Source organism: Gossypium hirsutum, chromosome D13 (genome assembly GCF_007990345.1).
Source record: "Gossypium hirsutum isolate 1008001.06 chromosome D13, Gossypium_hirsutum_v2.1, whole genome shotgun sequence".
NCBI classification, from domain to species: domain Eukaryota; kingdom Viridiplantae; phylum Streptophyta; class Magnoliopsida; order Malvales; family Malvaceae; genus Gossypium; species Gossypium hirsutum.
Genome location: NC_053449.1, coordinates 54,695,496 through 54,760,799, shown reverse-complemented (window position 1 = coordinate 54,760,799; position 65,304 = coordinate 54,695,496). Strand labels below are relative to the sequence as shown.

Sequence of the window (65,304 nt, the reverse complement as noted above, 5' to 3'; positions counted from 1 at the left end):
TTTCGTCCTGACTCATCATGTTGGCCGAGCACGCACCCCATGGAATTCCAATACTGCCAAGTATAGTATCAGTGGTTTGTCAAGGCAAGGGTGGCATCAGTACTGGGGCGTTGGACAAGTAATGTTTAACTCTTTCGAAAGTTTTCCTGGCACTTCTCATCCATACACCTGGATGTGTTCCTAAGAGACGAATATGGGTCACATTTCTCAGTTAATTGTGAAATGAATCGAGCGATGTAATTTAGTCTTCCTAGGAACCCCGAACTTCTTTTGATACTTGCGGAGTAATTCTTGTATGCCTTAACTTTGTCTGGTCAATTTCAATTCCTTTTCCTGACTAAGAATCTAGCAGTTTTCCTGATCTAGCCCCGAAAGTACACTTGGCTGGGTTAAGTTTTAGCTGGAACTTCCTTAACCTCAGAAACAGTTTTCTCAGAACTGCACGTGTTCCCTTTCTGTTCTGGATTTTGCGATCATGTCATCAACATAAACTTCTATCTCTTTATGCATCATATCATGGAATAATGCTACCATGGCTCCTGATACGTTGCTCCCGCATTTTTCAATCCAAAAGGCATCACTTTATAACAAAACGTCCCCCACATCGTTATGAATGTGGTCTTCTCCCTGTCTTCAGAAAGCATCTTAATTTGGTTGTACCCGGAGAAACCATCCATGAAAGAGAACAGTGAGTATCCGGCCGTGTTGTCTACCAAGGTATCGATATGAGGCAGTGGGAAATTATCTTTTGGGCTGGCTTTGTTCAAGTCTCTGTAGTCCACACACATTCGCTCCTTCCCATCTTTCTTAGGAACAGGGACTATATTGGCTACCCATTCTGAGTACTTGACCACCTGTAAGAAACCAGCATCAAATTGCTTCCTAACTTCTTCCTTTATTTTTAGCAAGACATCAGGCCTCATCCTTCGGAGCTTTTGTTGGACTGGTTTGCATTCTTCCTTTATAGGCAATCGGTGCACCACGATATCAGTACTTAAACCTGGCATATCTTGGTAGGACCATGCGAAGACATCTTTAAACTCTTGAAGCAACTCAACAAGGTCTCGCCTTGTTTCCTTGGCAATGCAAGCGCCAACTTTTACCTCTCTGCCCTCTTCTAAGATCACAACTTCTACTGATTCCTTATAGGGTAGAATTTGTTTTTCTTCTTCTTCCATCATTCTTAACAAATCCGGAGATAAAACGCTGTCTTGGTCACCTTCAAAATCTTGAGGATCATCTATACTCATGTCTTGCTCAAATAGAGACTCTGAATTAGTAACAGAGTCGCTCATCTCGTTGATATCTGAAGACCTGTTATTGGAACAAATGGAGGCCCAAATAAAAGGATCTAAGAATACTTGTATGCATAGTATGATTATAAAGGGGATGAAAAGAATGAAAGAATATTTGCTCAAGATGAAACTGAATGATAAGTTTTCACTGAAATTAGATTTTGGACATGTGGCTTTTACAAAAGATTCTTATCACCCCCAGGCTTAGGGCAACAAGTGTTCTGAATATTACTCTGAATTAGTTCTAAATGTTACAGGGATCTCTTCTGCAGTCTAGTTATTCAAAACACTTCTAGGTTCGTAGGGACGAATGCCCGATAAATTCCTTTCCACCCTTTCTTCCGCGGATATGGCATTGATGTCCAACCTCTCAATCCTTCCTTCTGTAACCTCATCCTTCTCTTTAGGGTGGACAATTCCCCCTGAAACAAAAGTCTTAGATATATGAGGAAAGGTTATCGGTCCCCACTTGGCTTCTATCCCGCCCAAATGTGCTCTTCTCCTTTCTTGCTTTTTCTCCATCTCCTTCCTCCTTTCCCTCGTATTAGGCTTATATCCCAAACCATAACGATCCTGTTTGTTAACTAGGATCGGTACTCCGACCCTTCCCTGGAGGTATTTTCCCAATCCTCTTCCAGGCAATGCTCCCTTCCCCATCGTTAGTTGTAAGCTCATTGACGTAGCTTTGGATATCTTAGGCTTTGAGATTTTGCTCATCTCGATGACAAATGTGGCATTTACGAATTCCAAAGATCGAAATGAACATTCTATCGCTTCACTATCAGCCTCTATGTATGGCATATCATCGGTGACTGACGCAATGATGTCTTCTTCTGCACCTATAGTCACCAATCGGCCCTCTATCACCAATTTTAAATTTTGGTGAAGTGACGATGGTACAGCTCCTGCAGAATGGATCCAAGGCCTCCCCAATAGGCAATTGTAAGATGGTTTAATATCCATTACCAAAAAGTCCACCTCGTATGTATTTGGACCAATCAATAGAGGTATCTCGATTCTCCCCATCACTTTTCTTTCAGTGCCATCAAATGCTCTCACTATATTTTGGCATGATTTCATGTGAGAACTATCCACAGGTAACCTGTTTAATGTGGACAGGGGTAAAACATTCAGGGCCGATCCATTGTCCACGAGTACCGCCGGTAGTATACACCCCTTGCAACGGGCAGTGATGTGCAAGGCCTTGGTAGATCCCATACCACCTGGCGGGATCTCATCATCGTTGAAGAAGATGAAGTTATCGGTATTTATATTGTTAACCAGGCGATCCAATTTGTTCACTGAGATATCTTTAGCGACATAAGTCTCATTTAGCACTTTTACCAACGCATTACGATGCATCTCTGAACTTAGAAGTAACTCGAGCACTGAGAAGCGAGCGGGTTGCTTATGCAATTGTTCCACCACGCTATACTCGCTATGCTTCAAGAATTTTAAGAATTCTCTAGCCTCATTTTCAGTCACCGGTGTGTTAATTTGCGGTTCAATTCCGGTCGTCTTCGTTTTATCTTGTTCAATCGCCAAGGCTTTTCCTTTTATAGGTTCCCTTTTTGTATTTTCCAGGTCGTAACGTTTTCCACTACGCGTATAGAAACCTGCGTCATTACCCTCTTCTGCAGCATTTATCGGGTTCTCCTCTCCCGTGATCATCACATTGCAGTCGTAATTCCAAGGAACCTTTTTGCTATCCTTGTAAGGAAAGGCTACAGGTTTTTGGATTATGACCCTTGGCGCCAGTTGTATTCCAGATCCTGTACTCGTTGGCCTTGAAATAATCACCACTGGGTGATTTGGGGCCTTTCCCGTAGGCCCCTCCTCCGAGGCATAAACTTCTCCATTTTCAAGTCCTTTGATCTCTTCATAAAATTCTAGCTCTTTTTGTTCATCAGATTTGCACCATGGCCTTGAATTCAGTGCAGTTTTGAATGTCATGGTCTTCTTCAGCATGAAACTCGCAGTACGTCTTCGTTCCTTCGGGCCTTTCTTTCGAATCTTGTTTGATGAGACCTCCTTCTATCATTTGTCTCCAGACCCAACTCAATGGGGTTTTTATCTCTGCAATGTCGGTTTTGATTCTCTTTTTCTCACCTTCGATTATTGCGTTTACCCCTTTATCAGCATGGTTGGGTAACGGATTCGCTGCTACGTTGGGTCCTAATGGGTTGTCAAACTTCACAATCCCCATCTTAATGAACCTTTCCACCGCCTTTTTAAACCCAGTGCAGTTCTCGATTGAGTGTCCTGGTATCCCTGCATGGTATTCACATTGGGCATTCGTGTCATACCATTTGGGATATGGAGGTTGCATGGGCTCGAGATAAAATGGAGATACTATGTGTGCATCAAATAACTTCTGATACAGTTCCCCGTATGTTATTGGAATGGGCGTGAATTGAAGTCTCTCTGCGTCAGTCCTTGTGTTGGGTTCCTGCCTTGAAGGGGCTTGGTGACTAGTGGTTATCATTTTTGGAGGGCCAACAGTAATCGGTTTTGAATGGCTCTTGCTATATGTGCTTACGTTGTTTACTTCGCCCTCTTTTTTCCTTGGGGCTGGTCTTTTGAAGTTTTCCCCCGTGTCAATCTTACCGCTCCTTACCGCGTTCTCAATCATTTCACCGGACATTACCATATCCGAGAAGCTCTTGGTAGCACTCCCCAACATGTGGTTGATGAACGGGGCTTTCAAAGTGTTGATAAACAACATGGTGACCTCTTTTTCCAAAAGGGGTGGCTGGACTTGTGTTGCCACTTCTCTCCATCGTTGGGCGTACTGCCTGAAATTCTCGCTAGGCTTTTTCTCCATGTTTTGTAACGTAATTCGATCGGGTGTTATATCCGTTACATGACTGTATTGCTTCATAAAAGCTTGCGCCAAGTCTCTCCATGAACTAACTTTAGCACGACTCAGTTGGTTGTACCATTTGGCTGCAGATCCGATCAAACTGTCCTGGAAGCAGTGGATTAACAGCTGATCGTTGTTGACGTATCCTGTCATTCTTCGACAGAACATAGTTATATGAGCTTCAGGACAACTAGTCCCATTATATTTTTCGAATTCCGGCATTTTGAACTTAGGTGGGAGTACTAAATCAGGGACCAAACTCAGATCCTTGGCGTCAACCCCGCGATGATAGTCGATGTTCCCCATGACTCTAAATTTTTCCTCTAACCATCTACATCGGTCCTCTAGTTGTTTTGGCAGGTTCATTCTTGTTTTTTCTGTTTCTGCCACATCATCGAGGTCCGGGACCACAGGATTAGTGGGATTATCCCCGGGATTAGAACCTGAGCCCATTTGAAAATGCAATGGTACCGAGGCACCAGGCAGATATTGAGGTCTAATGGTAACCGGTACCCTCTGTGGGCACACCACTGGTTGTGCTTGGACGTTAGTTGGGGTGAAACCTGGAGGATAAACAGGGTCATCGTGATCTTCCCCAGCATCGACTACGGGGTCTTTTCCTTTGTTATTTCCTCCAGCCAATAACTGCTTTAATTGGTTCATCACAGTGTTCTGGGATTCTAACATGTCCTGCTGGATTTTTTCCAGTCGTTCATGCATCTGATCTTGCATCTCTCGTTGCAACTGTTCCAATCTTTCCAACCTTTGATCCATTACTTTTGTTTGGCGACGAGTACCGTAGTGATATTTGATTAGATTTTTGTTGGTTTTTAGGGTAACTGTCATAATTTAATTTTATTAGGGTCATTTTATGAGATGTAATGCAAATGTATGAGATGAATGCAAAAAAAAAGAGGCATTGATTCGAATTCAATTTCATTAGAAAACTCAACTAGAAAGCAAATTTCTTTACATAAAATAAATTACATATACGGCTTCGCCTTTATACCCAAAGCCTTAACCTTCCTAAGAAGCCAAGCTAAATCTCGACCTCGGCTTGATTCTGACTCATATTTTAAACTCAATACATCGGCCTGAACTGCTAATGTTTGCAGATGATCAGCCACTTCCCGCACTTGAGTCACAGCTTCGCCCATAACGTAATCTCTATCTCTAATCTGCCTTTGAGAATGATGGAATTGCTCTTGCCATTGATCATTACTCCTCTCAAGAAGCTCCATTCGTAGCTCAGAATTGTGTAATGCGTCCTCAAGCTCCTCTACCTTTCCTTTCAGTTCTTCGATCTTATTTAAGCTTGCTCTTAATTCGATCATGGAGTTGCGACTACGGTACGAGTGAAGTGACTTTTCTAGCTCTGCCACCTTGGCCTTTAATCCTGCCTTCTCATTTCGGCACTCTAACAAACTCCTTTCCAAAGCGTTTTCTCGAGCTCGAGCATCTTGAAATTTCTTTTCCCACTGATCGGCCCTATTCTTTTCCTCATTGATCTCTTGTCGCCACTGCTCTGACGTTTTACCCAGACCGACAGTTCTCATCGACAATCGCAGCTTCTTGTAATCTGTTTTTAGACTATCCAAATCCTCTTCAGCTTTGTTCTTTCCCTTCCTTAATTTCTCGGCTTCTAGCTTGTGGATATCGATGTCTAATCCCAAATGCACTCTTTCTTCTTCTAACTGTTCTATCCTCTTTCCCAACTCAGAATTTCTTTTCTCAAAGTCTCGTTTGATGATCTCTAATTCTGACGGAACTACTTGTAGATGCTCCTCTATAGACTGAACGCAATCTTCCCTCGGCTTAGGGATGTTGTCATTGACTCTTTTACTCCACCACCCATAATATTCTGAAGTTGCCATCGCTCCTACGGTAAATCTTTTCATTTGGTGAACCTGTTTCCAAGCGTTAGATATTTCTCGAGTTTTTCTCTTGTAGTTTTCATCCTTATAAGAAAACTCACATTGAGCCAGCCCTTGTGTTGCTGGTATGAACTGTCTCGATCTATATTGTCTTAATACGAGTAAAGGGGCATAACCGACAGCTCCCCAAATTCCGAGTAAAGGGACCCAGTCGAAATCCCCACATCGATACAGGATCTCGTCGGGTACCATCCAAGGAGCTTTCCATTCAACGTCATCCTCCTGAAGATTTTGGAGAATCGTCATCCACTTCTCTTCCGTGATGTCGTCTCGTCATGGTGTAGCAACTTGTTCCTTCAATGGGGAATAGTCTTCTGAGAAGACTCGATAGGAGACATTTTCCACCTTCCAAAAGTGACTATGGAATCACACCAATAGTAGCTGTGCGCATCCGATGAACCTTCCCTCCCCTGCTCTTCGACATGCGCTTAGAGATCTGAAGGTTTCTGCTAAGATTGCCGGGATGGGCGTGACTCCTTTACTAAGCCGATCGAACAAATCAGAGACGGCCTCATCTACGTGCCCTAAAGCTCTAGGGAAAATTACCAATCCATAGATACCTAGAGCGAAGACATCCACTCTTTTCTTCACATCAGGGTGTGCTAATACTAAATCTCGCAAGCTTTTCCAAGGAACGCATTTACTGTCTCCTTTCTGTTGGATTCGGGCAGCGACCCACTGTTCGCTCATCCCTGTAATGCTCATCAATTTTTTAATAATGTCGGGACACTAGCAGCTCTAGAATAGGCCTTGTCAATTTGAATCTTTGGACACCGAAGCAAGGTCGTATATTCTTCCACGGTGGGCACCAAGTCCACTTTTCCAAAAGTGAAACAACTGTAAGCAGGATTCCAAAACTGGGCTAGGGCTCGGAATAAATGCTTGTCCACTTTGACACCAAGTAAGTAAAGCAAGTCCCCGTAGTCACAGTAAAACATCTGCTTGGTCCCGTCGTCCCATTGATCCCATATTTCCTTCATTTCTCGAAGATCATTTTGGATTACGCTGATACGGGTGAAGTCCCATAACTCTGATACGTACCCTTCTGCAAGACTATCGCCTTTCTCTCTCCACATCGTCTCAGCCCATAATCGTACAGCTGCATTGTCTTCTACTTTATCAAGAAACCTCTTTTCCATGATAAGCTTTCTATCTATACTGAACGTGAATCGACACCTCTTTTGAAATGAAAATGCCATGCAATCACAAACAAAGCAAATTAGAGCTAGGATTTAAAGTAAACAGTAATAAATAAAGCATCTATTCGGTAAGCACTAGGGTCTGGAATAGCTCTATCTCGGTGGGTTCTTATGGCTCGCTATGTGTGGTTTGGTTCTAAAGTAAGGGTACCTGAACCAGCAGATTCCTCGATCCTCACCTATTATAGGCTCATATGGACCGAGTTCAGTTCAGGGGAATACATTTCCCTATGGCCATGCGGAGATGAAAATCTCACGAAGACATAGGTACAGATGTATCCCGGAAGCGATTCACTATCCCATGCGGAGGTGAAAACCTCACGAAGGCGTAGTTTCTCACTCCCACTTAAAAGGTGTGACCAACGGTCATGCAATGGAATGTGCAGAGGTATAAAATAAAATACAGAACACGATAAAAATGTAACTCAAAACAAAAGAGATGCAATGGAAGGATCGTAAATTTAAATCGAATTTTCCACTTTCAACAAAAAGACAAGAAATAATCAACACGTGGCTTGACTCTCTTATTGTCCCCAGTGGAGTCGCCAAGCTGTTGACACCATTTTTTGATGAAAACGGGGTCGACTTGGATTTAAAAAAGAATGAAAACGGGAGTCGCCACCAATCCTTTTTTGACGAGGTGTGATCGGGTCACCTCAAAAAGTGGTTGTTTTTAATAAATGATTTAATTTTATTAAAACAACGATTTTGGTCTACGAAATTCAGAAAAATGAGTTCGGGAGCCGGTTACGCACGAGGAAGGATTAGCACCCTCGATACGCCCAAAATTGGTACCTAGTTGATTAATTAGTGTCTTAGTGTCGAAAATTGAAAATTTGAAGAGTTTTAAAAAGTGCGATCCTTAAAAGAAAATCTGATATCGTGAATTGAAACAGAAGATTCTCTTGTTCCGAAGGAATATCACATCCAGCACGTTAGGACACGATACTCTAAACCATCGAAACCAAGATCACCTTATAGTTTAATGAAACCATACTTTGAAGCTTTAAGAGGATATTTTGCTATTTAGTCAAACGAGAAATCGAAACCCAGCACGTTAGGGCACGTTTTCTCGAGTTTCCAAACGCGAAATATTGCCTTATTTAGAAAAATTTTCCTTTTGGTGTTTAGTGTCAATGCTTGACAAAACAATAACGAATACGACAAGGTGAGCAAAGTAAAATGAGTAACAACAATGCAATAGGCAAAAAGAAATGACGAGGCGATTACATAAACAAAGCATACAAATAAATAAATAGAACTAACATTTTAGAAAAAACACAAGTGTACATGGATAAATAAACAAACACCAAATAACAATGATGACAATAAATACAATTATGTAAAATATATATATATATATATGCATGTATAATTTAAAGCCATAAAATAAGAAATATATATATATTACAGAATATGAAAACATAGATAAGTATGTACATATATATAAAATCGGTAAATATTATAAAAAATGTAAATGTGTATTTATATATTTACAAATCGTGATAATATAAAATATATGTATGTGAATTATAAATATGTGAAATATACAAAAAGCATTTTTAAGAGTATAAAATATATAAGTATGTATATGATGTAAAATATGCATAAATATATGTAAGTATATAAGAATTATGAAATGTGAAAAAATATATTTAAGTAGGTATAAGTACGTATATCTACATATATATGTAAAAATATAATATTAAAAAAGGGGTATATATATATGCGTAATATATATAAATACATATATAATATAATGTTAAAGTATTCACATAATATACATAATAATAATGTTGAAAACATCTATTAATAATAAATATATACTTATATGTATTAAAGATATATTCATAAATACAAAAACATATACTAATAATCACAATAGTAAAGATAAAAAATGTATACGTAACATAATGCGAAAATATATAAATGTTGTGATATCTAAAAACATATACATAAAAATGAAAGAAATATATGACGAATAATGCAAAGATATTTGTATGAGATAATGGGAAATAGCACGATATTTACAAGTGTATACTTAATATAATTATTTAAAAAATGATATAAATAAATGAATACATGAAAATAATACCATATACACAAAAATACCTATATATATACGTGAACAAATATTAATATTAAAGAATATATAATATATGTATATAATAGTAGAAACGAAACAAAATATATATATAGTTAAATATAATACAATAATAATAAAACAACAATGATAATAATATTATATATATAACAATTAATATTTAAAATTGAATTAAACAGCAAAAATATTATGAAATTTAAGGAAAAAAAATAGATGAAAAAGGGATGAGATTGGATTAAAACCAAATCTTTGGGGCGAATTTTGAAAGAAATTAAAGGAGAATGGACTTATCAGAACGCGCGTTAAACTATGGGGGATCAAATAAGTAATTTATCCAAACACTTGAAACGACACCGTTGGAAGGGGGACTAAATCGCAAAGTGTAATAGATTTCAGGGTCAATTTATAAACAACGAATAACTTGATTGCGAAATATAAAAAATGCGGAAGGGCCAATTGCGCAAATAGCCCTTCCGCTCAAAAACACGCGGATCCTGCCCTGGTGCTGGTCGGGTCGACCCGCCCCACGTCCGAAACGACGTCGTTTTATCATTAAACAGGGGGGACCAAAACGGTGCGTTTTGGTCCCCTATAAAAGCTAAGTTTTTTTGAAAAATTCATTTGAGACCAGGTGAGGGAAAAAAAAGAAAGAAAGAGGGAGAGGGAGGGCACGGAGCGATTTCCGGCCAAGGGGGGGTCACCGGACGGCCACCGGAGGCTCGCCGGCGCCGGCGCCGGCCACCGCGTGCGGTGGCCGGAAAGGTAAAAATTTTTTATTTTTTTTGTTGACTCCTTTTTTATAAACTTATGCTATGTAAAGATATATGATAGATGAGTTTTTGAATAATAAAAAATAAAAGAAACCTTAGATCTGACTGCCTTTTCTGTTTTCGGGTGTTTTTTCTTGCTTGAATCTGCTTTTACTCTCGTATTTTTAAGTAATGTTACAATCGAAAATGAAAGGAAAAAATCCCCAAAAAATCAAAAATCCCCCCCCATTTGATACAATTTTGATTCGGGTTTTTATAACCCCTTTTCATCCTATTTCCTATTGTTTCTGTTCTGTCCCTTTGCATGGGATGGGCACAATGGAGGTGACAGAGGCATGGTGGTACAGAGGAGCAGGTGGCCGACATGGTGGCATGGAGAGCTGGGCGTGGCAGACGAGGAGGCCACGCGAGGCATGCGGCGCTAGGGTTTGGGGCATCTTTCTGCCGAAAATGTTAATGTTGTATGGGCTGGGTTTTTAATTTTTGTTTCAGGCCATGGGCTACATTGGGCTTGTTATTTTCCTTTGTAATTGGACTGTTGTTTATCTTGTTTTAATATTCGGGCCTGGGCATAAAATTGGGCCTTACAGAGTCCACTTTTATGTTTCATGTTTCCAAGTTGCCAAATTATCATTAATTGATTAATACATGGAAATGTTGTGCGTAAATGCAAGTGAATATATATAAGCTAATCTAGTTTGTTATTAAAGCATGAACACGTTGTTTTGTCTTGATGAATTATTGTTAAATGTGATTTTATAAAAAGTGATATTACGATATGTGATGTATGCATGAACATGTGAATAAATAAGCTAAATGAGTTGATTAATATTGTATGAATATGTTAGCATGTCATCATAGTAATGTGTAATTACGTGTGAGAGTATATACTAGTTTTATGATTTAATGAAGAGTGAATATGTTATTTTGACTTGGTTAGAAAATGGTTGTAAAGGTGTTTTAGTATGCTCTTATTTAACCTTTGATGTTATGTATACTTTGTGGTTATTCTGACATTCACTGAGCTTGTTTAAGCTCACCCACTCTTTTCAAACATTGCAGACAGTTAGCGGTGCGGTGTGAGGCGGTGCAAAAATTCCAAAGGAGTGATCCAAGTTAGATTTAGCATTTCAATAGGTGATTTATAGCTATTATTTTGAATTGTAGGAATAAGGCAATGTGGTTGATTTGTTGGTTGAATACTGCTATGATGTTTTGGATGATTACTTAATTTTTTTACTCAAAGAATTTATAGATGTTTGACATTAGTTTATTGGTATTGGTTAGCTTAAACTATAAATGATGCTTTGAGTTGTAATTTCATTTATTTTTTTATGCCAAACTTTGAAGCTAATATGCATGTTGAATTGGTATAGGTATAGTTGTGTTAATGTGTTGTTTTGGTGTTATTTTTGTTGTTTTGTGCAAATGTATCGATAATTGGGTATTTAGTATCGATGCCTCCATTATATTTCGAATGTGTAGGAAGTCAATAACTCATTTTAGTATCGATACCATTTCTCGAGTATCGATACTCGAGGCAAAAATACCGATACTTTTTTATTTGTATCGAAAATTTGTTGGGTTTTAATTCTTTTGCAGAGAAACAAAATGCTAAAATGGTGTCGATTTTCTAAATGGTATCAATACCCCTTATTAAAAATATCGATACCATTGAATGAGTATCGATACCTATGTGACCTTTTAGAAATTTATGTTAAATGGTTTTTAAGCATACTTTTAACTTGTTACAAGGTTGATTATTGTATGTTTAGAAAATTTTAACTTTGTCTAGGGGAGATTAGACGTAAACCTCATTTAGTTATTTGATTATGATGTTAATCCTATGTCAATGAGATATTTTATGCTTTGTTGATGAAGAGACATTGGTGTAGCGTCCTATTACTCGAGCTCAGCAATCAGGTCAGGTATAGGGTGTTACAATCCTACATTTAAAAAATAAAAAAGTTGTGGAGATTTTGTACTATTATAAATAGAGGTTGTTTTTCCATCTTTAAATTATCCCCAAATTTGCCATATTCTTCTTAAGGCAACTTTTTCCCTCTCATTTTTTGTAATATTGCACTTGTATCTTTTGTACTGAAATATATTTGGTAGTGTCCGAGGACGTAGGTGTACTTTGCCAAAAATCTTTAAATTTTTAGTGTTCTTTATTGCTTTTTATTTATCTTTCAATATTTTGTAAGGTATAATTTTAATGATATATTGTACTATTAAATTAAATTGTAGGGTATAACTGCAGTGATATATTGTACTATCAAATTAAAGTGTAGTGTATAATTGTAGTGATATATTGTATTCTCTTTTACTTTATTAGCACACCAATAAAGATATGAAGTAGCTAATCACACCATGCAAAGACAATCACCACAAAAGCAGCTCGAAAAAGTTAATTTAATAGAGAGAGTAAATTATTGTACTAGAAAAACTGACTAGGTTTGATTATCAAGAAAGATTGGAGAGGTCAATCCAAAAATAACAAAGAATCAATTTGTTCTCAATGGTTCAACATAACGAGGCTCAGGTGCCACTTGTAAGAACCGTAAAAAAAAGATCTGATATAAAACTTTATTAACCATGATTTATCATGTCAAATCATCAAAAACAAAACTAAATGCGGAAGCGCACCTGAATCCATTGATTTCTTAGAATCTTTGATCTTTTGGTTTTGATCTTCCAAATTAACAGACAAGTAATTCAGATAACGTAACTCTCTCTTTTCTAAAGATGAGATACTAGAAAAGTTAAAGTATATATAATTTGGGGACTATAACCCTAATATATAACTTTTGCATATTAACATATTTTCTAATCATTCCATCATTAATCAAAAATTAGTTAATAGAGTATTTACAGATATTTGACACATACTTTATTTAATAACTAAAACCCAATAAACCTTAACCAAATTAGACCATTTTTAATAGCAAATAATAACATGTAATACTCTTATTATATATGTGATGTCTATATTTTCTAACGTCTTAGGAAACACCCACAAAATAATAAATTATTTACTTTTATGGTAATAATTGCATACACAAGATTTCTTGCCAATTAAAGCAAATTTAAAAAGGAAAAAAATTGAAGAAAATTGCCAACTAGGTCCTCTATAAATTTAGGAGAATTGCATCTTCCCTTCCATTAAACAAAAAAGAAAGAGAAGAAGAAAAAGAAAAAGTCATGAAAAATTCCCAAGTTTCTGCTCTACTTTTCCTGTTGGTTCTTCTTTTCTCTACTGGTAAAATCCCCTACTCACTATATTTTCTCATTCATTTCAGTTGTATTTTATTTAGCTCTCTTTAATATTGTAACTATTATTAAAATTTTAAACTTATTTAAACCCCAAAAATATTAGTAATCTTTGGTAAGGTAGCATCTTAAATAAAGTTATCAAAACACAATTATTAAAGCATTGATTAGATAATGATTGGTTTTGATTTTAAATCAGTTTATTCAATTGTTGGGTAATATATAACAAGTGTTGGGTGCAATGATAAAGCACACTGTATTCTCAAAAAGAGATACATGTTCAAACCCTAAACATGGACCATAAAAGGATATGAAGAAATCAAAATAATATTTAAAGTGTCATAAGTTAAATTATAAATTATTTTTATTTACGTATAGTGTAGAAAACTAAAAACCAGGTTATAAAAAATAAAGAAAACATTATAATCATTTAAGAAAAAGCTCTAACATTTGTTTTATTAATTAAAGGTGTTTATCGTATCTTCAAAATTGTTGAATCAATCGTGTGTAGGGGGTGTGAGTTCAAGATTCTAGTAATTTTTTATGTTTTATAATGTATCCTCAATTTTTATTTAGATATAATTTTATAATCATTTTGAAATTCTTTTCTAGTGAATATAATTTGATAAATGAAACAGCCTAAATTAAGAATATGTAGTGTTTTTAAATTAGATATTGAATCAAATTATTAACGGTGGAAATAATGGGAAGCAGGGAAAGAGGTGGTAGCGACGGAAAATGGACGCAGCTGCAGTGAAGGAATAAAAATGGCAGGACCTTGCAAAAACCCAGAATGCTCGAATTTATGTAAGGAACGCCATGGAGATGAAGCCATCGGAGTTTGTCTTGGTGGTTGCTTTTGTCGATACCCTTGTCTTTCTTCTTAAATCCAATTAATGTTTGATGTGCTACATCATAGCTTTAATAATGCCAAAACCCCTCTAATTAAATTCAATAAAACTCACATCTATTCATCTTTTCATTGCTCTTATACCACTAATTTATCAATTCAAACACTAACAACTTCATGTTATATTCACAAGCAAAATAACAAATGATATATATATATATATATATATATATTATAAAAGTCTTGAGTAAGATTGTATTTTGTCTCTTCTATTCAGAAAATGAGGAAATTATTCTTTATAAGTTGGATTAAAGAGCATATTTATCATTTTTATTGAAAATTTCATCTATTTTTGCTGTTAAAAACGGGTGTAGCCGGTGAAATAACCAAATAGTTATCACATGTACCTCATACTGATGTATAGGAACTAATTTTTAACAGTAAAAATGGATGAAATTTTTAACAAAATGACAAGTTTGCTCTTTGATTTAACGTATATAAACTAATTTGCCCAATTTTTTAATAGAGAGGACAAAATGCAATCCAACTTTTAATATAAAATCCTCCTTTTTTTAGTACTATTATTTTATTTATGAGTTAATTATGCCATACATCCTTAAATTATAGTCGTCATTCTAAATTGGTCCCTAAACTATAAAACATTCTATTTATATCCTTCAACTATTGAAGTTAAATTAATAAAGTCCTTCCATTACTAAGATAATTAATTTTTAACCGTTAAATAAAATGTTAAATCTTATGTAGCATAGTTTAGAATGAAAAGTTTTAAAAGTGATAAAAAACTATTTGCGATTACGAACACACTATCTGTTTCAAATATTTCCAAGATTTTGTTTCATTATAAAACACCATTGCAACACCACACATGAATACGATCCAATTCACGGATAGATTTTTTGTAGAAATCTTTTCGAGAAAAAGTCACGGGATGAGAAATTCACTAATGTTGAAAACTAAATGATACAAAAAGAGTTTTGACTACATCTATTTAAATGTTGAAAAACCCTATTCTAATCAATATCAAATAGAAGAAGTGCAGTTATATATGGATTCTACTTGTGCGGCTTGGCCTTTCGCCCCTACAAAACCCCTTATTTTGCCATTGTATTTTATTTCTTTAACAAGTGATGAGATTCAAGTCACACAACTCTAACATCTCTCAACAATCTTGATCATATTATATATCATAAAGTAATGTACACAAGTAAATAAAAAAACAATTAAGAGACATCATAAAACTTTACATTTCATCAATCATAATAATTATAATTATCCCACCTCATATCTTATTAACATATAATACTTATAAATTCTTTATATTTAGAAAACAATTTCTATATGAAATTCATTTTAAGTTTATAAACTATAAAAAATTAATCAATAAAAATTTATTATATTTTTAATTCTTCGATTTTTTTTAACAATCTCATTATAGGTTCTAATCATATATATATGCTCTTTTTGATACAAAGTCTAGAATTACCCATAGTTCTTCCCCAACCCATAAATAGGAGTATAATGTGCTTCAACGCACTTAAACCCACATCCTTTTGCATTGGTAACAATGTCTATGCCAATCAAACTAAGACTCAATCGGTAAATCCTCAATATTTTTTAAAAAGTTCTCATCGTATTGAATATTGAATTTTTAATAAAATTCATATCACATGTTTTCTTACACATTCCTAAAATATAGAAAAATGTGTATAAAAATTTTACATAAATCTATTAATTTTCTAACAACTATGATAACCAAAATTCAGTGTCCTCCAAAATCTAGACAGCCAAATTCCACGCTATCAAACTCCGAAGCAAATAAGATTATTGAAATAAAATTAAGATATACATAACAAATAAAACATAAAAAGTTAAATTATAGAATATTAATAATAAAAGAAAATGAAAAGCAAACATCTTTAAACTACCCTCGTTCTAACCCAAATTATGGGTGTTATCTCTCTTAAAAACAACAATTTCCAAGTGATCTGATCAGTGGTTGGAGTTGGTTCCAAACAGTGGACTTCACCACGACATGCCTCCTTCACTAACCATTCATCTATACAAAGTTGATGGTATAGATGTCTGCAGTTATGTAGAACCCTGCAGCAATCCCCATCTTGGAACTCTTCCAAACAGATTACACACTGGGTACAATATGATTCAATTTCTTCATTCATGTACTGAACAATAGTCCCAACCATGCTTGGTCTTGGGAGTCTTTCCAATGGATGTATTTGCATGGTCCGATTAGCTACTCGATGGTTAAGAAAACAAAGCAGTAAAATAAGCATCATAAATAGAAAGATACTGGTAAAATAATTGGTAATCCAATACTAACTAGGAAGTTAAATTTAATTGGGAATTTAACCACTACTTTTACTAGGAAATCAATATAAGGAATACTCAATAATTATCTCTATTATTTATAAAGAATATATTCATCGATAAACCGTTCATTATATTTTAAAATCAACTTTTTTATTATTTTTATTTTATTAAATTTATTCAATATTTTAGAAAATAATTTAACTTCATTAAAATGCTTTGATTTATTTGATAATTAATATAAATATTTTATTTTTTTAGAGTTTTAGATTTTGATTTTTTGAAAATATTTTTATTTTTATTTAAAAAGATAGAAAAGAGAATACAAACTAAGTAAATAGAGTTTGTTGTCTATAAATAAATAACATTTCTACCTTTATTTTTAAAATATATTTTTAAAATTAGTATTATATTATATTCACCTCTCTGAATCCAAATCAATCTAATTTAATTTCATTAAAAAATATTTTTATTAAATTAAAATTTTATGGTCACAGTTAAATCGAGTAACTCTCACAAAATCCATCTAAATTTGGAACAAGAACAAGTTTCATGATATTTAGGATTAAGAAATTTAAAAAAAAACCAAAAATTAATTCAAATGCTGATATATAGGGTGGGTTTTGGAAGGACGGTACAGTGCATTTAGCTTACTTTACTTTTTATCTTATGCTACAATATCGCTACAATATTTAATTTTACCATCATCATTGTTTTTACACTAACCGCAGCTAAACCCACCGTCTATTCAAACTCACCCTTAATTACTTTACTAAATCCATATCAGTTTCGATAATTAATTTGATTTGTGGTCCGCAAATTTAGAAAAAAATATTTTTGTTAGGTTTAATAAAAATATCTTTAAATATTATATAATTTTTACAAGATAATTAATTCAATTATTCAATTATATTTAATATACTTTTAAAAAATTAGTAAAAGGTAAAAGCACCTCTTGAGTCTCTCTCAATTTAGATATTGAGTAAATTAGTTTTTCTAAAAAAATTAGTGTAATTTAATCCCTATAAAATTGGATAGTGAGTAATTAAGGATAATTAATCACGATAATTAAAATAAAAAAATTTCAAAAATATTAATAATGTGATTAATTATTTTTAGATGTTCATTTTTTAAATTATTCTGGATTAAAATTTACTTAATATCAAAATTGAGATGTATTGGAGAGATGCTTTTACTTTACTAAAATAATATAGATTATAAAGCCTCTCTAATCCCTCTCAATTTTAAAATTGAGCAAATTGATCCCTCTAGAAAAATTGAGAAATTTAATTCCGTCAATTTCAAAAGTGAGCACCTAATGACAATTAAGCATTGCATTAGTGCCTTCCATCAATTGTTCATAATTTTGATTGGTATAATAATAAATTTAACCTTCGATGTTTACCTATTTTGTCACTTTGACCTTAATTCTAATAAATTCAATAAATTCAACATCTACACAAATGTTGCGAGATAAATTTGTTAAATTAAGATCTCATTGACAGGATTTGTAAACTTTAAGAGCTAAATTTATTATACCAATCAAAAGAATGTACAGTTGATGGGAAATATTAACATTATGATTAATTGGAATTCCCTGAAATTGACATAAATTAAATTGAATTGCTATGATTTTATATAAGAGGGATCAACTTGCTTAATTTCGAAATTAAGAGGAACTGGAGGGGTGTTTTTACGTTAGTAAAATAATATATTATCCGACAGAAAAATGGATAGGAAGCGAAGTAGTAGGACAGGAGGGGGTTGACTTAACAATTGGTCCGAATCCATGTCAGAAAAGTAAAGTACATTATTAACTCAATAATTTTCACAAATATATCTCAGAGAAAGACAAAAGCAAAACCAAAGCTTTGAGAAAAAAATGGAGGAAGACAAGTCAATGAGTCCTCAGCAGCGGCAGCAGCAGCAATTTCTCTTACACCAACAGAAACAACAACAGCAACAGCAACAGCAACAAATGCTTCTCTTACAACAACTTCAGAAACAAGCCCAACATCATCAGCAACAGCAGCAGGCAATTTCTCGCTTCCCTTCCAACATTGATGCCCATTTACGTACTACTCCTGGTGTTCTTCCCAATCGTGCTATTAACATCCACCCAAACCCTAATTCAACCCCCAATCCTAACCCTAACCCTAACCCTAATTCCACTCCTAATTCACAACAACAGCAACAGCCCCCACAATCACAGCAACAGCAACAGCAGCGGCAACAACAGCAGCAGCAGAAGCAGATGCGGCCGTTGAATCAAGCTGAACTTCGGATGGCTTATCAGGATGCCTTGCGTGTTTGTCACCCTGATTTTAAACGACCCTTTTCTTCCCTTGAAGATGCCTGTGAAAGGTTTGTCTGCTAATTCTCTAACTTTTTAGGAAATGGAATTCTGGGTTTTGTTGGTTCTTTAAATTTTCCTTTTTTATGTATTGGTTGGTGTGGAAATGGCCAAAAAAATGATAATTGTTGGACACCATATAATAGAAATTTCTTCCTTTCTGTTTTGTTGTTAAGTAAAGGTGAAAAGGTGGGAGTTCAAACTTTAGAAAAAAAAAAGGATGAAAATATGATGGTTTGAAATAATGGATTCTTTTTATTATGTTATTGAATTTTGACTAGCATGTGCAGTTTTTGGAAAATTAACTCTTAAGTACTTCTTGTTGCTATTTTCTAGTCGAAGGTTGTATTCCTGCTGTTTGATGTGCAAATTTGGGCAGTTTTATAATGTAAAGATTGTATATTGATTTATCTGCTACAGAAATTAGGGTCTGAATATTAGTGACTGCCATAAGTTTCTCAGTAATGGTAACATGATGGAGCCATTTATAAAGTTTTAGGAACAGGTTATGTCAGATATTTTGATGCTTTCTCGCTGGTGGGATACAATTGTAAATGAGATTTCCAGAAACTATGTGGGAGATAATGTTGATTTGTTTCATGTAATTGCTTCTTCGTTATCTTTCTCTTGTCTAGTTCATCCAAGGTTGAGGACATATAAAAGACTATAATTTATTGGGATTTATATGCATGAGACTGAAAAATTGCTGATGCATTGTGACACATGGCAATTTGGTGGGAAGAATTATGGGATTTATCTACATTTGTCTGGCAAATACTTGGTAAATTAACTTTTGCATGGTTTCCTAGCAAATAGGAGATAAGATGTTCATATTTGGAGGTATACTCCATCTGTTAGGAACCGGTTCCACTAGACAGTTTCGTTCTGGTCAGCTTTATCATCTGTTTCATGTGAACAAAGTGAACGAAAAAAAAAAAGAAATTCTTTTAACATTCAAAGTTACATGAAATTATTTTCACAAGAATTGTATCTTCTTGATTGCATTGAGCTGAGTTGTCAAAAATCAAGCATCAGCAGCTAACATTCACATGTTGCATGTTTATTTGCATAAAAAAATGGAGTTGACAGAGTGATTAAATGATATCTTAGTGTCCTAACTAGTGTTTGTACAGCTTTCATATGCTGCTATCATCTTACCCAAGATGTTTCACCCATTTTTTTGGACTTCACTTTGCATTTTCTCAGTTAAGTATCGAGGCTTCCAGAATTTCTTGTGACTGAATATTTGTTTAGTGTCTTGCTTCTTGTGACAACGAGAACATGTGGAAATACATATACATGCATGCAATTTAAACTAATTCTGCTTGTCCCTCCTGCTGAATCCTTTTCCCTCCTTTTTTTTCTTGGCTATAATCCCTTTTTTTTTTTTTTTCCTTTTCAGTTTATAGATATAGAGTTGTATGGACTGAAGAAAGTAGTTACTATCTATCATAACTTATGTGAGGACGGGTTTACATGACCTGAGGATAATACATTAGCCAGCTATTTAACTTTGACCTTTGGATGGCATTGGTTATATGATTCGAAGTATCTCTGTCTTGAGTATTCCTTTTTATGTCTCAAGTTTTATGGCCTAATTTCCTTCAAACATAACATGGAGAAGTGAAAAAAAATGGAAATAGAGAGTGGCCATCCTTCTAGGAAAATAAAATCCTTTTGGCATACAATGAATGAAAAACTAGCATGTCTGTCATATATAGCTACAATGGAGTTTTTGAATTATCCTGGTAATAATAAATAATAGTAAATTTATTCTTTTGATGGTGCAAAATACCAATCTGTAAACCCTGGTTGAATATTTGCGAAATAATAATATGGAAGCTCATTCATTCGAAGTTTGAGGGTATTTTGCAAACCGTATTTGGAAGATAGGGAACATGGTTAGGGATAGGAAGGCGAGATTTGTTTGCTTTTCACATGAATCACTTCATCCCATGGAGGGTAATAGACCTTTATAGTGTATTTTACTGTGTCATAGTTGTGTTTTAAGGTATTTTATATTTGTATGAATTGTGGTATTAATAATTCATGTTAAATGGAGTTGAGACATTCATGTATCTGTGTCATGTATTGCCAGGTCTAGATAAAATAGTAGTAATTTGAGTTCTCTCTCCCTTCATGCTTGAAGAATTTACACTACAACATCTGGGATTAAATAGTTTTTTCGTGCTTTATGTTCTTTGAAGTGTATTTCATGAAAACGTGTAGGTTACTACCTTACCATGTTGTAGCAGACTATGAAGCAGAGGAGGATGACAGAATTCTTGATTCTGACACAACGGGCCAGATGCCATCTCGGTCCCAGCAGTGGGATCACAACATTGCTGCCAAAGTCGCCGAGTTCACAGCGACGTTCGAGAAACAGGCACTTGCCTTCAACATAATATCTCGCAAACGAGCCGCAGGGGAATTTCGATCTGAGGAAAGGTTGATGGTTGAGCAGGCTCTTCTCCAGGAAGAGAAGAGAGCCATGCTTGAGTTGAGAGCAGAAATAGAATCAAGGGAGAAGGCTAGTCGGGAGGCTCATGAGGCTAAGTTGCGAATGGCAGCAATGGTTCAGGCAGAGCAAGCTCATGCTGAAATAATGGCCCAAGGACCTATAAGAGCAAATGCTCTTGGATCTCATGGTCATGACATTGGAGAACAGTCACAGGGTTTAAACCCTGATGAGATGATGAACGGATGGGGGAACAATGCACCTCGGGATGAAAAGGAGCCTTCGGAAGTTTTCTTGAATGATGAAGAGACTGAAAACGGAGATACAAGTGTGCAGAACGAATGGCGTGAAGTCGGGGAGTTTGATTTGAACAGTAGATAGGTCATGGATGGTGGTGCTTAGTTGGCATTTTGGCATCTCCTTTTCTTAATCGATTTTTTATTAACCTAATTTGTAAAAGAAAAAGTAAAACACGTAGTGATAGGCATAGATGGACATTTTCATTACGTTGTGTTTTTATTGTATTTATTTAGGCATAGACAAGCAAAGCATTTGCTTTGGTGAGCTGCTGCTGGCTTCCATTTAACCTTTTAAATGATCTTTGTAAATTCGCCCATGTTAAATGAATGACTGATCCGAATTCCGAAGTTTATACAAAAAGAAAATATCACTAGTCAAAGTTAGACATCGATTCTGTCAAATTACCACCAAATCATTTCCTCTCTTTTTTCTTTATTTTAGCTCTTTTTCTTTTTGTTTCTTTTCTTTCTCTGTTCCCTCCTAACTTTTCTCTCTCTCAGAACATGTCTGCTGAAAATTGAATATTTTTCTTTTTCATTTTCTAGAATTTGAGCATTCTTTGCTGAGTTGCATTTGCCTATATCTTTTTTGCTACATTATTTTCTTTAAATATTTATATTTTTTCAACAAAAACGTAATTGTCTCTCCATTAAATTTTCATGGATGCCAATGCCATAGGTATAGCTCCTGTTATGCGTTACTTAAAAAGACCAAAAAACAAACAAAAAGACTATGAACCCAGAACTTAGTTCATATGGCTCATGCAACCAACCTTAAAAGAAAATATCAAACAAGTCTGGCATCAGAATCACACAATATTTACAACCCTTTTCCTAGATGCAATTGACTTTGTGCCAAAAAAAAAGGGTCCTAACACTCAGAAAACTTGGTTTCTAATTTCTACAGGAAGAAAGACACTCGCAAAGCAAGGGAAAAATAAATAACAAACCAATATAGTGGTGCCTACTTCTTTGCTTTTCCCTCTTCTTTCTCTCACTCATATCTCATTCTCATACATACAGATGCACAGGCAAAGAACGTATCATCCAACATTATACTTAAAGCCAACGACACTAGGAAAGAAAGGAGGGAAAAAAGGCATTTTCTTTAACCTCAAATTGAAGGAAGAAACAGGGGAAAACAAAGCAAGAATGCGTATTATCTTAAATAGTACCTACAAAATGTTGGGGAGCTGGGAATCCAATCTCTGTTGCAACTCCTTGATCTTCATGGAAAGCTCCAGCTTCTGCTCCTTGTAGCTCTGCAGCAAATACTCTTTCCCTTCTATCACCTCTTTTAGTTCTCCTACTTCTCTCTTCAGCATCTCAATTCTCTCCCCATCCCCCCTTCCCTTTTCAGGGGAGTCTGAGTTGCTCTCCACATCAAGATACCCATTAGCATGGCCATTTCTTATGTCTGATGGCCAAGCTGTATCGATTGATGTCATCTTATTTGTGCCACCATGTCCCACACAGTGATCTGCAATTGCCTTCCTCAGCCTTTGGATTTCTCTCTGAGAGTCGAACAAGTCTCTATTTGCAGCATCCAGTTGTGATTGTAGGTGAGTTGAGTGTGTCACCTGAGCATTCAGTGAATTCTGCAGTTCCATAATCTGATCCTGCATCTCCAGAATCATACCATCTCTTCTTTTTAAGTGTTGCCTTAGTTTCTGTATCACTTCCCGCTTGCTAAATATGTCAGAGCCAGATTCTGAGACACATGGTGAGTCAGAGCAGTTAGAATGATGAAATGGCCTAGGAGGCAACTCAAGGCGATCTGGAGATGATGCCCACATAACACCATTATCCTTGCTGAAATCAGAGGTGGGAACTGTCACCAGAGGGAGAGCAACCTCAGATTCTGGCAGTATCTGTCCATTGGGTGGGTGCTTCTCTATGTTTTCAGCTCCTGTTTTGAGCCCAAACTTAAATAAAAGACCAAAAGGTGCAAGAAACGGTAAAAACACATACATTTCAGACTTATGTTGATCTAACTCCTCATTTTTTCTAAACTACCAGTATCAGTCGCATATAAACACCACAAAGCGGGTATGATTAAAAACTTAGATGCCATGTCTTAACACTCCGAAGGCAAGGAATTTGATATTATGATGGGATTCATAAAAGGCTTAGTACTTGAGGAAAATGAGACTCTGTTTCTTCTATTTCCAGTGAATACGTGACTATTTACACTAAAAAAAGAGATATGGGGAAAGAAATCAAACTAGAGAATTCATAACAATTCCATTTCTTCACTTTATTATCCCACTTGAAAGACCCAAGCAAAAGCATAGAAAGTGAAAAACTAAAACAAGTGCATGTATATATGTTAAAGCTTCGGACATCTCAAACTGTAAGATAGCCGCACCACACCTGACATGCAGTTGAAACAACCATCATCTTCTTCAGTAAATGCGTACATGTTTGAATGCAATCGGCAACCTGACGATCTCCTTCTATCAGAAGTTCCATTCCCTGTAATAAACTCTAAATTTAGAATTAGCTATTTATTCAACACAAATTATTGAAGCAACAGATACCAGTCTACCTTTCAAGCTGGCAGTAGCATTGTCCTGCTGCTTTATGTCAAGTGCCTGCTTCGGCTTGTAACCAAGTCTAACTGATAAAGTACTTAGCAAAGCACCACCAGCGATGAGAATCCAATTTGGCCCCTCACCCTGAAAATTTTTTGACTTCTGACCCCTAGATACCCGACTGTTTCTTGTATTCATTTTAAGAGCAAGTGAAGGGTTAGATGAGAAAACTTTGAATCACCCAAATATGGCCTACAGTCAGAGTACACAACATGCAATTACTATCCATGTAAAACAAAAGTGAGGTGAAATAGCATAAAGAAAGCAATAAGTTCTACAAAATCCACTTCTTAATAAGAAACAAAAGGGTCTTGAGACTTGAATGTGAACTAAATACGTCAATAGAACAACTTTTTGAGAGCAATTAGATATCTTTAGATAAAGAATCAATTCCCACTCTCCGTACATCCCACAGACCTACTAAACATTATAGATTCTTTTGATTATTATTATTATTATTATTATTATTATTATTATTATTATTATTATTATTATTATTATTATTTACTTTTTATAGATTGTCCCATCATGAAAAAGCATCTGGAGGCATCTGTAGCTCTTGACAGATAAGCTTTTGTTATGGGAAAATGAGTTGATGTCATAAAATACATCCAAAGGTCAAAATCAAAAGCCTTTTGAATAACAAAGCCACAAAATTCTCCCCATGCTATGCTTTGTGCAACAAGCAAAATAAAAATAAATGCAATTACGCTGCTCAACTTACAACAGAAAGGTTAGTCTCTCTAAGCGAATGTAAACGACAACATCTCAAGCATTACAAGTCTAAAACACATCATAATACTTTAAAGTCCTATACTTCTACCTCATTTAGGCAGTCAAGTAGCACATAAACGATAGACAACATCTTAAAAACAGATGAACCAGGTGCTGAAGACCAACAAAATCAACACCCTACAAAAATAAAACAGATGAGAGAAAAAAAAGAGTAACGATCAACCGGTCTTAATGCAAGTAGACATATGTCACAAGAGACACTACGTATTATCCTAGACTCAAATCAAAGAAAAACATTATTGTTCAACTAACTCATCTCTTTCATGTAATTTTAGCTATGCGTGTATCATAAAATAGTGTATTTAATAAAAATTAAAAATCAAAGAGAAAATTTCAAAATTTAAAAGAAAAATAGTGTATTTGTGTGGTTAAGTTAAAAAAAACTTTGCCCAAATGCTACAACGAAGCAGAAATAGGATTCAAATTTCTATTCAGACAATGCGCATAAGGATTCAAGACTACTGTTATGAGAACTCAAACTCCAAGTTCTAGTATAAAATAAATAAATAAATAAGCGCAAGCTATCCACTATCTAAAACTGAGCTCACATTTCTCTTAACACCTACAAGTATCGTTACAAAAAAACACTAATATTGTTAAAACCTACAAGTTTCTAATACAATTCCTAAACAATTTAAACCCAAAATCCCCCACCCCCCCCCCCAAAAAAAATACTAATGTAAACTTTTAATCTATTCTTTTAATCCTTCTCCTCTTAGTTATTAATTCAATGAAAAAACCGAACAAATAAACTCACATCAACTAAAACACAGAAGTGCAAACTTTGAGGAGGAACAAAGGGAAAGAAGATAATCAAAAGAGATGGCAAAAGCAAACCTCATCCAAATAAAAATTAGGGTTTACTTCGACAGGGTTTCTCCGGGAACTCCGTCAACGGCGTCGTTTTCGACAAGTGCTTCCCTCCTCTGTCACTATTCACTCCCGCCCTCCCTTTCTCTCTCTCTTTAGAAATGGCAATATCAGAGGGTTTTTCAAATGGCGGCTTTTAGGCTTTGGCTGATAGATAATTTTCCTTCCCTTTTTTTCTTTTAAAAAAAATTATAGAAAATAAAATATTAAAGAAATACAAAATCGGGAGGGGTTTTTTACCGCGTCGTAATGACACGTGTCTGCGTTTGCCTTCAATATTCCGTTTATTTCGGTTTAAGTTTGTTAGGATTGGCTAATTGGTTGGTCCATTTTTTTGTTTTGTTTTGAAAAGCTTAAAATTTCCCAAATTTTTATGATTATCTTTTGGATTTTTGCTAAAAGGAACCCTTTAATCCTATAATTTGCATATCCGATCTTTTATTCTTAATACTATCTTATTTGAAAATTTATTTTTAATTCAAAATTTGGATAAATTTAATGAATTTGGGAGAATTGTTTTTCAAAATTAAGACATTTATCGTGGATAATAATAATTAGTCTCTTCATCACTAGTATTTTTTGAAAAAATAAATGATTGGTCATGAAATGTGTATTGAAAAATGTATAATATTTTTTAGAGATTATGCGTAGATGTATGTTTGCCTTGTGCTTTCTTTTTAATGAGCGCATTAAAATAGTAAATAAAATTATCAAATAATGCATGTTGACACCATTTTTTAGATGAAAAACGGGGTCGACTTGGGTTTTGACGAAAACTGATAAAACGGGAGTCACCACCAATCTTTTTTTATAAAGTGTGATTGGATCACCTTGAAAAGTGGTTGTTTTTAATAAATGATTTGATTTTATTAAAACAACGGTTTTGGTCCACGAAATTCAAAAAAAAAGGTTCAATAGTCGGTTACGCACGAGGAAGGATTAGCACCCTCGATACGCCCAAAAATTGGTACCTAGTTGATTATTTAATGTATTAGTGTCGAAAAACTGAAAACTTTAAAGAATTTCAAAATACGATCCTTAAAAGAAACTTCGAATGGCAGGGATTAAAATTCAAGAGGATATTTAGCAATTTGGCTAAACGTGAAATCGAAACCCAGCACCTTAGGGCACGTTTCTTGAATTTCCAAACGCAAAACATTGCCTTATTTTTGAAAAGTTTTTAAAAAGATATTTAGCTATTTGGTCGAACGAGAAATCGAAACCCAATACCTTAGGGCACGTTTCTCGAATTTCCAAATGCAAAATATTGCCTTATTTTTGAAAAGTTTTTAAAAGGATATTTAGCTATTTGGTCGAACGAGAAAAATCGACACCCAACACCTTAGGGCATGTTTTCTCGAATTTCCAAACGCAAAACATTGCCTTTATTATTTTTTTAGAAAAAATTCTCATATCGGGAAAACAGCGCGTCATATCCAATTCGTTAGGACACAATATATTGAATTCCCGATAATGAACTTTTTATTATTTTTAAAAGAGTAACCTCGATTATTTAAATTCAACAAAGAAAATTGGAACCCAATTTGTTAGGGCTCGATTCTCTCGAAGATCTAAAATATCGAATATTACTTATATTTTTAAAATTTCTTTTTTGAAGTCTAAAAAATGGGTGTAATAGAATGATGATGATAATGGTGTAAATAAAATAATATAAGCAAAACAAAATATAAATAAATAAGAAGTTGCATATATATAAATAAAATCAATCACGTATGTACAATAATAAACAAATATAAAGCATAACAAATAATAACGGACATGTAAATAAATAAATGAACAAGATTAACAAAATTATAAAAATATATATACATCTATATATATATGTATAAAATTATGAAAATATAAAAAAAAACATATGCATATATACGTATTATTACATGAAAAATTATGTAAGTGTATGTATATACATATATACTTATACAACAATCATCAAATATAAAAAGTCTATATATGTAGGTATATATATATGAATCATAAAATAAAGAATATATACAAATACATATTTTAATATATGTAAAAAAAACCATGAGAATATATATATATAGATATGTATAAAAAAATATGAGTATTTATGTATATATTAAATAAGTTATAAAATATATATATACGTTTGTATGTATGTAAAAGTAAGTTATTATAAAATATGGACATGCATAATGCATATATAGAATAAAAGTAAAGCTGAAAATAATATTAAACTAACCAAATATAATAGTAACAAATAAATAAAAAAGGAAAATAAAAACTAATAATAATTAATAATAGTAATAATAATAGCAATAATAAGGTTAAATAATAAAAAGGCTAAAAATATTGACTAAATCGAAATAAAATAAAAAATACAGGGCTGATTTGAAAATAAAAAGGCGACAAGAATCAAATTGCGACACGCGCAAAAAAAGAGGGACCAAAGCAGTAAATTTATCCAGGCCTTTAAAACGACGTAGCTTCGGGGGACCAAATTGCAAATAAAAATAAATTACTGAGCAAATTAAAAAAAACAGAAGGCGATTGATTGTAAAACTATTTAAAATCAAAAGGGCTAAAGGGACAAATAACCCAAATCTCAAAAACACGCGGATCCTCCGGGTAATGGGTCGGGTCGGGTCGGTCCGATCCAAGGCAAAACGGCGCCGTTTTGGTGCCTGAGAAGGCTGCCCAAAACGACGTCGTTTTGGAAGCCTATTTAAGTCAATTTTTTTTCAGAAATTCATTTTTCTTCTTTCTCTTCAAAAAAAAAATCAGAAAGCTCTCAAAAAAATCCTCTCCTCTCCCCTGAAACCGGCGAACAGGGCCGCCACGTCGCCGCCGTGCCGGCCACCGTGCACGGTGGCCGGAAATTTCAAAAAAAAGGTAAAAATTTTATTTTTTTTTTATTTAAAAACTCTTGTACTAATATATATTGTTGTTAGAAGAGAAAACAATAAAAAAAGGACTAAATGCGTAAAAAAAAATGAAAAGTCACCTTGAAGGTTTTTTTTTTGTTTTTATTTCTGGAAAATGTTACAAAAAGAAAAAGAAAAACCAGCCCCCCTTTACAAACATAAAGATCGGTCCCCCCCTTTACAATGCAACACATTCGGCTTTATAGCCGAAAGAAAAGAAAAACAGATCTAAGAAAATCTCTCATTGCTACTGTTTTCTTCTGCTTTGCGTGTTTCTTTTCTCTTTGCAGGGAGTTGTTGGCGCGGCAGGGAGGAGGCCGTACGGTGGCAGAGGGTAGGTGGTGCGGCGCCAGAGATTAGGAGGCTAGGGTTTCTCTTTTTTGTTTAGGTTGTGGGCTGTTAGGGTTAGATTTAGGTGGGTTGGGATTTGGGTCTTTATTGGGCCATCTGATTTGGGTTTGTAATTGTGTTAGTTTGGGTTTGTTTAAGTGTACTGGGCTGATTTTGGGTTAGGTCTAGGTGGGTATAGGGTTGGTTTTATTTGGACCATATTGGGCCCCGGATAAATTTGGGCTTGTACAATGCATATAATGTAAACTTTAAATACAAATAATATATTGATTAATCTTTAAGATGTTTTTATTTTTATTTTTAGAGAATAAATATAAAAAAGAGGAAGAAAAAAGAAAAACACTTACCTTGTAAAGATTGAATGGAATTGTCTGCCTCTTTCAGAAGGGAAATGGAATTAGGTTGAGTGTGGACCGAAAAGGAAAAACTATTAAATATGTATGATAGTATGAGTATAGTTTACTCAAATAAAAACTTCTTTCCACGTGTGAGGAATAAGGATGGTGTCCCTTTTTTAAGGTTTAATTTATGATTTGATTTTTTTATTTTTATTTTATTTTACTACTTAATTTTTTTTATCTAATTTGGTATCAGACATTTAAAAAAATTGGTGGCAAATTAAATAATATCATGTGGAATTCTTTTGTAAAATAAAATTTTAATTCACAATTTAATCCTTAAAATATACTCATTTTTATATTTTAGTACTTAATTTTTTTATTAAATATGCATTTTCTTTTGTGAAAAAAAAAAAGCAATTGTATATGCTAAGGGTAGCAAATGGTGGTTCCTCCTAATATGGCATGCTACAATATGGACTACTAATGGGATATATGATACGGATATGACTAATAGACACATTCTTGTGATGTATCTAATGTTTTATGGCATTTTTGACTGCCTTAAATAAGTTATTGAAGTTATAAGATGTTGGTAATGCAAAAATATGATCATTGGAATCTGATTGTTATAATATAATTGTTGAAATTTGATTGTTGCAATATGACCGTTGATTTTTTGGACCATTTTGCCTCTTCAAGAATCCAATAAAATACCTCATTTTTCATAAGCAAATAAGAGTGTCGAAACCACTTTTTTTGAAAAGAACAAAAATTTAGTTATCGACTTATTTAAAATGAAAATTGGAGTCGCCACCGATCTTTTATTGAGATGTGATCGGATCACCTTGAAAATAATTTTAGGTCTGCGAATTTTGAGAAAACAGGTTCGGGAGTCGGTTACGCACGAGGAAGAGTTAGCACCCTCGTGACGCCCAAAATTGGTACCGAATTGGTTGTTTAATGTCTTAATGTCAAATTTTTGAAAAGATTTTAAAATACGATCCTTTTATCTTGAATAAAATGATTTGGATGATAAGGCTCACTTATTTCAAAGAAATAAATTGTCACACTCAATAAGTTAGAGTGCAACATTTCGAATCCTCAAAATCAAGTTTATCTCTTGACTTTTAAAACCTATGCATTTTGAGAAGGATATCCGATTATTAGGGTCCAATGGCAAATTAAGACCCAGTAAGTTAGGGTTTAATTTCCCGAAGTTCTTAAACATCGAATATTGCCTTTATTTAAAAAAAAAACCTTAATTCGGAGTAGCAAAATTATCGGATCCAGTGAGTTAGGGTCCAACATTTTAAAATCCCGAAGAACTTTATTTGAGATTCGTACGATTTAGTTTAAAAGATACTAGGCCACCCAAATTCAACGAGGAAAATTGAAGCCCGGTAAGTTAGGGCACTATTTTCTCGAGAATCATTAGATGCCGGAAATTTTGGGAACTTAAAACTACTTCAGTACATCAATAAAATGCGATCTTTTAAGCGACGCAATATGGGTAAATGTTTTCTTACAACATAAAGGATGATTTGTAAATAACATACACTAGTGGGTAACAAATAATCAATATATAAATACAAACAAGCATAGTAACAATAATCTCAATTACGCCAATAGTAACACCAACATTTGAAATACATATTATATAAAAGATAAATTAAAATACATTAAATATTAATTTAAAATAAGCAATATGTAGGGAGTGAAACTTCATGTAAGTAATAATATATACTAATATGCAAAAAGTGAAATAAACTAAATATATGTGGATATTTAAAATAAGTAAAGCATCTATATATATCAATAGGTTTAAAAAATATATAAAGTTTAAAATTAAATAATATATACGTTACGTACATACATATATGTATAATAAAACTAATTTAAAGATAATAGTAAATAATAAAGTAATGTATACATACATAGGAAAATAGAAATATAATCCAATATAATAATGGTTACAATAGTAAATAGTATAGGTTAATTTTAAAATAAGTAATATGTAAAATAACTTAAAAATAAAATAATATATAAAGTAACTTAAAATGATTAGACTTATAAGTTAGGTCAAGATAATCAATAAAAGGTTTAATATAATCTATAAAAGAGAAAATTGGAATTAAAATAATTTGAAAATAAACAAAATTTTAAAATAACATATATAAAGTGATGTATATATATAAACATATATTATATATAAAAATTTAAAATGGATAAATAATAGCAAATAAAAACAGAATTATGAAATAATTTAAAGCATGCCATATAAAAATATAAATTACATACAACATATATATTTAAAATAAGGGCTATTTACAAAGAAAAATAAATGAATAAATAAATGAAGTGACACAGAAATAAAAAATAAAAAATATAAAAAAATAAAACGAAATATATATAAAACAAGTAAAAAGAACCACAATAGTGCTAATAATAATAATAATAGTAATGACAATAAATTGATTAATAAGCTGACTAATAAAAGGATTAAATCATAATTAAAATCGAATTAACAGGAAACAAAAGAAATTAAAAATAAAATTCGGGTCAAAATGCGATTAAAATAAAATTAAAAAACCAAAAACAGAATTAAAATAAATAACAAGTACTAAATCACAACGCGCGAATGACACGAGGGACTGAAAGAGAAATAATCCCAACGCCTCGAAACGCTGTGTTATGAGAAGGATTAAAGTGAAACAAAAACAAAATAAGAGATTGAATTTAAAAAGAAATAAAAGAACTAGATTGCAATGCGCTATAAAAAGCGAGGGAACAGTGGCGCAAATAAGCCATTGAGATGAAACGCGTGGATCCTTCCCTCGGGTCAGGTCACCACACGGGTATAGGCCGTGAAACGGCGTCGATTCCCTTTTGTTATTTGAAACAAAATTTTTCCTTAAAAATCATTTCTGCTTCAGTTCTTTAAAAAAACAAAAAAAGGAAAGAATCTGTTAGGGTTTCAACCTTAACCCTTTGAACGCCGCCGACAACCAGGCCACGCTAAGGCCTCCGATCTCCGATTGCGACGGAGTGGGCAAAGTCAGGTATGCCGCTCCTACTTTAACCCCTTTTCGTTATATCTCTATGTATGCCACTAAAAAAACAAAAGGATAAACTGTTAAGAAGCAAATATCAAAAGAAAGGCGAGAAAAAGAACCACCTTTTTGAGAAAAAGATCAATCCCCCTTTGATATCTATTTTTTTTTGTATTTCAATATGTCTCTCTGTGTGTGTTGATATCGTAAAAAAAAGGGTCCTTTTTACAAATCTCATTGGCTCTTTTTATAACCGAATAATAAAAATAAAAAAAAAACAGAAATACAATGTTTTTCTTTGTCTCTGCTGCGTTGTTTGCTTTGTTTGCAGGTACGTTCGTACGGTGACGTGGCGCGGCTCGTTCGGAGGCTTGCGTGATGGGGGTGCACGTGAGGCTCATGTGTGAGGGCAGTGGCTGCTGTGCGCATGAAAAGCGGTGGCGACGGCTTGCTGCAAGTTGCTAGGGTTTCTACAATCGGGTTGGGGATTTGGGCTGTAATGGGTTTGTAATTTGGGCCTGGTGTTGGGTAATGTAATTAGGTAATCAGGTTTGTGATATTGGGGCTTAGTGGTCTGATGTATTTTGGGTTTGGGTAAATTAATTGGGCCTACTGTTGTAATAAACTGGACATTTATTTATTTTATATATTTTTTTTTATATTTTGGTTTTAATACTTAGGCTCGGGCCGGGCGAAATTTGGGTATTACAAAGAGCTTCTCTCATCCTTCTCAATTCTTTATCTTTCTTTTCTCGACTTTGGCATCTTATTAAATTTACATCAGAGGAAATTTTTGTTTAGGAGATTAGATTTTAAGTGAGGTCGTTTGTGACCCCTCCAACATTTCTTGGAAATTGAACCTAATGTGATTTTTCTGGTCAAGTTTTGATGTGTTCCATCATCCTTATTCGACTGTATGAATATACAAGTTCTGTATTAACCTTGAGGGGCAATGTCCACTACACGATTACACTGATCAGGACGAATTTGCTTCTAAAGCAGTAGTTCTTTCACGAAATAGTGATTCTTTCTTTTATTTTCTAGCCAGTGCTAGCAATTTTGTGTTACATTTATATTTTTCCAACACAGGTGAGAGTCTCCCTCACACCTATTTGAAAAAGAATTGATGTGGTTTGTAGAGTTGGAAGCCTATCATGTCTAAAGAAATAGATTTGATGATGGAATCATTGGCCATTAGGCCTTGGTCTTGTACAAGTCATTCTCCTTGTTTTAGGTAAATGTCTTGATTTAAGTCCAGTCTGTATGGAATGTCTTTCTATTAATGAAACGAAATGAATGCTAAAAATATTCTGTCGAGTTATAAAGTTGGTTCTTGGTAGGTAGTAAATTTTCAAAAATTGGGAATCATGCTCCAATACTAAAGTTACAAGATCGGAACTCTATCATGGTTCTGTTGGGGTTAGTACATCGTTAGATCATAATAGATATCTTGGTCTACCATCTCCGGTGGGTCGTGATAAAGGAAAATTCTTTTATTTTATCAGAAAATGTCTTAGCAATCGACTCTTTTCTTGGAAGAGCAAGCTCGTCTCTAAGCCTAGTAAGGAAATTGTTATTAAAACTGTGGCACAATTTGTACCCATGTTCTGCATGAGCGTCTTTTTTATACTTGTCAATATGTTTGAAGAGGTGCAGAAAATGATGAATTCTTTTTGGTAGGATTCTGGTAATAATGATCATCGAAATATCCATTAAGCATCTTGGGACAAGCTTTGTGTTCCTAAAAGGCACAAAGGTATGAGATTTTGTAATTTGGCTATGCTTGGAAAGCAAGCGGCGCGCCTTATTATTCATCTAGATACAATATTGATCGGAAATGCTGTTGTTTTAAGTATATGTTTAAGAGTTAGAAATGGAACAAACAATTTATTCAAAACTCCATACGTATTGCAGTGGCATCAGTTTTGCATACAACTTTATTTGCTCATTTTCCCTTACACCATAAGGGATGTTTAAAGCAATGTAATATAGAATCGTCACCATTGACACAGATTTGAGCGGATGAATTACGGTAGAAATTAAGATTTGGGTTATGGCCTACTCAGCTGGCTTCCGGCAAGCAATGATGGCAAACTTTATCACCCCTTTCTGGAAACCTTCGATCATCAATGGCATCACCAGTGCACCTTTTATTGTTTTTAATCCTAATCAACCCCATAATTATGAACAAGGCTCAGAAAGCTAATTATAATTTACTTCTAAGAGGCTGTTTATTTATTTATTTTGCTCTCATGATTCTATTAAAGCGTGATTGTTGAAAAAAAATATAATATTACCACTTCGTAGCAGCGATGTGAAGCCCTTCCATGTCAATGCTGAACGTATCACTGCTGGCCAAAAGGGTGCTACATTCTCAGTCCAGTCTCCTGCCTTTATATCCTGCATTACATCCCAAAGGTGTTACATGATGCAACCATCTTAATTGCATCAAGCACGAACATTAAAAACGCAAGATGAAAAAGAGATACGGATATGATACGAATACGTTAAAATTTATTTAAATCTATCAAAAGTATATGTAAAGGGTTCTTTAAGTAAAGTGAGGAGACGTTACAATCTAGAAAAACGAGATGTCGTGGGGAGATGATGAGAGGAAGATCGGAGCAAACTCTGGAAAACAAGTGTGATGGACGCAATAAAGGGTTGAGAAATATGAGAGCTACGTGGTTGTTGTGATTGTAAAAAGAAAGTTGCAAAGAGAATTTTATAAAGTTAAGTTTGCCAAAAGATAAAAAAAAGTCCCCTAAAAGCAAATGAGACACTCAAACTTCTATTTATAAACCTTGAAAAAGGAACTTATGAAAAGAAAGTGCTTTCAAGGAAGTTATGAAAAGAAAATGAGCACAAGTGTTCTAAAATGGTAGGTAGTGGGATTAAAAGTGATTATTGGGACAAGAGAAAATGGAAGATAACTTACATAAATTATGGGTATAATGGCAGTTAATGAAAGTTGCACTCACTTAGTATTTTAACAACTTTTAAGTATCAACACAACGGTTGTTCATTAAAGAAATAAGGAGGAAACACTTGCATTCTCAAAGAAAGGTTAAGAATATATCTTTGAAAATTTCCATATCAAAACCTTCAATTCATGCTTTACAGGACATCCTAAAAGTGGAATAACGCAAGAATCCAGTCAGCCTTTCAAGATTATTCCCAAAAAATTATTCACAAAGAAAGTTGTTCCTGAAAGTGCTCATGTAAAGAACAATATTTCTCGAAACTACTATTGATTAGATAGTTAGTACCCAAAAACAATTATCTACGGTATATAAATATCAATGATGATAATGACAAAAAAGAAAAAATACAAGTAAGACAAAAATAAAAGAATTGCATGAATTTTTGTAGCAAAATGAAGGAATAAAATACCTGGAGAGATAGGGACTGAAATAATTTGACATAATCAGAAGTAGAACACCACTCTGGTAAATAGTAAGCATCACATATTCTGTTTAAAAGCTTTTGCTCCCATGGCTGCAAAGACTCTTCAGATGGACCAAGATCCCTATGGCACCATGTCACTACTATTATTGTGCCTCCTGGAGCTGCCACTCGCACCAGCTCTTTAACAAACTGCCAGTTTATTCACAATTTGTAACCCCAAAGACAACCAATCTAAGATGATATTATCAGATAATTCAAGCAAGGATGCATTTTATTTTCTATTATTATTTAAAAGAAATTGTGCCAAATGAAACTAAAAAAGAAAGTTACAAACCTTGGGTTTGTCAGGCATGTGTTCTCCGCTTTCCATAGACCAAACAAGATCAAATTGGTCATCAGGGAATGGTTGGTTCAAGGCATCTGCAACTTCAAAACAAACCTGCTAATACGGCTACGTGTTATACTAATAAATAAGTTATTGCATTTGGCTAATGGTAAAAGCCTTTAATATAGGAATACATACCTGTTCTGCTAGTCCTTGAGCATTAGCAAGAGCATTGGCTCTTCCAGCTTGAACAGGGCTCAAAGTAATGCCTTGGCATTTTGCCCCATATTTCCTTGCTAGATACCTAGAACTGCCTCCTATCCCACACCCAACATCAACTATTCTCTTGGGCCTGTTTGCTGGGTCCTCTGCAAACCCAATTTCAGATATTTCAATTGAGTCCCGAGGATAAGGAGAAAATAATTAACACAAATGAACTATTCATCCATGCCAATTAAGGCAACAAAAATCTGGATGTACAACAAAAACTCATCAGTTTCGACCATCTATGACTATTAGGGCCATGTTTGGATGTCAATTTCAATGCTTTATTTTTCTTATTCACGTTTTGCTTACAAATATATTACTAACCTAACCAATCTTTTCCTGCATGGACTCCATCCAACATATATCTGAATTATGAACAAATTTCCTGTCAATCCCACTTAAACGCTGCTTCTAAAAGCTCAAATGTACTAAAAATATATACAGATAATCCCCTCCTTTTTCATGAATTCAACAGCACTGTCGTTAACTGGTAAAAAAATTTAAATGGATTTGTAGAATCAATTTAATTTAAACCAAAATAGTTAAAATTGATAATATGATTTCAACATTTAGTTTTATTTTAAGTAATCTTTTTTAAACAATTCAAAATTTTATTAAAAATTCAAAAATTTTAGTTCAATCCGTTCATACTAGTTTCCGATTTAACCAGTTCAAAGTCACTTTCTCACTGGTTCTTGATCCAGTTTAAACAACATTGATTTTAAGGTAAACTATATCAATAGTCACGCATGTTTTTGTTTTGTTTTGGACACTTAAGTTTAAAATTTTCTATTTTAGTAACTGACGCTAAATCACTAATGAAATGTTGATGTGGTATTTCTAATTAGCATAATAGCAAATATAGCATTCCAATATTTATATATTTTATCATTTTGGTTTTAATTCTAAAAATTCAAAAAAATTAATCATCAACTTACACGTGAACTATTTCACACGAGTTGTCATATTAGTGTCGTTCAAATTTTCATAATTCAGTTAACTTTTTCAAAAAGTGCAATTTGATTAAATTTTAAAAATGGAAGACCAAAGTGATTTAAAAAGATAAAAGAGCTTCGATAAATAAATTTACCATTATGCAAAAAGAATTATGGGTATTTATGTTATTTAAAATTTGGCTTAAATGTAACCCTCAAACTTTTTCAAGAAAAAGTAATTAAGCCCCTCCTTTTTGTTGCACTCAATTGAGCACTTAAAATTTCAAAATGCATAAAAAAATGCCCTCAAACTTCTTCAAAAAAAGCAACTAATCCCCTTTTTTTTCACTCAATTGATACTTGAACTTTCAAAATGCAACAAAAATACCTTTAAAATTTTTCAAAACAACAATTAAGCCCCTCCTCTTATTAAAAATTAGAAAAGAAATTATAAATAATAAAAAATTTAGAAAAAAAATATTAAAATTTATTAAAATTAGATTTTTTTATAAAAATTGTAAAAAAATAAAAAAAATTGTAAAATTTTATAAAAATCATAAAAAAAAAGTTAAAGACCCCTAGTTTTTTTCAATTAAAGTCATCACGTGTCACAACACAACGTGACATGTTTCGAAAAATGATAATCAATAAAAGTTATAGAAAAATTATAATTTTTTTATAATTCTATATATTTTATATTTTTTTTACAATTTTTATAATTTTTATAATTTTTAATAAATTTTTAATATTTAAAATTTTATAATATTTATTGATTTTATTGATTTTAATTTTTTCTAATTTTTAATAAAAGCAGAGGCTTTTTTTTTTAGTTTGAGAGATTTTTTTATACATCTTAAAAGTTCAAGTACCCAATTGAGTGCAAAAAAAAAGGTTTAAATTTTTTTTAAAAGGTTTGAGGGTCTTTTTTTTATATATTTTGAAAGTTCAGATACCCAAATGAATGCAAAAAAAAAGAGGGATTTAATTGCTTTTATTGAAAAAATTTAAAGACTTTTTACATTTTTAAGCCTTAAATTTTTAAACAAAGAAAGGAATTGGCTTTCCAAAATTTTGGTTAAACCATTTCATTTTTTTTTAGAAAAAGTAGCTTTAATAATTGGCATAGAAATCCTCTTAAATAAGTAACTCTTGATATCGGAATAATTCATTGGTCGGATCACGCATTTAGGTTTTAAGGTTTCGTTTGAAAAATAAAAGGATTTAATTAAAATATAAAGTTCAGAAAATAAGTTTGGATAAAATTTAAAATTCATTTTCTATATGGACTGGACGTTGGATAAAGTTTTTTTTAAAAATTTATATTTAAATAAAAATTAATTTAAACAAATAAAATATCGACCAGCCAAATCAAGATTTATTTTCCTTATAATGGACTTGACTTAAGCAAAACAGTACTAAACTTATATTTTAGCCGAACCCAGCTAGAAGCACTAGAGGTGCTCATAGCTGGGTTGGGTTGGATTTTGAGTTGGAGCTAAACATGATATTAATATATTTTATGCTTGCCCAAACTTAGTTTGACTTGAAATATGGCTTAAAATTTTACCCAAACCTGTCCATATTTGCAAAAGATTAACTCAAGCCCATTTTAGGCCCACCGATATTATTTTTAATTTTTTAAAAATATTTATATTATATTATTTTAATATTTAATAATTATATACTTTTTTATTTATTAAAATTTTTTATATAGTAATCTTAACATTATTTTAATGTTTACATTAGAGTAATATTATATATTCAGTATAGGTTTATTTTTTTGAATGTGTTTTAAATTACATAATATATAAAAATAACATAATATAAAATATTATAAAATTAAAAATGAATCGGGTTGAACTCAAGCCTTGAATGTTCAAATTCAAACCCGACTCATATTTTAAATGAACTTCTCTTTTTGCCGAAACATATTTTTTGGGTATTTTACTAAAATAATACAAAAAAATAAAAAAAAACCAAAATAGTATACTATTTTTTTATTTACCAAAATAGTACCAAAAAAACAAAACAGTAGAAAATGGGATGCCACAAGCGACACCAAAGGTGCCTGTGGCAGAGGCTGCACCAACATGTTCGTATTTCAACCATTTGTTCGTATTTTTTTCCCAAATTTTATTACTTTAAAAAAATATATTATTTTCTAATTTTATTATTTTACATTATTTTAGTACATTATTTTTGAAATGTATTCATTTAGTTTGATTTTTAAATAAATTAAAAAAAACTTATTTCGACCATTTGTTCGCATTTTTTTCCCGGATTTTATTACTTCCAGTAAAAATATATTATTTTTGTATTTTATTATTTTACATTATTTTAGTACATTATGTTTGAAATGTATTAATTTACTGTGTTTTTTAAATAAATTTAAAAAAACCCTTATTTTGGCCTTTTTTCGTATTTTTTCTCAAATTTTATTACTTTAAAAAATTATACTATTTTCTAATTTTATTATTTTACATTATTTTAGTACATTATTTTTGAAATGTATTCATTAGTGTGTTTTTTAAATAATTTAAAAAAACATTATTTCAACCCTTTGTTCGTATTTTTTTCTCGGATTTTATTACTTTAATAATATATTATTTTCGTATTTTATTATTTTACATTATTTTAGTACATTATTTTTGAAATGTATTCATTTAGTTTGATTTTTAAATAAATTTAAAAAAACCATTATTTCGGCTCTTTGTTCGTATTTTTTTCCCGGATTTTATTGCTTTCAATAAAAATATATTATTTTTGTATTTTATTATTTTACATTATTTTAGTACATTACGTTTGAAATTTATTAATTTACTGTGTTTTTAAATAAATTAAAAAAAACTTATTTCTGCCCTTTATTCGTATTTTTTTCTCCGGATTTTATTATTTTAAAAAAATATACTATTTTCTAATTTTATTATTATATATTATTTTTGAAATGTATTCATTTAGTGTGTTTTTTAAATAAATTTAAAAAACTTTTATTTCGGCCCTTTGTTCGTATTTTTTTTCCAGATTTTATTACTTTTAATTTATTTAAAAAACACAGTAAATTAATAAATTTCAAACATAATGTACTAAAATGATTTAAAATAATGAAATACAAAAATAATATATTTTTTAAAAGTAATAAAATCCGGGAAATAATACGAACAAATGGTCGAAATAAGGGTTTTTTAAAAAAAATTATTTAAAAAATACAGCAAATTAATACATTTCAAATATAATGTACTAAAATAATGTAAAATAATAAAATGCGAAAATAATATATTTTTATTAAAAGTAATAAAATTTGAGAAAAAATACGAACAAAGGGCCGAAATAAGAGTTTTTTTTAAATTTACTTAAAAATCAAACTAAATGAATACATTTCAAAAATAATGTAATAAAATAATATAAAATTAGAAAATTAGAAAATAGTATTTTTTTAAGTAATAAAATCTGAAAAAACATAATAATGAAATAAGGGTTTTTTTAAAATTTATTTAAAAAACATAATAAATTAATACATTTCAAACCTAATGTACTAAAATAATTTAAAATAATAAAATAGGAAAATAATATATTTTTATTGAAAGTAAGAAAATTCAGGAAAAAAATACAAACAAAGGGGCGAAATAATGGTTTTTTTAATTTATTAAAAAATCAAACTAAATGAATAAATTTCAAAAATAATGTACTAAAATAATGTAAAATAATAAAATTAAAAAATAATATATTTTTTAAAGTAATAAAATTTGAGAAAAAAATATGAATAAAGGGCAAAAATACGAATATATTAGTGCAGCTTCTGCCACAAACACCTTTGTGCAGCTGGCATTCCATTTTCTACTGTTTTGATTTTTTTGTACCATTTTAATAAATAAAAAATAATATACTATTTTAATATTTTTTTTGTATTATTTTAATAAAATACCCCAAATTTTTTTAACTTAATATTTTTATCTAACTTCTTCTACAACCCACTGGACAGATATTCCAGTTCATGAACAGTTGGAAAGAGCACCTATATGTTTGGACTTGGCACTACTCTCGCTAACGATAAATTCAACGACATAATCTAATCTTCCAACAGAAACTAACACGTGGATTATTGAAAAATATGTAAAGAAAACTAACCTGATATTCCAGCAAAACGGAGCGATTCTTCGACCATTCGAATCTGAGCGGCACGATGATCTGAACCCGAAATATCGGAACCCGGCTCGTAATATCCATGGTGCATATGGTCACCCCATATGTCTTCCCAAATCCCCGACGACTCATCGTAAAACTCCGCTATCCCTTCCTGCAAGGTGGTGGTGGACAAAGACGACGCCGCCGCCTTCACATGCGCGGACAGGGAACGTCTGCTAGATGGAAACGAGCGGGAGGAAGAAGGGAAGGAAACGGAAGGTCGTGGCGGAGGTGAGAGTTGGCACGTGCCATGGAAGCAAGGGTGTGTTTGTAATTGTAACGCGGCAGCCATTGATTATGGTTTCGTCGGTGTGGTTGGGTCAGCGACTGAAATGGCGGCTTTGTTGTAGTAGTGGTGGAAGGGTAAAAAGGGGGAAATTGCAGAGCGAGGCTTAATGATTTGTAGATATAATTGGAAGATGCGTGCTCTTCTTGTCCCCAAAGTTGCGTATGGATACGAGAAAGATCATCGGTTGTAATGAAATTACAACAACCCTTTCACTTTTTATTGTAAAAAAGAACAAACTTCATGTCATTATCATCTTTTGGTCCCATTCATACCATCATTATCATTAATTACAGCTACCCCTATTTAATTTTTTTTATTTTTTTATAAAAAAATTATATTTTTAATATTTGATGTATCATCTTGTTCATATTTTTCTTTTGTGTTTTGAGTTTCTGATTTTATATTTAATAATTATATTTAATATTTTTTTTTAAATTCTTTTACATCTTAGTATGAGACTTTTATCACATATTCTCTTATAAAATTTAAATTAAACTACAAACTCGAATACTTTAACTAATTAATAAAAAGTCATAATTGAGTTGCTTAATATTCAAAATTTAGTAAATAAAGGCATTTGAAGCAATGTTAACTAATTTTCCACCTCTTTATTTGTTCTGGAATAACTTATATTAGGATCATTCTAAAAAGTATAGTTTTTAGATACTAACAAAATAGTACCGCGTCATTAAATTTTAAAGATAACAAAGTATTATTATACATCCATCTATATCTACTGTCTTCTCCAATTTAATTTAACTTTAATTAAATTACATAAAATAATTAATTTTTTAAATCTTAAACAAACATCTTTTCTTCTCATTTTTTTTTCAAAAGTTAATATTATTTATTTTTGTGCAACTAATTTTTTCTTTTAAAAAAAAACTAGTTTCTAGATATTGCATTAAATATTCAGTAATAAGAATTGAATAAATTTTAAAAGTTCTATATTATTTGATTTTTTATTTTTAAAGAAAATAAGAGTTGGAGGGTAGGCTAAATATGGATGAGTGTATAATAATAATTTTAAATCTTTAAAATTTGATGACGTGGCAAAATTTTATTAATGTCAACAAACCTTAATTTTTAGAATCATCTTAATATAAATTATTCCCTATATTTTTCACATTAGTTTATAAAGTGATAATGCGCCGTTGATTAAAATTGTTCATACTGGTGATGGCTTGGAGAATGACTTGTTGGAGCCTGGAGGTGCAGCAACTCCAACAGTTGTGTCGATTGTCATGGAGGGTTCGATTGATGCACACTTGGCGGGAGTACAACCGGGTTGAAGATCATTTGATATGAGTTGTTGGCTTAAGTTTTAGTGGTATGCGTACTTTTTAGACTATTCCAACGTCGATTTTGAATTTGATGATTACAGAGCAGGTACAAGGACCTAAGTAATCTCCCTACTATTTTGTTTCTACCAAAAACATATAAATAATATATAAAAATGAATTTTTATGTCAATTTGGTTGGTAAAAGCCACCACAAACCCCCTATATAAGCATTTTAATTTATTTACTAAAAAATAGGTAAACTAACCCTTATATATTTAAAAAGTGAGCAAAACAATCCCTCTGTTAAAATTGAGTGTTTATATATAATGTATAATAATAAATTTAATCTTCAACTTTTACATTTTTATTTAATTTAACTCCTCCTCTTTTATTAGAAGTAATTTATAAATTTCCGAAACTAATAAGGTTAAAGAGCTAAAAAAGCTCCGTTAAACCATTTTAAAATTTAAAATTATTATAATTTTTACGATTTTTTTCTCAAAACTGCCCAATTCTTCAATGTTTAAAACATTTGTGTATAACATATATTTAGATAATCTTTTTATTCAAAAAACGATGAAAACAAATAGAATAAAATAAAAAAGAACAAAATAAGTTAAAATCAAAATTAGAAAATAAATGATAAAATGGCCCAAATCGATTTTGGACTAAAGCCCAGAAGGCTATAAAATTAGGCTGACAATGTAAGGCCTAAATACTTGGAATGACTTAAAATTTGGAGAATATTGTCTACAACCATACATATTTTATATTAAGAAATAAGAGTTCGAATAACATTAAGAAGAATCTTCCCTAAATCATAAAAAGATATAGGAAACACCACATAATTTCAATACATTAAATTCACGTACTTTACATTTTCTAAGTTTACCCACCTTGCTAGCAAAATACTAAATCATCATGGTGCTTGGGTGTTTGACTACAGCCCTAACGTGGGCAGGACGACAGTAATTGTGGGGATATTTACAATGGGCTCCAATTTGCTTGGTCTATGGGGTTTCCATCCATTGCGTTGGAAATGGACAACTTGGCAGCGATCAAGCTCATATGCAACAAAACTATGGTGGAGACAGCAAATGCTATAGAAGGAACGGTGCAGGAAATGTTACGGCGCTGTTGGGAGGTGAAACAGGGTGGCAGATGAGATGGCTAACATTGCTATGTTCCAACAGCTAGGCATTAATATTTTCCATGAACCACCTGATGAAGTTCTGCATTTGCTGCACGATGATGCAGGTGGGCACTCCACGGCCCGTAAATGTCTCTTATAGAGTATTCTTAACCTCTTTTTCTTCAAAAAAAAAACTATTTCATTTATTTTAATTAAAAAGCGTTTGCAAGAGAGAAACGAGGTACACTTCGGCTCTAGGAAATGTCATTTCATAATATAAAATGCCTCCTAACGACAACTATTATTCTCTTAGGCATATATTAACAGACATTGTTTTATATAAGAAAAGTTTTTCCCAACCGTTGTTAAGATGTCTCATTTTATAGTAAGTAATTTACGTTTTTAGAGAAATCCACGAAAGAATTACAGGTGACCATTCAGAAAAAGGGTCCTCACCTAGGTCCTTCACCAAGGCTATTGTTGCCCCACGGTATAGAAGGATGCACTTGATTCAGTTATGAAATGTGACCCATGCTACAAGTTTGCGCCTATACATCTCCAACCATTTGAGCCCTTCAACTTATTTCCAGTCCTCGGCCTTTGGCGACTTAGGGACTAGACACCCTTGGTTCTTCTTGACTAGATGTGGCACAAAAAAGTTCATAGTAATAGTCATGTAATCTACTAAATTGATAGAGGCTAAAGCTATCAGTACCATTATAGAAATATAGGTGGAGAACTTTGTTTAGAAGACCATCGTCTGCATATATGGGTTGCCTCATTTATTAATCACAAGTAGTGAAACTCAATTCTGAGGAAAGTTTGAAGATTTTTGTAGAAACCTCTATAATTCTCACACCTATAGTTCAATGAAAACCCCAAACACAAACGATTAAGGGCCAGTTTTTCATTGCTTTTGAAAAGTGCTATGGAAAAGTGCTTTTGAGAAATTTGAGTGTTTGGTATTGCTGTCAAAAAGTACTTTTGAAGAATAAAATGTCCATTTTAGACATGATATTATAAAGTAACAAATATGTATTTAAATAATGTTCAAATTAGTTAATATTATGATATTTTAGCAAAAATATAAAAAAATAATTTATTATAACTTATTGTTAATATTTTAATATATAATATTAATTTTAAAATTTTTTAAGTAATTAATATTAATTATTTATTAAATTTAATTAGAATATATAAACTATATTTAAATATTTAAATATAATAATTAAATATTTGTAATTAGATATTGACACAATTGTATTATTATAAAAATTATTTTTTAATTTTAATTAATGCTTTTAACACATTTGTATTATTTTATTTTAAAATGTATTTGAATATATAACTCATATTAGATATTAACATAACATAGAAAACATAAACCTAACAAATTAAAATATTACATATATTTGGATTAAAGTTTTAAAAGGGATAATATTTATATATCAAATATAAATACTAAAAATTTTACAATAGCATTTACAATTTAAAGTGAATTCATTAAACTAGAAGTTATAACATCTCTTGTTAATTCCATTCCAAAACTACTTAAATTGTTTGATTCACTATCATCATCACTATCATCATCGTCGTCGTCATCATCATCACTTTCTCGACCATCCGTATTTTCTGAATCAATATTATTCTCATATGCCCAATTAATATCTTCGTATTCCATAAAATCTGCATCATTTCGACTGACATATTTTCGGATAAAATTGTGTATCGTCATTGTAGCAACAACGATCATCGTTTGCTTTTCAAAACTATAACTTGGCATATCCCTTAAAATGACCTATTTTTTTTTTCAAAACACCAAAAGTTCGTTCAATCACACTACGTAATGATGAATATGAATGATTGAATATATCTTTTTTACCAGATATCGGTCTACCTCTACGGAAGTCAAGTAAATGATATTCCTGACCTCTATATTGTTCAAGATAACCTTTCATTTGAGGATATCCAAAGTCAACAAGATAATATTTTCCTACAAGTCATAATATAACAAACAATTAATTCAAGAATTTTTTTAATAAAAATTATCAATTAAAGAACTTATACCTTATTATTTAAAAAATCACATATAAATAAAATATCTAACCATTTGGACGGTGTGGAAATTTGTATTTTGGATCCCGAATTGCATCAAGAAATATTCTAGTGTCATGTGCCGATCCTTCCCATCCAGCCATGACAAATGTGAAACACATATTAAAATCACATACTGCCATAACATTTTGAGTCGGGATACATTTTCTTCCAATATAGGGAATTTGTTCATTTGGTGGAAGAATAGCCGCAATGTGAGTACCATCAATTGCACCTATGCAATCCTGAACAAATAATCATATTACTCTCGTGCATATTTTTAGTCGACCAAATATATTAAAATATAATAATATAAAATTAAATTTTAACCTTAAAATGCGGCATATATCTAGAATCATTACGTATTTGTTCGGGTATTGAGCTAAAAAAAGGATCTTCGAGTGCAATTAGATCAGTGGCCATCCTTGAAACTTTCTCAAGCACAACTGCAAAGTGTCGACTTATTGTTGATCCAGACCTTTGAAATCTTTCTCGAATTTGGAAAACTTTTGCACCGGTGCCTAAGATGTATAAAAAAATACCCAACATTTCACTAGAAGATATGTTTCTTGAAGTTTGCAAGTTGTATCTTGTCAGCAAACTTGTGAATATCATTTTAGACATCCTAAAATTAATCATACAACGTGATTCGTGACCGACAAGGATCTCTCGAATCCATGTCTCACCTGAATATTTTGAATCCATGCATAGTTGCCTCAATATATACTTCTCGTAACATAATTGCACGGAAGAAGATGCAACAACAAATAATTGGTTAAAACATTCCATGCGTTATAAAATCTCTTTCTTTTCCCTTTCATCATCACTTTCATCACCGCTAAAATCCTCAACTATACTCATCACCTGTGAATAAATTTTATATCCAAAATTACATATAAACAACTATTGATAAAACTAATTTAGTAAAAAATAAGTAGAACATAAATTCAATATCTAAAGACCAAACATAAACAACTATTAATAAAACTAGATTACAAATAAATAAGTAGAACATAAATTCAATATTCAAAAACCAAACATAAATAACTATTGATAAAACTAGTTTAGCATTGTTGTTTAGTCACATAATAGATATCTTTGAACCCTAGAGATTAGAATATTTTCAACTATCCTCCATTTCCGTCTTAAGCCACAAAGCTCTAATCTTGGGATTAATTGATAAAAACATAATTCGCTTGTCCTTATTGAGCAATAATCTAAGTGCGAAAAAGTATAGCAGACTAGCTTCTGGAACTTCTTCCAACATGCTGTCAAGCATTTTGACTGCTTGTGGAATACCATATGGATCCATAACAGGAGTCAAACTAGATGTGGCTTGAATCATATTGCCAGCTGCATTGCATAATTTTTCTATTTGACTGGACAATCTTGCAGCCCCTCCAGTTTGCTTTGAGGATTTATTTCTTCCAGTTTTAAAATGTGAACTTAACATCTCAGGATTTTTTCTTTTTTGACCGTTTCCATCAATTTGAACATCATTTGAAATGTGAGCATCATTTCTCATATTTTCTTCTTCATTCTCTTCAGGTATGTTGTTGTTAACATCCTCAAAAAAATCACTACAGAGTGTACCAAAAGAAGGTGCTCATGCTTTATCACCTGTTGCAACTATCCCCATGAACATTTGGTCCAACTTCCCTTCGAATTCAGGATCAATGCTTGATGTTCTTTAATATTTTAGCTTCAGGCACAACCTACATATAAAATGACAGTTTAATAACAGTAATTATCAATAACCTCATAAATAAGAAAAAATAAAAAAAAAATATTTAGAATTATTAATGTACCTGGAGCCTACTCTCCCACCATTTATCCGATGCATCAACGGTTCTTTTTATAGGATTCCACCCTGAACCAATATCTTCGCCTTTAAGTTTCTTCCAAGCTTTCCATTCTGTTTTTAGGGCATCCCACCTATTTTTAAGTTGTCTTTGTGAAAAACCCTTACCCGTTTCTTTCTCAATGTTGGTCATTATTTTCAACCATCCATCTTTTGTGAAATGAGTACCAGGCCTATTGCCTTTCAATATCTCTTTAATACAACACAAAATATTTCTGTCAATCTCTTATCCCACATTGCTTTCACTTTTTCATCACTAACTTTAACCGTCGAAGTACTCATCTATTGTGTATACGAATAGATTCGTTTCAGCCAGTAAAGCAATCAAGAAAATCAAATGTCACATAAGTATATATGTTTACATGTGTATCAAAATTTTAACTATATACATGAACAAATAACAGTAATAATGATAATAATGAAGTAATCCAAGAAATTGATTAACATGGTAAAATGATATAACTTTATCATTACCGTCATTAAAAATGAAAAAAAAATCACGAGAATTAAAGGCTAAAATTACTCTTGATGAAGAGCTCCTCATCAACATTTATAGGCACAAGTTTTTAATTAATATTTGTAATTTAAATTCTAATTATTTTTAAAAATGTATTTATCATAGATTCTATTAAATTATAATTAATTTTAAATGTATAATTATCAAATATTTTATTTTGTTTTAGCTTTATTTAACTAATAATTCTAAATTAAATATTATAATTATTTTTAAGGCTTTGAATGATGTTGAAGTAGTGACATTTGATTACCCTTCTCACTTCACTTTTTAAACAGAAAAAGGAAATATTTTCATTTTTAAGAATTTGTGGTGGTATTTTTAAGAAAATCTAGTTTGTGTCATATATACATTTCTTCACTTCTCCTATGAATTAAACCTAGAGATCAAGGAAGCAAATCAACGGATAATTTGGTGTACTAATTTTCCAAACCATTATGTATTGTACTTGAAGCTAAGGTATGGAAAAAGAATTTCTGATAGCAACACTCACAGCACTTGCAGTGTCATAACAGTAGGTAAGGACAGAGGAATTGTACCTGTCAATGAGTTGTTGTTGAGACGCCTGTTCCACGGAAAGAAAGGCATCAATTATATTGCACATTAATAAGATGACTAGTTATGTATTTAGAAAAAAATATGTTTAGCAAATATCTAGAGCACAGATAACAATCACATTCACATCAGATTGAACCACATAATAGCAGGCGGAGATGAATGTGGTAATCTCCGATTGAACTGGTTTTGACCAATACTTCAAGTTTTAGGCTCTGCTGCTATCATTCAGCTTCTAAGCAAGAAGCTCCTGTTTGCAGAGGTAAGTCGCCATGGTCTACCGTTCACTTGTTAGTTCTTTTTCATAAATTTGATTGAAAATCAAGTATTTTGTGGCTTTCTTTGAATGGACTACCGAAAGTTTTGGTCTTTATACTAAAGGCCTAAAGATAATGATTCAACTAACCTGTTGCTATTTCTAACAGGACCGAAAGAAAACACTTCAACAAGTCGATGAATTCTTAAGCACAAAAGTGGCTCCTAAGGAGCTTGTCGACAATACAAAGGTATCTGACCTCGATATATGTTTTATTTATCTGATAAGCAAGTTTGATTTCTCGACAAGTGAAACCTATTCTGGCTGTAGAAATAAATTACATCACTTAAACCTAAAACTACTCATCTCTGAAATGCTATGTAGCTTGAACATGGATATAGTAGAAGGTCGACATGGTCATATCAAAAACACATGTCAGACTCGGGTATTTTAAAAAAAGCTTGAAAGAGTTGAAGCAACATAGCCAATTTCTCTTATATTTGGATTTGCCTTTGAATGTAGCAAATAGGGGTGGCCTTAATACCAACAACTATAGTAAAAGAAATCTGAAAAAAAAATAGAGTTGCCCAATCTCATAATAAAGACAAACAAAAATATACAGAAGAAGAGAAAAAGAGAAGAAAAAGTAAACTCACCGGTGGTGGAGAAGAGGAACAAAGAACCGGCAGAGGGCAAAGGAACAAAGAACCGACAGAGGGCAAGGGAACAAAGAACCGGCAGAGGGCAAAGGAACAAAGAACCAGTATAGGGCGAGGAACAAAGAACCAACGATAAGAGAAGAGATGGAGCAAAGAAGAGAACCAGCGTCCGTGTGGCTAAAAAAGTAAAAGAACCAGCCCAAAAGCACTTTTTGGCTGAAAAGCTAAAAATTTCTACTTTTTCATCTGCCCAAAAGCACTTCAAATAAGTTAGGAATTTACTACCAAATGAAGGCCGTTCTTTATTGCTTTTTAAAGAAAAGCGCTTTTCCAGGTAAAAGCTCATCTCTTAAGCAATAAAGGACACAATTTAAATAAAGACAACCAACCAAAAAAATTGAGATTCGAAGAAAAAAGTGAACAATGCCAAATGAGTGTTGGTAAAAGACTTATCGAGAATTTGTTAGATTTGGTACTTTAAGTGTATTATATTTTCTTAAAATTTGTATTTTTTTCGAATAAATTGATTTAATAAAATTATTTATGAATTACATTAACATCCTTTGTATATTGTCTTCAATGATTTTTGTATGCAAAATAAAATTGAATTAAATATTAACTCATTGGTTTAATAAAATTATTCAAGAATTACATTAATATCATATCTTGTAACAACTCATAGCTGTCGTATAATCTGTACTTTACAGTTTAGTCCTTTAGATGTCATAACACTAAAATTACAATTATATATAATTAATAAATACAAACACACAATTCAAATATAACAAGAAAATACATAACTTACTTGGAAAAACAACAACAAACAATGTGTTAGGGACTAATCTGCAATTTCTCCTTTTTCTAGATTATCTTTCAATTGATTCAAATCCCAATCTATAATAAATCATTTCAGTTTATCAATTTCAATTGCCTTACACCATCCTATTATAAGTATAAGTCAATTCAATTTTACTTTTCAAAAGTTTCTTAAAATTTTACTTTTTATTCAATTTAGTCCTTAAAACTGAAATAGCTATATATTTTAAATTTAAGCTTTGTTTTTTAATCCAATTTCAATCTTATCCTTCTATAACCATTTAAAATCAATAATTATAGAAACTTCATATCACTTTCAAAATATTTAGGTTTTAGTCCCTTTACTCAAAACTAACAAATTTCACTTTATAATTTAGTCATTTATCACATCTAAGCTTACAATCAAACTATTTAACACCAAAAACTTCAAGATACATCAATGGTAATGTTTATAAACTTTAACAATTTTAAAAATTAACACCCGAATTAACTAAATCGAATTACAACGATCTCAAAAATATAAATTTCATAAATAAGAAAAAGGGGCCTACCTACACCTACCGTGCAAGAGGGCCGAATAATTGGAGCTTAAAAATGGCCTTTTGGTTCTTTCTTTTCTTAGCTAAATTGGTGGGAAGACCATATTATTATTTTAATTAAAAATTAACATATAAATTATAATATATTCAAGCACTAACCGTCCACTTCAATTTAAATGGCTTAATTGCCTTACAAACCCTTGAACAATTCCTATTTAAATCTTTTAACTAATAAAAATCAATAGCGATTAATTTTTGTAGTTTTTACGATTTAGTCTTGTATTAGTTATCAATTCGGCGAAATTACTTATCCAAAATTCAATTCATCTATAAAATAGCTCCATCAATATTTTTATTAAATATTTACTAGTTCGGTTTATAGAAACGATGTCACAATATCTCATTTTTCGGTACCACTTCCTTTAGGGTCAAAACACTTGTACCGTAACTAACTATCCGATTAACAAATTTGTCACACCAAAATTCAAGATAATATTATAATTGACCTAAATAATATTTACAGGCCCAAGTTCCGAAATCACTGAAAATCAAGTTGTTACACCTCCCCAAAGAACAATGGTATACCAAATAGCAAGCTTCACTAAGCTAATAGGCATCACCCAACATAACTACCATCACTTGTCATTTACAAATCTTGTAATTGCATACTATTAGGTTATATGACCGACCCAATGAAAGAGAGACTTAGACAAACAACTAACCATACTCCCTTACTCTCACCTTTGTCCTCAAACCTTCTAATATGGAAGAGTTTATTTCCTCCTTAGGGAACTACAAGTAAGTTGTATAAGAAATACAAGCAAAATGAAAAAAAAAAATTAAAGGACTATTTTTCTCTTTTTCATATATAGTTGAGTTCATTTAAAATTGGGTTGGCAGGATAGTTAATTGGCATTGAAAAGTAACCACACACATGTTGCCAAAATGTTCCCCTGCAAAATATGCTAGCAACATGTGATAGCGGGTCCACTCTTCGTCGCATAATAATTTTAGTTTCTTCCAATGCTTCGTTATATTCTTTTTTTTTTTAATTATCTTATTATAAGTTGATATGTTCTTGACATAATATCTAAAATTATCTATAGCTCTTCCTCAACCCATAAATAGAAGAATAATACGCTTCAGCAAACTTGAATCCACGTCCTTTTGCATTGACAACAATACTCATACCAATTGAGTTAAGACTCGATCGACATTATATTATTAGTTACTATATGATGCTTTCAAGATTATATTATACTATTATCTAATAAAAAAATATCAATGACTCTTAAATTTGATAAAACTTGATGAGACAAAAAATAATTAAAATTTATTTATGATAAATAATTTTAATCCTATATTATTTAAATAAATGATTATTATTTCCATATCATTTTAATAAAGAAGCACAAAATGAGGGACACTTGACTTTAAATTTCATTGAAATTAAAGATGGAGAAACTTAAATTCCCGTCAATGATACGATGAACTGAAAATTCATATTTTGAAAACCCATTTAGGTACAAGTCCCTATAGTAGGTTTTATAGTCCCCAAATTAATAAACGACCCATCACTTGAGCATTTTTCCCACAGCAAATGCTATCAGTTGAGCATTTTAGATTTTAACTAGGTTCAAGCACCTTTTACTTCTACTCTCTGATTCGAGTCGAGTCAGACAACTTTAATTTATATCATACACCTCAACCGTATGGCGAATTTATTTTAGCTCACAAACCTATTATTTTTAGGATTGAGTTAAAATTTTGTCTTGAAAATCAAATATATATAATGTAAGAATTACTTAAAAGACATCCCTTGATAAAATTTTAAAAAATGTCCTTACTTACATGCCTTAAAGGAGGTGGTAGATTCAAGAATGGTCCATAGAATTTATGAAGTGGCAGTCCCACCACACAATGTGATGCCTATCCCTGAAGTTGCAACAACCCCTATGGACCCCACCGCTTTGTTATTGCCTTTACCTGCCTCACTCCTATGATTATATTTCAGTATTCATACTCAGATTTTACCCCCTAATCTAGAATATGGTTTTTTTTTTTATTTTTGATAATTTACATTTGCTTTAATTATATTATATAACCACATTAATGAAAATTTTACAGACATATCAAACTCTGTATATTTAAAAAAAAAGAAGAGCAAAATTGAACACAAAGGCATAAATGGTCGGAGGGAATGAAACATGTCACCTCATTTCCAACAAACAGGGTGAGTGACCGGGTGTAGCCGGTTGGTAGTATTGGGCCTTGGGTCCAGCCCATAATGTGAGGTTGGTGTTGTCAGGTAAAGGGGTGACAGTGAGTGGGTGAGGGAACAAATTATTAGGGGTTCTCATTTTTCCTAAAGCTAATTGATGGTGTGTACGTACTAGATTTGGACAGCTCACCATTCTTATGTTTTACTTTTTAATTTACACTTCTTTATTATTTATTAAAAAAAAGAGGTTCAAATTTAGATCTAAAATCTGCTTTGAAGAATAATAGTAATAGCTTCAAAGTCAAGCTCCATTTGTAGTTTATTGTGTAAGATTTAGGATTGGAAAAGAGGAGATTGGGTGATTCTCAAGAGGATATAATTATTCTATAAATGAGTATATAGAAATTATTCGAATATCTGAATGTAAGCCGTATACAGTTTTCGAAGGAAGACATCTCAGTTGGTAGCTCGAACCACCAACCTTGGCTTTATATATAATTTAGGCTGTGTTTAATATTGTTTCTAAGAAACATTTTTGAGAGAAAAAAAAATACTCCTCAAACCAAAAATTGACCCCAAAATACTTTTTTTTTCGAAAATTAAAAATTTTAATTTCTTCTTAAAATTTTTTTTTCTCAAAAACAATGTTAAGCTAAGTCTTGAAAACAAACGTAAAACTTGAATATCCTGTAATTTTTTTTATAATTAATATATTCATAGTTGTATGAGGTTAAAAATATGTATCACATGGAGGACAAAGCTAAGATTTAAAACTCACAAAGTTGGATTGGTAATTGTTCCTTAAATGCACAACGTTATGTGCGGTAATCCTAGTACAAATTTATCACCCAATTATGATACTAAAGTACCATCAAAATCTTACATCAATAATATTTTTGTCAGCTCATTGACTTTCAATTTCATTCTTAATCTCAACCCCCCAAAAACCTCTTTCTTAATTAATATAAGGGTATATAGGGAAAATAATTAACCCAAAACTTATTTTCTATAAATATTAGACCACCTTTAATTATTACAATATTATTAACCTACCATAATTTCGAATTATGTAGCCTTTATTAAAAAGTAAAAATATTTAGAAAGTTAACTCGACTTAGAAAAAAAAATTCTAAAAACTTTTCTAACGTCTTTTGCATCTTATATTTTGTTTTGCCTAGTGGTGCAGTTAGCCTCTAGATGGTTATTGCTCACCTTATTTCCCCTCCCATCAACTCTTTTTTTTTTCTTTCTCATTTACTCCACATGTCTTCTCTTTTTTCAGTGTAGATATATTTTGTAGGTATCTTTACTGTCTTCACAAGTTGTGATGGACAGATAACGGTGCCTATCGTTCGCTAAAACTCTACCGGCCACCAGTAGTTTTCTTAGAAAATGAGTGGCTATTCATCAGCTTCTTAACATGTTTCTATTTTGAGAGTGTTTTAGAATAATAAATGATTTCACGAGTCGATTCAGATCTATGTTGTCTTATGTTTTATAAGTTTTTGTTTGTTTGTTTTTCTATTGTTTAATAAGTCTTCAATTTTAGAAGTTTTTGTTTGCTTTTGTAGCATGTTTGTTAGTCTTACTTATGCATGTAATCTTAATTTTATAAGTAATTTTAGGGATGATTTTGTTGTCATCCTCTCTAGTTTGGTGAATGCTCGATTCTTTTGTTGATTTTTGCTCGCCTCTTTGAACCATCCGAGTCTAATTTCCTTATCGTATTAAATGCTTGTAATCACTCCAGATATGTCGTGCTTGAGTTGTGACAAAGCCAATTGTCAACGTGTCATAATGGTCTATTGATGCTAAGGTTAAAGCCTTTGTTGTGTTGATGAAGCTTGTCTTTTACCATCTACGATGCGTGTTTACTATTTTTCTCCCTGATTTGTATGGTTCCATTCATTGAATGAATTAATGAATTTAAATTTTAAAAAAAATATTTAGAAAGTGTATGAAAAACGACTTCTGTATTATGATCCGACCATGTAATACCGTTTAGTATTAATTAAACGTTAGATAACCAATGAACTAATATTTACTTCCATTTTGCTTTGCATGCAAAAACCATTGAGAACAATATACAAAGGATATTAATTTAATTTATAGATAATTTTATTAAACCAATATGTTTGAGAAAATACAAATATAGAAATAAATATACTACACTTAGGGCACCAGATCCAACACATCAAGGAGAATAGACCACTGGTTTTACCAAGAATAAAGATAGCACTACAACATTAGAAACTGAGTACTAGGGTATGTATGATAAGTTGTTTGCAACTTGGTTGATGGGGTTTCATCAGTTGATCCTAGAATCAAATAGTTTAGAGGTAGTTAAGACATTAACAAAAAGCTTTGGGAGGGTACCATCTAGCAAATTGGCTCGATCAGTTAAGGACCTGTTAAGAAAGGAAAGGCAGGTAACGGTGGTGCATGTTTACAGGGAGGCGAATAGGACGGCAGACTGTATGGCTCAATTGGCAATAAGACGAGAACAAGGCTCCCCATATGCTGCACCAACCACTGGAGGAACTAACTCATTTGCTGCAAGCCGATTAAGAGGGTAGGACAATGTCTAGGATTGTTATTTAATAGATTTTGTTTGATTCGATTTCTCGTATCTTCATAAAAAAATGTTATATACGTTATCACTGAATTAGATATCCTACCTCATTAATAATAGTGTTATTTATGTTAAATTTAAAAAAAAAACAATTGTTTGTGATTCATTGGTAGTGTATCTATAAATATATCGAAATAATTATATTTATGTTGTATTTATATTTATACTATTGATATAAACAATATTTATATATGAATTTAGACTTAAATTTTCTCACTTTGTTATATTGTGAAACTTACATTTTAAACAGTAGTATTAATATTAATGCTAACCCGTAAGATTAATAAGGGAGGAAGATAGTGATAGTATCAGGATGGTAAAGGACGAAAAGAAGATCTTTTGATGGGAGAGTTTAGGAGTTGAGGAAAGAGTACGTGCATAAGCTGTTTGCGTGACCTTTTTATTTTGAGGCCAATGAACACAAAAGTCTGATTTGATATCCTTGGTAGTGACACTGATGCTATATACTACGATAAGACATTTTAGGATGATTGACAATCAATTACCCTGAACCTCCGCATGGTCCTCGTATAGTTTTAGCGAAGATGCCTAGTCTAAAAGTTCACCAAGCTAAGGTTCACAAATTGACTTAAAGTCCACTTGTACCGTTGACTCCATCGTTAAACACGTGTCAATTTGACATGTGAAACTAATTTATTATATCAATTTAGAATTACCAAATTTATTTAGTTAATCTGACTTGCAATTTTTAATCGCACATTTTCAGATCATGTACTTATCCCAATTGTCCCTAAGAAGATTAAAGAAAAAAGGCTGTGAAAGTTAATAAAAAGGGTTAAGTTATTTTCTGATTTCATTTTTTCTTTTTACACATATACTAATTCCTTTATTACTTCAAGTTTGCCAGCTAACTTAAAGCTGTAGTGGGTCCTAACTATTAAAAACTCACATCATCAGAGTAAAAGTATTTTACAAAAGGTTCTTATAAAACTTTCGATGGTAAGAATTTATAAAAATGTTAAAAATAAAATAAATTTAAATATTTTAATCAAACGAATTCTCAAATTATACCATTTTTCTTAGCTACTTAATTTTTTTTTATATAAAAATGGTATCTAAATTATCAAATATTTTTTTTCATTTTATCCAAAATGTATGTGAGGTCCGTTAAAAACATGTAACATTTTTTTAATTGATATCTTGCTTCATTTTTTTTCTCCCTTTCTTGTAACGAGGATCATATGCAATAATATTTTTTATTAGTGACTTACGCCTAAGTGATTGATGATGATTCTTCCTCTTTTTCTTTTTTTAGAAGGGTTAACCGTTTCGGTAAGATACTAAAACTACCCGTATCCCCTCTTCAATTCATAAATATGAAGATAATACATTTTTTGATATAATTGAGCTCACGTTTTGACAACAGTACTCATACTAATTGAATTAAGACTCAATTGACAATACAAATTCAAATATTAAAAGTGTAGTTATTAGAAAAAAATGTTTTAACATTGAATAAAAATAAATCTCAAATCTAATTGGAATAAAACAAAACATGAATTTTTTTTAAAAGAAAAGAAAACAAAACAAAACAAAATTTTAACTCATTTATAATAAAAAAAAAAGAAATGGGAGTGGATAAAAATAAAAGAGGAAATTATGAATAAATAATGTATTCTCTTTATCAAGAATTGACTAGTTGCCATAATTGACATCACTTCATCTTAAGACAAACACTTACCTCTTCCCAACAACAACAAACAAACAATTCCCATTCAGACAGACAGCTCTTCTCTTGTCCTTTTTAAGGAACTTCCTTTATTACACCATTAATATTTAATCAAATCAACTCAAGTTAAACCAACCACACCTTAATTACCTAATTAATTTTAAAGTGCATTCTTAATGCAACAATGGTTTAATTAACCAATAATTACCCAAACATCATTATGAATATTTATTCATATAAATCTTTTAGTTTGTGGCTTTAAAAAACTTATCCTGTTGGAATAGAAAAGAAAAATAGTGGGCAAATCGAGCTTTTCTTTTCTTTTTTTATTGTTTTCTTTTGCCCTCTTGTACCAGTGTTGTTGTATAATTTATTAAGTACAAGTTTCTTGGGTGGTGGTTGAAGGATGAATAGTGGCGGTGGTGGAGGTGGTGGGGGGGCTGAGAGTGCCGGTGTGGGGATGGTAGCAATGAGGTCGTCATCATCACCATTTACAGTGTCACAGTGGCAGGAGCTGGAACATCAAGCTTTGATCTTTAAGTATATGATGGCAGGTTTGCCAGTGCCACCTGATCTTGTGCTCCCTATTCAGAAGAGCTTTGAGTCCATATCTCAAAGGTTCTTTCACCACCCTACCAGTAAGCATAATATTTTTTTTTTCTTTTCTCCTTCTTCTTCTTAGCATCTTCTTTAAAACCCTCTCCTTTATTTATTTATTTTATAAATTTCTAAAGATTTGATGTTTTGATTTTTTTTTCTTCTCCCTTCTTTTCTGGGTTTGTTTTGTTTTGATTTGAGGAATCTTGTTTATTGATTGGGTGTTTTCTTGTTTAAAAAAACTGAATTTTTTTGGGGGGTTTTGAATTTTGAAATGCTTTAAACTTTCTTCTTCTTCTTCTTCTTTTTTTTTATAGTTTTTAAAAGTAAAATATAAACAAAATAAAAAAAAGATGGCTCAGTTTCAAGCAACGATTTGCCCATTTTAAATGAGTTTTAAGATAAAATTTTTGATATTATGAGTGGACTATTTGATTATTTCATAGTTCCAATGGATAATCTAAATTGACTTTTAATAACATTAAAATCACATTTTAAGGAGAAAGATTGGTCCCTTTCCCTTGTTTTTTCATACCGATTCACTCACCCAAAAAAAAAAAAAAATCTTACAGCTAAATTCCAGACATGTTTGGTTTTTTGATGTCTTAATCAACAAATGTTGCATCACTTTTCACCTTTTTTATTCATTTTCTGATATTTTTGTTTTGATGATTAGATTCTGATATTTGTTATATAGAAATTTGTTCTTTGTAACATCATTGTTAGAATCTATTATATTGTTGGTTTCGTATGTTGTTAAACTTGGAACCTACGTTCATTCATGTTTTGTTCCATTTGTTAATGAAAAACTTTGTTATGAATCTGAATTGAGTGTAATATTGCAGTGGGGTATTGTTCCTTTTATGGGAAGAAGGTGGATCCGGAGCCAGGACGATGTAGGAGGACCGATGGCAAGAAATGGCGGTGTTCCAAAGATGCGTATCCGGACTCAAAGTATTGCGAGCGCCATATGCACCGTGGCCGTAACCGTTCAAGAAAGCCTGTGGAATCACAAACTATGGCACAGTCATTATCTACTGTGACATCATTGACTGTTTCTGGTAGTACTACCAGTGGTGGTGGGACTGGGACGGCAAGCTTCCAGAGCCTTCCATTACATGCCTTTGGTGGTACGCAAGTCACTGCTTTGGCAACCGGTCAGTCTAATTATCATGTGGAGTCAATCCCCTATGGAATCCCGAGGAAAGATTATAGGTAAATTCGCTTCACATAGTTTTATTCCTAGCTTGGAAAAGATTGATATATTGTTGAGATGTGTACGGATTCTAGATATATTATTTATCGGACCCGTATCTGTTAGAGTGTGTGGTAGGAGTAAAATTGCGGATTCCTTCTCATTTGGGTAATGCAGGTATTGCAGAAACTTGAAAGTTTCTGTTAAGCTCAGTGTTCCGGGCCCTGGTGTCCTCAAGGATGGATGATGAGTTCAGTAGTGTCGCAGCTGAAATTTGTTCTTAGCTTACAGTTATTCTTTTCTAGTCTTTTTTGCTTTTGTTTTCTCGGGGAAGTTCGCTTTTGCTGTCTGACTACCATGAGAATTGTCAATATCATGCTACTGCGTGCGAAATTATCCACTCTTCCTGTTTTTACCTAGAGGGATAGGGTACTTTTTTGCAGAAAGCTGAAAACTGTATTCACTTCATAGCTTCTGAGTGCTTGAGCACGTGCACCCACCTGTTTCCAGGCCCGGAACGTGGTACATGATTCGTGGTTCTCAAGAACTATTTGTTCTCTGCAATGAATTTCCGAAAGCTATACATTAGTTTTGCAGCTAGGTTTGGTTCTTGTTGGTCCCATTACTGTTATAATTTAGTAGGTTTCCTGTTGATATATTCCTACGATGTGGGTAATGGATTAGTTCCTTGAAACATTTTAAAAAAAGAACTCTGCAATTCCCAGGGTTCCGGGCCCTTATGTTTATGAATACACTGTAGGATTCCATTGTCATAGCTGAGTGTGTTTTTTACCGTCTTTTTTTGAGTATGTTTCCTTTGTTTAATTCGTCCAAAAAAATTCTTACAAGCATTCTGAACTAGTGGCATATTGACCCTCTCTGTTTTCTGTCAGACAGGAAAGATACGAAAGGTCGAATTCACTTTACTGTTGTTGTTGGAACCTTGTTCTAAAAGTATCATATTACCTGCTATTTTTGGGGAAAGAAATGATAGGGTATCCCGAGTTCGAGGTCTTACAAGATGGAAAGTGAATGTGTTTTACTGTCTATGTTATGTAATATGACTTTGAAATTCATCTGTTGCTCGAATTTACTTTTGCCTGCACATTCTGTTAGCGGTCTTTATTGTTGGTAGGTTATTCTAGACCAGACAATTTGATTATTCATGTTATGTTGGTGTAATTTTGTTATGTCTCGATCATGTTTATGGTATTTTATTGGTAGGTTATTCTAGACCAGACAATTTGATTATTCATGTTATGTTGGTGTAATTTTGTTATGTCTCGATCATGTTTATGGTATTTTATATTTTTATAAATTTTGGTGCATTAATAATTGATATTGTATATGTTGGGACATTTGTGTATCTATGCTATTGTGTCTCTTGTTTCATCATGTCGTCAAAGTCTAGGTTGTCCTTTGCCCCAATACACTTTTCTTCTTATTATTCCAATTTTGTTATGTGCTTTTCTGAATTAGCCTTAACCTTTAACACTATTAGCTTTGCGGCCACATGGTTTTCAACAGTCTTTATTGAAATGACTGCAAAATGTTCCGAGGAATTGAATAATTTTCGCGTTTACTTGGTTTGTGTCAATGTTCTAGCATCTGGACATAGTATGACTGGTTGTCCGAGGTTTCAGTGTTACATATATCCATGTTGTTCTCATGAGGTCTATGCAGATTCATTTATATAGGTCAACTCCCCTAGTGCATATGCCTTTCCCGATCCTAATAAGTTCATGCTTGTATTGCATTCAGATAGTACCGAATTTGTATCATGTTTGATTTTGGTATTCGATTCAAATTGCTCAAACTCTGTTATTTGTTTTAACCATACCTGCCTGCTCCTTTTCGGGTAAGTATTGGACTGCCTCTGAACTATATTTGTACGTTTTACATCTGATGAATGATTATGATGTAATTTAACCGGATTATTTATCGGATGTATGACTTGATGTTTTGGTCTGGTGCTGGTTGATTATGCTTTTGATGTGTTTTACTCCGCTCATTATAACACGTAGGTCTCAAGGAATAAAACCCGACGCGGGTGGGCATAGTTTCATCTCTGAGGCTTTGGGAAGCAACCGGGACACATGGCCTCTAATGCAATCTAGAGTCTCTTCATTTCCTCAGTCAAAATCCGATGGCAACCCGGTCTTACTGAATGATTACCCTCAGCATTCGTTTTTCAGCGATTTCAACTCGGGAGAAACTGTGAAGCCCGAGGGTCAATCTCTTCGGCCGTTCTTTGACGAGTGGCCTAAAACCAGGGACACCTGGTCAGCTCTTGAAGATGACAGATCCAACCAGACCTCATTTTCTACAACACAGCTATCGATATCCATTCCGATGGCATCATCTGACTTCTCCACAACTGGTTCTCATTCTCCACACGGTGAGTTTCAAACTCCATAGTTGATCCTCCGAAACCCACATTTGAATTACGCTGCAGATGGTTGAATGAACAGATATTTGGGATTTCCTGGAACCCCGATCGGAGAAAAGGCCTGGAAGTGTTCTAGCTACTGACTAGTATTGTACTCTTTGATGATTTTGCTTCAGCATGAATGTGTGTAGTGTCAGTACACTGTAAGGTTTAGGGTTTTGGTATAAAATAAAACAAACCCTAGCAAGTAACTGGAAAAAAAAATCAGACATTGCAGTTTTAATGGAATGAATGAAAGAGCATCAATTTTTCTGCTTGGATTTTAAATTTTTTAATCGTAAGAAAAATATAAAAAAAATTTGAATAAATTTGTTATGTTCCGTTAAATGTACTTCTGTGTTATAAATTTGAAGTGGTTTTTATTGTGTTTGTGGTTTTCATTTCCCGTTACTAGAATTAACTAAGGCTAAAATTTAAGATTAGATCATCCTAGATGTATATTTTATATATTCATACAATTGAGTACTTGAGTTTTCAAAATAGTGTAAAAGAAAGTGCTTCAAATCATTGCTATCTGACCCAGACCTATTTTAAAAGAGTAGAGGTATTTTGAATTGTTTGTTAACACGAATAAAGTCATGAAAAACCTCTAAAATTATTTAAATATTAGACCTTGGACATATCGAATCTCTTTAGAAAGAAAATATTTTGTCTCATGGTAGCCTGCACCAGTCCCCTTATGAAACTTTCGTTATTGGGTTCATCATACATTTCACATGTTTCTAGCGATTCATATGACATTATCAAATGATACAAGTTTTGGATAAAAATCTATAACGCACTAGTGTCACGGAGCTAGACCTTTCGTCTCGCAATCCGTGCGGCCTTAGGCGATCCATACGTCCAAACTCGCCCAAGTCAACCTTAACTCAAGTGAGGATTCTTTTAGAACTTCTCCAAGGCACCAATTGAAGAGCGGAAGCAATTTATGCCAAAAAAAGAACAACAAAGGACAACAGAAAGCCACATAAAAGAATGCACACAAGGTGTTTGAGTAAATGCTCTCTATTTCTCTTATTCACAAAGAATAATGAAACAATGAATGGAGTCAGTACAACTGAGAGGGGCTCTCTATTTATCGTTGAGCTCCCCCAAATCCGACGGTCAAGATACATTTACATCGACGGATGATATTAACCATATCCCTTAATTTTAGGGACTTACAAGATATGCCTTATCAAATCAAATCTAATCTGTACAAGATATGATTCCCTCTATCTTCTAAGATTAGTTACCTATTAGCCTAAGTTGCCATCTCTTCATTATCGGGCCAACCAGGCTTCAATCTGACAGACTTGTCCAATAGCTCTTTGAATCGAACCAGTTCTTGTGGGCCAAATGATCCCCATCTGAGCAATAGACCTCCATTGGATGCATTTGGTGCGATGGTCACGGACTTTGAACTTCGGCCCATAACACTAGAATGCCCTTGTTGACAATACTCTCTATATTTTGATAAAATTTGATTATTAACAAATAAATAAGCCATATCTTAAAGTCTACAAAAAGCATGAGACTTATCTAAATAAATTAGTTAAATTTATGATAAATATCATTATGAAAAAATTAATTCATACACCGTGCATAAAAGAAGGGTAAACTGTAATAGAGGTCACCTAACTATGGGTTTTTTTTCTTTTTGGTCACATAATTATGAAAATTTACAAAATGGTCATTTAACTATTAGTACATTTCTTTTATGGTCACTCAAATATGAAAAATTAAAAAATATCACTCAACTATTTAATTGTCTTTTTTGGTCACCAGTTGGTTAACGTAAACATGAAAATACTAAAAAATTCAAGATAATTGGGTGATTAAAAAAGACAATATTGAATAATTAAGTGACCATTTTATAACTTTTCATAGTTGAGTGATCGAAAAAAAATTTACCGTATTTTATAATTTTCATAGTTGAATGATAAAAAGGAAAAATAGTTGAGCCTAATGTAGTTTGCCCAAAAACAACATTCCCCAACCGAGATGCCATACATTTATCGGCAGAATAAATGACCTCATAAGAATAGAAGATAATGCTCTCACGTGAATGGTATGAGCATCGGCTTACAATTACTGAAGAAGAATAACATTGTGTCAATTTAAACAAACACTTATATATGATTTGGTATTTATTTATTTTTATTTAAAATTGGTTATTAACTTTTTTTAAAAGATATTTAATATTAATTCTTTTAACGATATTAGCTTGACAACGAATATGACAGTTTATATTATTTCTCTTACATATCATGTCAATAAATAATTTAAAAATTATAACAATATTAAAAAATAGCATAAACTACGTATTAATTTTTTATATAAGTTGTCATGTTTAAAATTTTAACATTTTAATCAATATTTTCATTAAGAAAATAACAATTCGATTTTTTTTAAAGGACTAAAAGTTAAATTTAACTAAAAAAATAAATACCAATTTGACAAAAAAGATACAAAGGGATCGAAATTTAGGAATTAAGAAAGATTATATGGTGTGATTTGAAATTTGAAATTTATTGAAATATTGTTGAATTTAGTAAATATTACCTACATAAATAGAATATGAATTTAAAATGAGGTGGTACGCACTCGATCAAATCCATGTTTTAAATTTCTTCTGTACTTTTTATAGCCTGTAATGGGCAGAGGAATTAATGGCAGGCAAAGTTGTTGAGGACAATTTGTTTTAGCCTCGACAGTAAAAATAATTTGAATAAATGTAATAAGTTGCAATTTTTTATTGGACGGATTTGATTG

The 65,304-nt window shown here is 32.3% G+C and overlaps 5 protein-coding genes and 3 long non-coding RNA genes across 13 annotated transcripts; 5 read left to right on the top strand and 3 right to left on the bottom strand.

Annotated features, from left to right (window-relative positions):
- The first annotated feature begins 13,325 nt into the window (after nucleotides 1–13,325).
- On the top strand, nucleotides 13,326–14,418 carry LOC121225142 (uncharacterized). Its single transcript, XR_005923037.1, has 2 exons — nucleotides 13,326–13,427; nucleotides 14,153–14,418. It is a non-coding gene; the product is annotated as an uncharacterized lncRNA (long non-coding RNA).
- A 3,963-nt stretch (nucleotides 14,419–18,381) lies between these two features.
- Nucleotides 18,382–22,105, top strand: LOC121225141 (PH domain-containing protein DDB_G0275795). Its single transcript, XM_041109157.1, has 2 exons — nucleotides 18,382–18,998; nucleotides 21,217–22,105. The coding sequence occupies exons 1-2, from the start codon at nucleotides 18,517–18,519 to the stop codon at nucleotides 21,824–21,826; spliced, it is 1,092 nt and encodes a 363-aa protein (XP_040965091.1). The 5' UTR covers nucleotides 18,382–18,516; the 3' UTR covers nucleotides 21,827–22,105.
- A 385-nt stretch (nucleotides 22,106–22,490) lies between these two features.
- On the bottom strand, nucleotides 22,491–26,383 carry LOC107919208 (golgin subfamily A member 4). Of its 3 annotated transcripts, XM_041109160.1 has the most exons (5): nucleotides 25,971–26,383; nucleotides 25,162–25,250; nucleotides 24,293–24,459; nucleotides 24,118–24,219; nucleotides 22,491–23,653 (listed from the first exon to the last, which is right to left on the bottom strand). In XM_041109160.1, exons 2-5 carry the CDS (start codon nucleotides 25,164–25,166, stop codon nucleotides 22,920–22,922), a joined length of 1,008 nt encoding a protein of 335 aa, XP_040965094.1. In that variant the 5' UTR covers nucleotides 25,167–25,250; nucleotides 25,971–26,383; the 3' UTR covers nucleotides 22,491–22,919. The 3 variants fall into 3 exon arrangements, with proteins under 3 accessions (XP_040965094.1, XP_040965093.1, XP_040965092.1); XM_041109159.1 differs by lacking the exon at nucleotides 25,162–25,250 and having other exon boundaries at nucleotides 25,971–26,381; XM_041109158.1 differs by lacking the exons at nucleotides 25,162–25,250; nucleotides 25,971–26,383 and having other exon boundaries at nucleotides 24,293–25,155.
- A 1,763-nt stretch (nucleotides 26,384–28,146) lies between these two features.
- LOC121225140 (uncharacterized) lies at nucleotides 28,147–29,541 on the top strand. The gene is made up of 2 exons (XR_005923036.1): nucleotides 28,147–28,877; nucleotides 29,200–29,541. It is a non-coding gene; the product is annotated as an uncharacterized lncRNA (long non-coding RNA).
- A 4,984-nt stretch (nucleotides 29,542–34,525) lies between these two features.
- Nucleotides 34,526–42,254, bottom strand: LOC107920515 (tocopherol O-methyltransferase, chloroplastic). The gene is made up of 6 exons (XM_016850259.2): nucleotides 41,712–42,254; nucleotides 36,583–36,752; nucleotides 36,394–36,498; nucleotides 36,045–36,248; nucleotides 34,949–35,051; nucleotides 34,526–34,816 (listed from the first exon to the last, which is right to left on the bottom strand). Exons 1-6 carry the CDS (start codon nucleotides 42,058–42,060, stop codon nucleotides 34,710–34,712), a joined length of 1,038 nt encoding a protein of 345 aa, XP_016705748.1. The 5' UTR covers nucleotides 42,061–42,254; the 3' UTR covers nucleotides 34,526–34,709.
- Nucleotides 42,255–45,899: 3,645 nt separating this feature from the next.
- Nucleotides 45,900–50,758, bottom strand: LOC107920017 (putative nuclease HARBI1). Of its 4 annotated transcripts, XM_041109156.1 has the most exons (5): nucleotides 50,409–50,687; nucleotides 49,481–49,506; nucleotides 46,897–47,430; nucleotides 46,580–46,811; nucleotides 45,900–46,465 (listed from the first exon to the last, which is right to left on the bottom strand). In XM_041109156.1, exons 3-5 carry the CDS (start codon nucleotides 47,353–47,355, stop codon nucleotides 46,242–46,244), a joined length of 915 nt encoding a protein of 304 aa, XP_040965090.1. In that variant the 5' UTR covers nucleotides 47,356–47,430; nucleotides 49,481–49,506; nucleotides 50,409–50,687; the 3' UTR covers nucleotides 45,900–46,241. The 4 variants fall into 4 exon arrangements, 1 of the variants encoding a protein (XP_040965090.1); XR_001690511.2 differs by lacking the exons at nucleotides 45,900–46,465; nucleotides 46,580–46,811; nucleotides 46,897–47,430 and adding exons at nucleotides 47,592–48,281; nucleotides 48,375–48,709 and having other exon boundaries at nucleotides 50,409–50,758; XR_001690512.2 differs by lacking the exons at nucleotides 45,900–46,465; nucleotides 46,580–46,811; nucleotides 46,897–47,430 and adding exons at nucleotides 47,592–48,281; nucleotides 48,375–48,619 and having other exon boundaries at nucleotides 50,409–50,758.
- LOC107920019 (uncharacterized) lies at nucleotides 49,516–50,410 on the top strand. Its single transcript, XR_001690513.2, has 3 exons — nucleotides 49,516–49,758; nucleotides 49,922–50,002; nucleotides 50,275–50,410. It is a non-coding gene; the product is annotated as an uncharacterized lncRNA (long non-coding RNA).
- Nucleotides 50,759–58,273: 7,515 nt separating the features above from the next.
- On the top strand, nucleotides 58,274–62,810 carry LOC121225139 (growth-regulating factor 4). Its single transcript, XM_041109155.1, has 3 exons — nucleotides 58,274–58,947; nucleotides 59,752–60,121; nucleotides 62,126–62,810. Exons 1-3 carry the CDS (start codon nucleotides 58,716–58,718, stop codon nucleotides 62,517–62,519), a joined length of 996 nt encoding a protein of 331 aa, XP_040965089.1. The 5' UTR covers nucleotides 58,274–58,715; the 3' UTR covers nucleotides 62,520–62,810.
- Nucleotides 62,811–65,304: the final 2,494 nt, after the last annotated feature.

Excerpts from the sequence above, each read along its gene's own strand:
- LOC121225139 (XM_041109155.1), top strand. The coding sequence starts at position 58,716 with ATGAATAGTGGCGGTGGTGGAGGTGGTGGGGGGGCTGAGAGTGCCGGT. Across the intron at positions 58,948-59,751 it reads GTTCTTTCACCACCCTACCA|TGGGGTATTGTTCCTTTTAT; the intron begins GTAAGCATAATA and ends GTAATATTGCAG. Across the intron at positions 60,122-62,125 it reads ATCCCGAGGAAAGATTATAG|GTCTCAAGGAATAAAACCCG; the intron begins GTAAATTCGCTT and ends TATAACACGTAG.
- LOC121225141 (XM_041109157.1), top strand. The coding sequence starts at position 18,517 with ATGGAGGAAGACAAGTCAATGAGTCCTCAGCAGCGGCAGCAGCAGCAA. Across the intron at positions 18,999-21,216 it reads CTTGAAGATGCCTGTGAAAG|GTTACTACCTTACCATGTTG; the intron begins GTTTGTCTGCTA and ends GAAAACGTGTAG.
- LOC107920017 (XM_041109156.1), bottom strand. The coding sequence starts at position 47,355 with ATGGAATGTTTTAACCAATTATTTGTTGTTGCATCTTCTTCCGTGCAA. Across the intron at positions 46,812-46,896 it reads GATATATGCCGCATTTTAAG|GATTGCATAGGTGCAATTGA; the intron begins GTTAAAATTTAA and ends TTATTTGTTCAG. Across the intron at positions 46,466-46,579 it reads ATTTCCACACCGTCCAAATG|GAAAATATTATCTTGTTGAC; the intron begins GTTAGATATTTT and ends TATGACTTGTAG.
- LOC107920515 (XM_016850259.2), bottom strand. The coding sequence starts at position 42,060 with ATGGCTGCCGCGTTACAATTACAAACACACCCTTGCTTCCATGGCACG. Across the intron at positions 36,249-36,393 it reads ACATGCCTGACAAACCCAAG|TTTGTTAAAGAGCTGGTGCG; the intron begins GTTTGTAACTTT and ends ATAAACTGGCAG. Across the intron at positions 35,052-36,044 it reads TTCAGTCCCTATCTCTCCAG|GATATAAAGGCAGGAGACTG; the intron begins GTATTTTATTCC and ends GATGTAATGCAG.
- LOC107919208 (XM_041109158.1), bottom strand. The coding sequence starts at position 24,476 with ATGAATACAAGAAACAGTCGGGTATCTAGGGGTCAGAAGTCAAAAAAT. Across the intron at positions 24,220-24,292 it reads TGCTACTGCCAGCTTGAAAG|GGAATGGAACTTCTGATAGA; the intron begins GTAGACTGGTAT and ends AGTTTATTACAG. Across the intron at positions 23,654-24,117 it reads TTGTTTCAACTGCATGTCAG|GAGCTGAAAACATAGAGAAG; the intron begins GTGTGGTGCGGC and ends GGCTCAAAACAG.